Genomic DNA, 60,948 nt, shown 5'->3' with positions numbered 1-60,948 from the left:
CATGCAAATATGAAATAATAATAATAATATTTCACAATATTAGGCTACTGTTTTACCTGTAGTTTTGTAAGCATATGATTCAAAAACATTACTGTTCAAAAGTTTGAGATGGATTTTAGTGTACTTTCTACCAGCTTAATATGCAACAACTGAACTACTATAAATAAAACATTTATATTAAAATCATGTGTTTTAACAAACCAACACAGAAACAATGGCTTAGCCAATGCTGTGCTGGTTTTGGGTTTCATTGGTTTGGCTGACCAATGAAAGGTGGAAAGGCGTGCCTGCATGGGAACCCGGTTTCAAAACTAACTGTCTTACTATAAACTCAGTGATCTTGTATAAACTATTTACAGTTGCATCTCTAATTGCATTTTTTTTAATTAATTAATGTCATAATTTTTTGTGGTTCACATGGGTGGCTACGGAATGAGAGGAAAACTGAATTGTAAAGCTTTTGCATTCTCTTGCAAATGTACTGTGTTCCCTAAGAAAATTTTGCGAAAACTTTGCGAATGAACACAAAATTTCTTGGGGAACGCAACATTTTTGCAAGAGAATGCAAAAGCATTCAAATATTATCTTTCTCCGAGCTATATTTGTTCCATCACCCTTTCCGTTAGTGCCTCTAGGGGTCTGATTGTTTAAAGGAAATTGAAAATAGAAGGGGATGTTTGTTTATGTTGTTTTCTTTCTCTTCAAATAAAAACACTTAAAAAAGTGACCCACGCTGTTGTTCCTTACAACCTATTGTTCTTTACATAGCTAGTAGCCTACATTGTGAAATGTACGTTTGAACGTTGGATTCATCCAAGAATCCTGAAAAAAATATACTATTGTATACAACATTGATAATAATAATAATAATAATAATAATAATAATAATAATAAATGTTTCTTCAGCAGCAAATCAGTAAACTTAACGGAAAACGTGTTTACACCATGATATCCATTTAGGCTACACATCCGTTGCCATGTGACTAGATTAACCAGAAGGGGGCAGCACGAGTACAAATAATGAGGGCAATGATGCGTGCTAAAGCACTCGCAACAAACTGAGCTTTGTCTGTCATTTATTCGGAAGATTACCTCCGAGACGGCCAGATTGGGAGGGAGGGCCTTAAAAAATTAATTTGTATAGCGGGACAAAGAAAAGGGCCGCGATGCGGTGATAAAGGCGATATGAAGCCAGATAACCCAGGGATCAGATTTGTTGTAGAGTTCAAGACGGGTTGCATTAGAAGTGATGGGGGGAGAAGATATCTGGATCCCGTATAAAACGCCGTGAGATTCCAACTGTTTGGCCAGACGGAAAAGGTGAAGGAGATTCGACCGCATCCACCACATCCCGCCCGTGATTGTGAGCTCATCCATCAGCAAACCAGCAGGGAATGAGGAGGAATTTGATGCATTCATGCATGAAAATCTGACACTGATGCACCACTGTTGGCCTCTTTAACGCCGCGTTATGGAAATAGCAGGATAACGGTATTCAAGCGGCTTTTTGCTCCTAATGGCAGCGGCACCAAAATAAACTTGTCGGACTTGAGCACGTGTTTTTGAACTAGGCGTTTGTCTGATAAGACCGGCGGAATGGTGTTTTTGAGATGTCACAGGAGCAAGTATATATGGGCCACTCTGGGTGTGCTGGCGTTGTTGTGGCTCTATATCTTCCCCGTGTACAGGATACCCAGTGACAAGGAAATGGTGGATGAGGTTCTGCGGCAGGGACAAACATGGAGCAGAAACCAAACGGGAGTAGAACTGTACAGGTATTTCCATTCGTTTACTATCACATTCATTTATTCAGTCATTGGGAGATGATGTGCAAGGCCACGAATGCAAGATAAATGCGTTCTGTGATGCAATTTTCAATGACATTTTAGTCTCAGTAGTCAGAAGGTTGGTTGCAATCAATATCTCGTTCATGTAATCTGGCTCTCATGCTGATACGAGTATTGCAGAGTACAGACATGTCCCAGAAAAACCGATTAGGAGAACGTGCATGCGCAGAGAGGCAGATTCGTTTGGAACGCTATCTGTCCCCGCTCTGAACTCCCAGAAAGGCTGGCCATTGTGACGTCATAAAGAGTTTGATTTTGTTCGATGAATCTCATGTTTGGTGTATTAAAGGATTAGTTCACTTTAAAATTAAAATTCCCATATGATATACTCGCCTCCATGTCATCCAAGATGTTCACGTCTTTCTTTCTTCAGTCGAAAAGAAATTAAGGTTTTTGATGAAAACATTCCAGGATTTTTGTCCATATAGTAGACTTCAATGGAGCCCAAATGGTTGAAGGTCAAAATTACAGTTTACAGCGATCCCAGACGAAAAATAAGGGTGTTATCTAGGGAAACCATTGCTCATTTTCTAAAAAAAAAAATTAAAAATGTTGGAAGTTTTAACAATAAATGCTTATCTTGAACTAGCTCTCTTCTTCTCTATTTGAATTCCAGCAGTGTAGACACTGCTAAGTGTATTACTGCCCTCCTCAGGTCAAAGTTTGAACTAAATTGTCATATGCAATATGCTAGTGCAAGTATATAACAATTAGTTCAAACTTTAACCTGTGGAGGGCAGTAATACACACCAGTGTCTACATTGCCGGTATTCTAATAGAGAAGAAAAGAGCTTGTTCAAGATGAGCATTTATTGTTAAAACTTATATACGTTTTTTTTTTTTTTTTTTTTTTGAAAATGAGCGATGGTTTCTCTAGATAACACCCTTATTCCTCATCTGGGATCGCGTAGGACATTTTGAAGCTGCAATGAAACTAATTTTGACCTTCAACCATTTGAGCTCCATTGAAGTCCACTATAAGGAGAATAATCCTGGAATGTTTTCATCAAAAACCTTAATTTCTTTTCGACTGAAGACAGAAAGACATGAACATCTTGGATGACATGGAGGTGACTAAATTATCAGGAAATTTTAATTTGAAAGTGAACTAATCCTTTAAATTTTATTTTACAAAGAAAGCGAAGCCTTGAACGTTAGGATTGTTTTTGCAGTGTGGCATTTATTTTCATAACAATTAACCACATTTTCCCCCGAAATTCTTATTACTGTAATGCACAAAATAAAAAAATAACAGATAGCAAAACACATTAAAATGTTTAGATTTTAACTGTAACATTTTTAAATGTAAAGTTTTTATATGAAAATAGTATTTGTTGTGCTTCCTATTTTGATTATCTTATTCAGTTTATTTATTGATTGTTATTTACAATAAACAAATAGAAACACCATTAGAATCAAAAGTGTATTAGGGCTGCACGATTTATCGCACAATACGATAAATGCGATTATTGTTTAAACGCGATTCTTAGTGCGATTTAAGAAATCACAAAGGCTGCGATTATTTTATTTATTTTTTTTAATATGCGGCTTGTCATTGAAGCATGGCTCCAAATGCTAATCCATCTGAAAGCACTGCGAGTTTCAGTCGCTTATAATGTACATTTAAAAAAACAACATACGGCAACCATCTTTCCAGACATGAGAAGCATTTAAAGGATTAGTCAATTTTAAAAAAAACTTTTTTCTGATAATTTACTCACCCACATGTCATCCAAGATGTTCATGTCTTTCTTTCTTCAGTCGAAAAGAAATTAAGGTTTTTGATGAAAACATTCCAGGATTATTCCTCCTTATAGTGGACTTCAATGGCCTCTAGACGGTTGAAGGTCAAAATTACAGTTTCATTGCAGCTTCAAAGGGCTTTAAACTATACCAGATGAGGAATAAGGGTCTTATCTAGCGAAACGATCGGCCATTTTCTACAAAAATACAACTGTATATGCTTTATAAACACAAAGTATTGCATTGAACGTACTTCCAGTTTCTGCATTCTTCAAAACGCTTACGCTGTTTGTCCTACGCCTTCCCGATTCAACTTACGGAAAAAATGAAACTGGCGCTGCATTCGTTCCGTAAGTAGAATAGCCATTGAAGTCCACTATTAGGAGAATAACCCTGGAATGTTTACATCAAAAACCTTCATTTCTTTTCGACTGACGAAAGAAAGACATGGATATCTTGGATGACATGGGGTGGAAACTTTTCCTTAAAAAGGAAAAGTTTATTTAAAAGTGGATTAATCCTTTAACATCTTGTCCATCTTGTTCAGCGGCTGGAATTAGCTGAGATAACGTGACGGCTCACAAACAGCAGTGGCAATCCAACTGTCACTCAAGTGGCCACGCCCTTAATTATGCAAAACTTTAAGGCTTAATAAAATTTAAACGGATGAGTTATAAAAAAAATTCACCCCCCTCAGAGTTGTCATGAAGGGCAAAATTAGCTATATAGACCAAAACCACAATTTGTACCAGCCTGTAAACATGTTTCTTTCTGCTGTAAAGTTGGGCATTTTAACATGGGCCTCAATGAGATTCTGCTCTCTCGGCCAGTCGATGAATTGCAGTTTAAATCACTTCCGTATTGACTTCAAAAGAAACTGGGGGAGGTTGCCGCTTGGATATGGATATGTGTTTATCATCTTCTGCAGCAGAGAATATTTGGAGTTTCTGCGCAAGAGCGCCCTCTGGCTTTCAGATAGAGAAGCATTTACTACTGATCACAGAGTCGTACAGCTAAGCTGCACATAAAATAATCGCAGCCTTTGCCAAATCGCATACGGTTTAACCATGATAAATCATACAGCCCTAATAAATATATGTGTGTATATATATATATATATATATATATATATATATATATATATATATATATATATATATATATATATATATAATATATATATTCTATAAATTACTTAACAGACTTTTATTACCTCTTATTTATTTCTCTCTCACTCTCACACCCACACACACACACATCCATTCATGCCAGACTACCTAAAATGATGCCTTCAGGGGGCACTGAAGTGTTTATGATCTAATAATTATTTTGAGCCCCACAATTTTTCATGCTCCAAAGCTCTAACAATGGATGGAATTGTCACAGTCACACGTACCACACCCATCCTTTCGATTCTAAATAACTAAATAGAAACTCATAAATGCCACTTTCAAGCCATTAGCGGCATGTGGCTTGTGTGCTTATGTCGAGCTGTGTTATGTAGCTTGTGGCTTGAATGGTTTCTGTGCAGATTTAAATAAATGTCTTGGGAAGGCAAGGGGGATGATGGTTTTACAGAGGGGATGTTTTTTTTTTTTGTCTTTTTTTTTTTCCATCCCTAACTCCCCCACCCAATTAAATTGTGGCCTGTAAAGAGAGAGAGTGAGTGTGTGTCATGAAACATTACTTGAAGGAACCTGTTTGGACAGTGGACGCCGAGATGTTTTATTTGAATATTATTTTGCTTACATGGTTTCCATTTATGGCTATTTAATTTATTTGTCATAAAATTAGTTTCTTTAATTGCACAGGAAAATTTCTGACTTCAACAATGTGTGCTTGTTCTCCGTCAATTAGAAAGGACATTTTCACAATCCCATTTTTTTTTTCTTGTTTGGCAGGAAGCTGCTGACAGAATGCTGTGATCCAAAGAGGATGTTTGCAGTTACTAAGGAGAACTCGCCAATAGGCAAAGTCTTGTGGTATGATGGGGAGATCTACCATTACCACACGGTCAACAATGAAACCTACCCTTTCTTTGTTCAGGTACTATCTTTTATAGAAGTCAATGAGCCCAAAATACTGGATACTAGATTTTGCTGTTACATGTTTATACTGATGTATAGTTCTTAAATGGCAGCAGTATATACCACAAAAATGTGTGCATATACATATTTTTAATATGTAATAAATGTTGTCACAGCTTGAAAATGAGTGGCTGGAGAATTCCAGGATTCTTGTGAAATGTAATTATTTATCTGATTCCAATATAACTAATCTGTCTCCATTAAATTTCATGAAATAGATTACAAAAAACCTACACAATTTACATAAAACCTTGGAAACAAACAGATGGTGAGTTGGAAGGGGAAATATCTGTTAACATATTTTCCTTGACTCATGGTAGTGCATCTACTAAATTTTTGAGGTGTAAAATGGCACTATTTTAAAACATTAAATCCTACAATTCTGTTAAATCAGGACTGAAGAGATGCCTCATTCACACATATATTTTATATCAAAATATATTTTTTTTTGCTGGAATTCCAGTGAAAGGGGGATTTCAATGAAATAAAAATAGACAAGTATTTAACACTTACAAATTTACAAATGAAACATACTTCATGTCATATGATTACTTTACCTTTTTTCTTGGAACTTGATGGGTGCAAACTAAGGGCCCGTTCACACAGAACATGTTTTTCCATTCCAAAGTGCTTCTTTTCCATTGTTTTTCTATGTAAATGCGCTAGACGGACGTGCAAAACTGTTGCGTTCGCATCTTGTGTCTTTTGCAACATCTTGCGCATGACATGATGTTCTAAAACCATGGCGCTCAAGTTAAAATCAGTTCAACTTTTAAAAAATGCATCTCAAGACCTTGCATTTTTTCCCCATTCTACTGCTCGCGTCTCGCGTTTTTCAAAGCAAAAGCGTGTTCTGTGTGAACGAGTTCATTTACACGACAACGATGTACTAAAAACTGAAAAGTTTTTCCTTTGTGTCTTTCACGTACAGACAACAATGTTGTCAAAAAGTTTACATGGATCCACGAAAACAAAGGAAAAACGCTGTGTTATGCTGCCAGGCCAGTAGTTGGCGATGTCACTTTGTAAAGAAACATTATGTGCTAATACACACAATACGCATGTCCAATTTTTGCAAATTCGTGTTTTTGCAGTTTATACACAGAAGAAAATGATATTGTTTTCAAAAACTTTCACTCTGAAAGACGTTTTCAAAAATTTGCATTTTCAGGCCCCCAAAACGCTGTTGTGTAAATGAATGGCCAAAATGCATGAAAAGTTTCCCACTTTTTAGTTGAAAACGGTGTTGTGTAAATGGGCCCTAAAAGATAAGATTATAATAGGGATGTGCAACAATTAATCGCGATTACTTGTTTGCAAAATAAAAGTCTGTTTACGTAATATATGTGTGTGTTCTGTGTATAATTATGTATATATATAAATACAGACACATACAAGTATATATTTAAGAAAAATGTTATATATTAGTATATTTATATGTAATATAAAATTTATATAAATATATATATCTAAACATGCATATATTTCTTGAATTTATACATGTATGTGTGTATTTATATATACATAATTATTATACACAGAACACACATATATATATTACGTAAACACAGACTTTTAATTTGCAAACGATTAATCGCGATTAATCGTTGCACATCCCTAGATCATAATGAATAACTAATAAGTCTTCATTAGCTTTACATTTTGTGATGCAAAACTCAAAACAGTAAACTAATATTAAGCAGATAATTCTTCCTTTTGTGTAATTCTTTGATGCATATCTCTGTATTTTCACCTTAATCCATGTTTGCGTTCTTGCATTTCTACTGTCATTCATTATAAACCATCATTCTGCCCACCCTTACTTTCCATCACTTCTATTTTATGCCTGCTACAGTCTTTAATGCATGACAGAAGAATTGAAACGGTAAAAAAGAACTGAAGCTGAAGGACCAACTTCATGTTAAAGGGTTAGTTCATCCAAAAATGAAAATTTATTACTTACCCTCATGCCATTCCACACCCGTAAGACCTTCATTCATCTTCAGAACACAAATTAAGATATTTTAGTTGAAATTCGCTGGCTCCGTGAGGCCTGCATAGGGAGCAATGACATTTCCTCTCTCGAGATCCATAAAGGTACTAAAAACACATCTAAATCAGTTCAATGTGAGTACAGTGGTTCAATATTAATATTATAAAGCGACAAGAATATTTTTGGTGCGCCAAAAAAAAAACAAAATAGCGACTTATATAGTGATGGCCGATTTCAAAACACTGCTTCAGGAAGCATCAGAGCATAATGAATCAGCGTGTCGAATCAGCTGTTCGGAGCGCCAAAGCCACTTGATTTCAGCTGTTTGACACGCAATCCGAATCATGATTCGATACGTTGATTCATAATGCTCCGAAGCTTCCTGAAGCAGTGTTTTGAAATCGGTCATCGCTAAATATGTCATTTTTGTTTTGTTTTTTTTTGGTGCAGCAAAAATATTCTCGCCGCTTTATAATACTAATATTGAACCACTGTACTCACATTGAACTGATTTAGATGTGTTTTTAGTACCTTTATGGATCTTGAGAGGGGAAATGTCATTGCTCCCTATGCAGGCCTTATAGAGCCATCGGATTTCAACTAAAATATCTTAATTTGTGTTCCAAAGATTAACGAAGATCTTACGGGTATGGAATGGCATGAGGGTGAGTAATAAATGACATTATTTTCATTTTTGGGTGAATGCAGATGGTTTCGAAATGATATGCTCAACCCTTAGATTGAATCATTAGAAAGCAAATAATTGTTGGTTTCCTCCTTAAAATTACAGCATCATTTCTAGTTAAAGTGTGAAACCTGAATTTGAGAGTTAAAGAAATGTAATTTGTGAAAATATTTCCAACCATTTCATATTTTATTCTGTAGCTAAAATTGAAATCTGTCTAAACAAAAATTTTCAACACAACTAAAAACAACTGGTCATAAAATGTTTAATGAACTAAAATCTAGCTATTTTATCTACAATTTTAACTTTAGAGTGTTGCTCTGGTGTTTTGGCTGGTTGCTAACACGTTCTGTGCTAACTCACATCTGTGCTCTCTGTTCTATTTAGTAGTCCGCCAAGTGAAAATTGATCTCTTAAAAAGAAAAAGTAATGGAAAACTTCTTGTAATGATGTTTTGAAGTCCCACATAGCTTCTAACAGTAGCCTGAATTAAGTTTTTGCTATAAAATGTAGTTATGAATGTAGAAGAGTAGCAGTTGGTCCAGATTTTTTTTCTCCATGAGGATCAGCGCAGCACTCTGCCTTCTAAAAATAAACAGGCATGGGAGAGACACCCGCATGGGTCCTATTTGTCCTGTACTGGGCACCATGCCGCCTTTCAGTCGCAATCTTCCTCCTACGCTGTCTCAGAGCCCACGCTCATTATTGATGGACACACAAATGCGCAACACAGTATCCTACACACACTCAAAAACACCCACACATCATTCTAATCTAGTTACACTGTGATTTATACGTTTATTCAGTGGGATCTCAATGAGACCATATGGACACAGTGTCTTTTTCTTGTTTTTTTCTTTTAATATATTTATAGTAGAGTTACTTCTAAATGGGTCTTTTGTGTCAAAAAAGAAATTAAAAAGATTTACGTTTACACACACAGTCTTAAAGGATGCTTACTGTCAATCCTAGTATTAGGTTTCAGAAGGACAATAGTGTGAGCATATAGCAGACTTACAGTAATTAATTTTATCCATCTGCAGAAAAAAACGAAACACGTAATATGTTTATCAGAGTATTGTATATCATTCATGCTAGATACAAGAGCACTAAAATGATCATACAAGAGCTTAATTTTTTTGAGAGATTTCTGCATGAATTTTCACTTACTGGTTTCAAAGGGAATGCTGTTGATTGGTTGGTTGATTGGTTTATTGATTGTTTGTGGATTTACAAGTGTAATTCATCACATGGACTCGCTCAAGTCAAAATACCATATGCTTAAAGGTGCCCTAGAATCAAAAATTTAATTTACCTTGGCATAGTTGAATAACAAGAGTTCAGTACATGGAAAAGACATACATTGAGTTTCAAACTCCATTGCTTCCTCCTTATGTAAATCTTATTTGTTTAAAAGACCTCCGAAAAACAAGCAAATCTCAACATAACACAGACTGTTACGTATTAATATGTACGCCCCCAATATTTGCATATGCCAGCTCATGTTCAAGGCATTACACAAGGGCAGCCAGTATTAATGTCTGGATCTGTGCACAGCTGAATCATCAGACTAGGTAAGCAAGCAAGAACAATAGCGAAAAATGGCAGATGGAGCAATAATAAATGACATGATCCATGATTACATATTTTTAGTGATATTTGTGAATTGTCTTTTGTTAGCATGTTGCTAATGTACTGTTAAATGTGGTTAAAGTTACTATCGTTTCTTACTGTATTCACGGAGACAAGAGCCGTCGCTATTTTCATTTTTAAACACTTGCAGTCTGTATAATGGACAAACACAACTTCACTCTTAAAAAATTTCCCAGGGAGCGCGCAATTTAAAGGGGCCGCGCTAAATCGGTGCATAGTTAATGATGCCCCAAAATAGGCAGTTAAAAAAATTAATTAAAAAAAAATCTATGGGGTATTTTGAGCTGAAACTTCAAACACATTCACACCTTAGACTTGTATTACATCTTGTAAAAACTGGTTCTAGGGCACCTTTAATGGTAATGTCATGTATATTATGTATATATACTGAAGTGTCCAGCTTTGTACTTGATTTATTCATAATAATAATTGATTTTAATTTATTTATCCTAGCAATACCCTGGAAACTACCCAAAAAAACCCTAGCAATACACAAATAACCACTCAGGGCACTTTAGCAAATGTGTCAACACCTCGCCAACTACCCACAACACTCTAAAACTTGGCAAGCACAACCAATTTTCTTCAGAAAATGTAGGAATCTAGTTTTGTTTTGTAGATTCTACCCAAGACAAATCCTACAACTCATTTAGGAGAAAAATGTCTGCTGAGGAGTGTATAATTATGTATGTGTGCTGGCCTGTGGTGCAAATGGATCAGCAGGGGATCTTTCAAAGGGTCTTTTCATCGATTCAGTTTTACTTAGAAGTTCACCACACTTTGAAGCATATGAATATTGAAGTATCCTTGATTTGAATATGTATTCATCAAAAGAAACCAATGGAAATGTAATTTGTGTGTGAGTCTTTATTCTTCGACCCACTTGTGTAACTCCCACTGTTTTTGTGTTGCTAGGATACACCATTGCAGCTTCCTCTAAAGAAGTGTTCAGTTGTGGGCAATGGAGGGGTCCTGAAACACAGTGGCTGTGGAAACGAAATTGACCAAGCTGACTTTATCATGAGGTGAGAAGATGGCAATTTTTGCTATTTCTGGACTGGCTGAGTATGTCAAATCATATAAAAAATCTAACAGAATTAGATTTACATTTCTATTTATTATATTTATCCAACAATATTTGCAGTACAGAATATCAAGTTTTAATATAAATATATATTTATTAATATAAATTTATATTTGCATGTACATGAATTATTAGTACACAAGCTAGAGCTAGGGTGACCAGATTTCTCATGGTGGAATACGGGACGAGTGCGCAATATGACCATGATATAAGACATTTTATTTCACTATATTATATATATATATATATATACACTGCCCTCCAAGAGTTTGAAAACACCCCTGGAAAAGTCTGGTTTTGGACGATATCAGCATAAATCCTTATAATTTTTTGGTGCAAATACATTACAGTAACTTGACATTATCCAGCAATAATAATTTTCATGTGTTCATTTCATTTCATTACATAATAATGGCAGTATATACATGTCAAAGTCAGACATGCCCCTTTGCCAGCTGTGATGCCTGGTTACTGGTTTAAACTTGACCCAGGTTTGTAAAAGATTTTTGGGTCAGCACACCTTAATAGCTTCAACAACTGATTGCCAATTAAGTTTAGAATACAATGAAATAATTAGAACCCAGTTTAGGTCAGATAGCTGCTAATGCTGGATATTTTGATGAATCAAAAATTTAAGTTTTTTTCTATGTATAAACTGTTTATGTAATAAAATGTGTTTTTATAATTTGTGTTGTCCCTTACCAGTGCAAAATTATCACAAATTAAAAAGGATTCATGCCAATATTGTCCAAAACCCCACTTTTCTAGGGCGTTTCCAAACTTTTGGAGGGCAGTGTAGATATAAATATTTGTTATATATTGTTATATAAAAAGAAATTTACAAACAAGTTACAAACAATACAACAAATACGACAGAGATTAAACTTGTTTTTTCACATTACAATATACTGACAAATATTTAATTAGGCTACTGTCCCTTTAAGACCGAATCCATGGATGTAATATAGGCTACTGACACATTTCCTGTTTTTACCCACCTGTTTACGTCCACTTAACCGACTGTATTTACGTGAGATACTCCACACGATGGACATTTTGAAAAACTATGTCTGCATTTGACCATTCAGGCGCGAGGAGAACTGATCGCGCGAAAGAGAGAGAGAGAGTGCGTGAGAGAGAGGCTTCTGGTCTGTGTTATTCAGCGTGATTCCGCCTATCCCGCCTTCACTAATCGATAACGAATTGTGATTGAATGGTAACTTTGTTCTATGACGAATTGATTAGGCTGTTCTTGTGTGACAGAACTCCATCACCCAGTTGAAAGATGAAATACGGGACAAAACATTATTTTTTTCTTAATAAGTCGGGACACTAAAAATAGAGCTGAAATACGGGACTGTCCCGGCAAAAACGGGACGTCTGGTCACCCTAGCTAGAGCAAAGGTGAAATTCAGAAAGGGAGAACTCAAAAGTTATGACTTCTTAATTGATTCTTGAAAGTAGTGATGGTCTCAGCAAATTGACCCTTCGCCGGGAGTTTGATTGACAGGCGATCTAACCGATCATAATGCCGAATCCGCCATTTTGTCCGACAAAGAATTCAGGAGTTAGAAGATTAACCTCATTGGACTTAACTTGAACTGACGTCTTTCTGTGTTTGAAACAACATTCCTTCTTATGTTCATTCATGTTTAATTGGTGCTATAAATTGACTAGTAGGAAGAGATGATCGGTTCAGGAGACCCTTGAGCTGAGGCGCTACAGCGATCTGTCACGACACATTAAAGAATCACAAACGTTTTTTATTGATGGAATTTCTTAAAAAGTTACACAATTTGAATGCTGGGATTTTGTTTAATATCATAAGTAACCTGCTCTGTCTTGTCTGTCGACATGTTGTCAGTGTCCTCTTTGCTCCATGATGTATTTTTCACTGTGTGTGGCGTGACAGCGCCATGGCTTGTCGGACAAAGCAACAGTAACAGGGGGCAGGTCTTTGCAAAGGGTCATTTGGGTGAATGTAGGCAGTCTGTTCCATCTAAGAGGAGTGAAAGTGCTTTGATATGAAGGACTGTTTTGTGCCACTCATTCAAATTGAAGGAGGGAACATACACTTGTAGGATTGCAGTACAGTTGTAGTCCTCATGGCCAGAATCAAATCCTTGAATTTGAATTAGGCAGCTACAGTTAGATGGTGGTTTGAGAACAAAAGACCAGATGCACTGCCATGTTCTGGATCATTTGCAGAGGCTTGTATGTGCTCTTTGAGAGGCTGGCCAATAGAGCATTGCAGTAGTCTAGTCTTAAAATGTTTTAAAGAATTAACCCTGCATGATCAGGCTTTTTTTTTAAATGTGGAAAGTAAACAGGTCATCAGATACCACCTACCACCAGGTTCCTTGCTGTCCTGGTTGCATTAGTGTTGGCGAATCCAATTGAACAGTGATGTGGTGGTCGACTAACGGGTTGCCTGGGATTGCAAAGTTGAGCTGGAGGTGAATTTTCTATATCCAGGCTGAGATGTCTGAAGGGCAAGCAGAGATGGAAGCTGAAAACTGGGGTTGTCAGTTTGGAACAACAGACATATCATTTCCACAAGAAAAACCATGAGCCTTTTTGATCAAGCTTAGTGAGGTTGTGTATATCAAGAAAAGGGGAAGGTCAAGCACTGAACCTTGAGGCACCCCAGTGATTAACCCAGTGATTTCCAGAAAACCTTGAAGGATCTGCCTGTGAGGTAAGACTGAAACCACTGAACTGCCATACCTGTGATGCTCATAGGTCAGAGTGGCTGAACAGGAGGATCTGGTGATTCAACTCAGCAAAGCAATGAGGACAGATGATCTGGAGTTTTGCTCTTGCAAGCCGTAGAGATTTATTGAAAGCCAGCAGGTGTCTGCTTTTGAAATGTCTGCTTTTGAAGCCAGATTTATCATCAAATAGCTTGTTCTGTGAGAGAAAAAAACATAGAACTGATTAAACACTTAGGAGTTTTGACAGAAGATGAAGGAGAGAGACTAGTCTGTAATTATTGACTGCTGTAATGTTAAGCGTTAACTTTTTTTTTTTTTTTTTTTTTTTTTTTTGAGCACAGTTGGATACCTGAGTCTGCTTAATTATGTCATAATCACATCTCTCATGACCTGCAACTTTCCCTGCATGAGTGAGAGACTGAAGAAAATCTGTGCATGTATGCAGTGGTTGGTTGTGGGTGTGTGGCATAAAAAAAATGGTCACTGATCATTGCTGGAAGAAACGCAGAGAAAGGGCACAGAAAAGATTGATACTTACTTAGGTCATCTGTTTCTTTTGATTTAGTCTTTTTTTTCTCTCAGCAGCTCTGAGCTTGATCAAAGTCCCTTTCAAGGAAAGTCTGTTCACTTGGCGGCCACATTTGAAACACCTCCGGGCAACTATTTTGGGCATCCAAAACCAAGTCCTATTCAGGGGAATCCTGAAATCTCAGAAACTGCTTGGCGAACTTCCAATTAAATTACATATTTGAAATCAGCAACAAAATCTGTTTTTCAGGCTTGACGAGCCAATGTGCAGCCCTAGCGTGAGTCTCAGGTTTGTATTGGAACTGGAGCCTCTAACGGCAGCTACAGTGATTGGCTCTTTTACTTAGAAGGCTGGACATATTCTGCCATATTGCGCATTGCAGTTTCTCCCATTCATAACTAATAGGAGTGAACTGTCTTTCTATATCCATAGTCTTTGGCTTGATCCAATAGTCACAAAGAGTATCAGTGAGCCGGGGGCTAGAGGGTGTTGCTAAATGCTAACCCAGGAGTGTCCAATACTGCTCCTGGAGGGCTACTTTTGTTGCAGCGTATAGATTCTGAAGACCTTGATTAGTTGGTTCAGGTGTGATTAATTAGCAGCCCGTCTACACGGAGATGTGTTTAGTCTGGATGAAACACTGATAACCACCTGAAACAACTATTTTTAGAAACTGGGTCCCAGAGTGGATAAATCTGAAAACACCACCCTTGCGCTTTTGCGTGCACAGCCAATCCGTATATTTAGTGAAACGATGATGTCATCACCCCACATCTTGACCCCTCGACTCGCATTCTCCAAGTCGTCTTCTCTGTCTTAAGTTTATTTCTGTAGCAGAATTACAGCGCTACATACTGGTCTGGCATGTATACTACATTGTTTAGAGTTGGTTTCGTATGTACGCAGATATTTCTTGAGACAACACCGTGTTTATGGAATTATTTTTTTTAAGATGAGGGAAAAAAGATTGGATAGGGAAAGCTCTGGCTTTGTGTGGATGTGGCCTAGGACTAGACCTAAATTCTGCTGGAAGGTGGCCCTCCAGGTGCAGGATTGGACATTAACCTGTGATAAAACAGAAATTATGAAAGCAAGGTCTGGCAGTTTATCTAGTTATTTTGAAATTAAATTTATCCAAAAAATTTTAATTATTTCATTATTTAGATGCTCATGTCCTTCCAGACCCATATTTTAATTTGTGGAACACAACAGCAGGAATGTAAGAATCTAACAAATAAAATACATTGAAATACAATAAGACCAGGGAATTTAAGACTTGCTCATGACATAGACTGAGTAACATCATTGCCAGCAACACTTTTTCTTCAATCTCTCCATCTCCTTTACGTCTAGATGTAATCTTCCTCCTCTGTCCAAAGAGTACACCGCTGATGTTGGTACCAGAACACACCTGGTGAGCGCAAATCCCAGCATTATTGAAAAGAGGTATGTCATCTTCTCCTCGCTTTATTTATTTATTTATGTCTTTTTTGGGGTTGATATGATGAATTCACTGACCATATTTTATTTAATCCCAATATCAACAATTCAATACTGGATACCAATAACAATAGTAAATGGGAACACTGATTTAGATTCCAAAGCAGCACTTTTCTGCTCTTACTGGAGATTACCGTAGTTTTTGTAATAGGTGCACACCAATCTTTTTGGCTATGCTCAATTTTTTTGTGTAGCTGTTCACATTGTTGTTTTAAATGTGGCCAATATCAGATTTCCAGTGTGAACAGATCATGGTTCTGAACTGACCTGAATGTGCAAAAGAATGATACAAACAGGGTTGCCAGGTTTTTACCACAAAATCCCCTCAATTGTTTCTCAAAATTAGTCCAAAACTAGCCCTATCACGTTCCGTGGGGAATCCCAGTAAAAATCATGTTCCGGGGGTTAAATAACACGTTAGTGCAGTCGATTCAACCCATGGAATTGAAAAACAACCCGCGGCAACATTGAAAATTAACCCAATTCTGTGGGAAAATTACAGACTTGGCAACACACACCGCGCTGTCATACGGACGTAAACATGGAGGGCATTCAAGTAAGCAATTTACATTTATAGCGTGATCTGCAGTGGAAGCCAGGGAAATTATGCGCAGGCAATATGAAAAATAAAGACAATGATGTGACCAAAAGAGAGCAAACTCTCATGAGTGCAGAATCGTGACGAATGTTGATCTCGAGTGAAGGCATGAATTCCGATATGACTGTTCACACTGTGGTCGCATTACAAATCATCTGACCTGTATCAGATTTAGTACCACATGTGTGGTACTAAAACCACATAAGTGGCACAAATCGGAATTGAGTCACACGTGGGCAAAAAAAATCTGATTTTGGGCCACATTTACCTGCAGTGTGAACATAGCCTTTGTCACAGCTGGCTTTACTTTGGTGACAGCACTATTGAATTTAATCAAAATGATTGAAATTAATTGTTTAATTGAAATTGTTAGCTTTTGCTATTTTGATTTTATTTTATTATTAACATTGTATTGATTTCACCGCTCTGCCCTAAATTCAAGTCTGATATAGGAGATTATACTCATTGTATATGGGACTGTCATGTGATCTAGGCTTACTGGTGCAGAGTTGTGGTTCAATTAAAAAATATCTTTTTTCTTTGGGGTTGGATCCTTTGTCAATCCTTTTTTCCCCTGTAAGCTCATTTCTAATAAATATAAAAGAAGGCTTTTAACTTGTTAACTTTTGCTGCCAGAAAGAACCTACTGACGTCATGGATCAGCGATAAGCCTTCCTCCATTAAAGGCTGGCATTCAATTATTAGAGATACTATTCCCCTGGAACTTGTTAACATGCATTATCACTCCACAACACACTTTTAACCGCATATGGACACCATACCTCGATAGCATCACTGCCTCTATCGGTAATATTCTCTGGTGTGGTGTAGTATTACATAAGATTCCAGAAGCATCTAGATATCATGTGTATTCTTTGATTTTGAAACAGCCTGTAGGTAGTTAGCAGCATGCGGAAAACAGCATGACAGAATGGTCAGAAAAGGACAGAGTTCTCCAGACAGCTGATTACGTCTTGAGGGATGGATATTGACCTTTCTTAGTGGATTATCCCTTTTACTACTTGCATTAGCTGGCAGGAGATCTCTAGTCTCAAGTGCATTGGTGTTAGTACTTATTATTTATTTATTTTTATTAATATGCTTGTTGAAATTAGGGCTGTGCGATTAATCGTTATTGATTTTCGATTTCAATTTTGGCTTCCAACAATTATGAAAACAAGATAATCGAGGTAAAACAATTATTGTGCCATTTCTGCATTCTGTCCAGCGCACCTTCAAAGCTGTGCGCTTTCGTTCTTCCTTAAAAGCCCAAACATCCAAATCAGCCAAATAAGTGAGTGCTGTAAAATGCAGTCTACTGTTGCTAAACTGCAAGACATCTTTGATATTAAACAGTGTTATTAAAAGTGCATTAAGCCACAAAAGAGCCGAACGCGGATAAGCAAATGAGCAGATACTGCCTAAACACATAGACACAAAAATGTCAAAATGCCTTTTTGGAGAGTATTCATGTAAACATTCATGCATACACAGTTGAGGAAAAAAAAGTGCGTGTAACAGTATATTAGATCTGTGCATTAGCTCTTAAAGTAAGTGACAGCAGCCTAGTAAACCTGCTGCAGTCTGTCATTAATAATAATCAAACAACAAATGACAAAGGAAAATCAATTACTGATCTTGATTGAATAGCTTAAGTAGCTTTAATAAGGATTAATCTATATTTAATGTTTACAGTAAGACTATGCAGTGTTATATGCAGTTAATTTACATTTGATTATTCAATTTTCGTATTATTCGTAAAGTATATTGGACATTCACAAACAAGCTCAAGCTCAGGCACTTTATTACAAATTGTATTATTCACTCAATGCCAAGGAAATGACAATGTCTAACAAGTTACAGTATAAATAAAGAGCTAAAGACATTGATCGCTACTCTCTGGCATACAACACTCCTATCAAGTACTGTTGGCAGTGGAAACACAAGCCGGATCAGGGTTTGCTGCCCTGAATCGTAGTGGGCAGCGTTTCCCAAAAGCATCGTAAGCGTAAGTTGATTGTAGCTACATTGCCACCAATGGAGCTATGATCAACTTAGGCTTACGATGCTTTTGGGATACGCTACCCTGTACTGTACTATACTGAACTGAAGTGTACCATGCTTCGGAAACAAGCCATTAGATTATATCAAGGGGTCAAGATTCATTGTGGCCACAGTAGTAAAACAAATCTTTAAATGAAACTATTCTGTTTCAGAAAGGATAGTTTTCAAACATGATACACTGGCAAGGACATTAAAAAATAAAAAATGGCATCCGCATGAACCAAAGTAGTGAAATTATTATTTATTAATTTTTATTTATTATTACTTATTAATTATTTTATATAATTATATCTTGTTATACAATATCGTATGGATATTTTGAGTAACTTATCATTCCTCTTTTTCCCATCAGCTTTCAGAACCTCCTTTGGTCCCGCAAATCCTTCGTAGACAGCATGAAGGCATATGGTTCCAGCTACATCTACATACCAGCATTCTCTATGAAGCCCGGCACTGACCCCTCTCTGCGGGCATACCATGCCCTTGCAGACTCCGCCTCCAACCAGACTGTCCTCTTTGCTAACCCAGATTTCCTTAAAAATGTCGGCCGATTCTGGAAGAACCACGGCGTCCATGGCAAACGGCTATCTACGGGGTTGTTCCTGGTGAGCCTTGCCCTTGGCTTGTGTGAAGAGGTAACCACTTACGGTTTTTGGCCATTTTCGGTGGGGCTGGATGAGCGACCGGTCAGCCACCACTATTATGACAACATTCTCCCATCCTCGAGATTTCACGCCATGCCTGAGGAGTTCCTGCAACTCTGGCACTTGCACAAGAGCGGCACGCTGCGCATGCGGGTTGGCTATTGTGCGAAAGAGGGGCAGGAGCCGAAGAGGGAAAAATAAGTGGAAGTGTTGCCAGGGGCAACTCCGTCTATCCCCACAGGAACACGACGGCAATCCTGTGATTAGCATGATAATACTGTGGGTTGTGAGGTGATGCCCTACCCCCAGAGCTGGGCCTTTCTTTGGTGTCTTTATGCTTGACCCTCAACTGCTACCAAGACCCTACCATTTTGTTGCCAAGGGACTGTTGAAAAAGACTTGCATGTGTACCCATCCTCATGTATGCATTCACTGGAAGCTTGTGACTTTCTGTAGAAGTACCAGGGGTGATGGGGGGGCTCAGGTGTCATGTGACCTATATAAACTGCATCTACCAGCGGTTGGACCCTTGAACCTAGGAGCTATCATGTAAAAATAGATTGGGGAAGAGGCTGCTTCAATCAATGTCTTAAGAAATTTTAAATGGGAAATCAGAAAATGAGAGCAATGCTTTGATCATTTGGCATATTTTTATTCATTTTGTCTTGAATACTGAATTTTTTGGAGGAAGTAGAAAAAGGAATAATGTGAAAATCTTTCTCGCAGTGTTTTGAACATATAAAAATCACTGTACAAACAGATCTAGCCTGTAAAAGGGAAAAGGGCATTGAATGTAAATGCTGTACAGCCACCGTTTAAAAACCCGTTTCATAAATTTGAGACCGGTTTAAAGTGAAGGCTGCAGTTCATGTATTATTGTATGTTTCTTGTTTTATTTAACGTTTAACGAAACGGGGCCTCTACTGAGAAACATCTTGTCAGTCTAGATGTCATGAGACCGATTTCCTACATGACGCAGTGTTTTGTCGTGTTTGGATTGGGGAGTCTTGGGTTGGAGTGACCATGTTGAAGACTTCCACAAAAACGAATGATAGAGTCTGGAAGATGACAAGGACCAAATTCCATAGAAGATGGAGTGAATGGTTTGTGTGCCAATGAAAGAAGTGCGATAGTGTTCTAGATGATTCCTGTGGCAGCATCTTTAATTATAATTTGTGTTATTTTGTATGTATTTGAGAATCAGTCATTTGATGGTACACAGTGGTGGAATGGGACACCAATCATACGAGAAACATTTTTTTTTTTTTTTTTGCCTGCTAAGGTGCTGGACACCTGGTCTAGAACGTGTAAATACCCAATCACCAGTTTCGTTACTGTTTCCACAAGAATCTTGGGTTCTCTGAATGTAGTGGCAGCCATTTTGTGGTCTGCCCAGTAACTGGTTTCCTTGACTTATTATTAGATGTGCGTGCGTGCGCGTGTGTGTGTTAAAATGTAAAAAAGATTTAATCTTGTAGGTGCTAGCTGTACCACATGCACTCCAGCTTAGTTTTAATATAGCATCACTGACAGATAGTTTTAATAGGTATGAGCGGTAGGAAAGATGCACTATAATGTTGACTTAAGCCAGAAACCTCAGTACTTAAAGGGATTATTTGCCCAAAAATGAAAATTCTTTCATCAGTTACGATAACTTTTGTTTATCTTTGAAACTCAGAAGAGATTTCTTGATTTCTGAGAGAAAACTGGGAGATTCCCTCCACTGAAAGTCCATTCAACCAAACATTGACGCTTCAAACACGGCAAATATGATAAACGTACTGTAAGCTCAGTGGTACTTTCTTGACAGCCGAGAACAACCTTATTATTTTTGAAACAAGTTTTGGTTTACTTCGGTAGTCTAAGTTTGAACTTTAAATGAAGGGACAGAAATCTCTCAGGCTTGTCTTATGAGTTTGGAATGGCATGAGGGTACGTAAATGATGGCTGAATTTACATTTTTCTCTCTTTAAGGGGAAAGTGGAGTTGCCTTTAAATGTTTCTGCCATCTAAAGCAGGTGTGTTGGTATTCAGATAGCTAGCTATAAACATGTCAACAGTTTAACTCAAACTGTTCCATTATCTAATTCTACATTCAGAAAACTGACTGTAGAATTAGATAACTTGCGCTATGGTGACTTCTGTTGCAACACTGATAATGTGTATTTGGAACTGATTATGAAATGCGTTGACAGATTTTTAGCTACAAGTGGTTGTGTACACATACTTGCGTAGACTGTTTTGTGCATTAATGTATCACATTTATGCCACACTCCAGAGGCAAGACCTACTGGAGGTTATTTAATGGTTGACAGAAACAACCAGCTCATGTTTGACTCCAATGAAAAGAAGAAGAAAAAAAAACATTTTCCCCTATATTCTTTTTATCTTAATGTGTTTAGGAGGGGGGAAATACAAATGAAAGGTGGTACGACAAATAATGCTGCATAAATACTTCAATGCTTAATTCCAGAAGTGTTAATGGTCATAATAAATGCCTTTTTTCTTTGCATTTTGGGGTGAACTGTGACCTTGGAGTGTTCTTGACCGGTTTGCCCTGGTAGCAAAGGAAATGTGTGCCCTCATTTGAGTAGCTTGAGTATTGAAAAAGTACCATTACCATATTTTCACACTTTAAGCCAATGAGTGCCTTTATCAGTATTAAAAAAAGGCTAAGGACATCATTTTATCAAGAACGAGTTTTGAGACTAAGGATTATTTTAATATATCCCCCAAACTCAATGCAGAAAGACTTATCATTTATGTTGAGTGAAATTAAATTCCTGGATGGAAGTTTCAAATTATCTTGGCATGCGGTTGTAGAAGGACCAACATACATTACTGTAATTTTTTAACATTGCTTAATAGGCAGAAAAACATCTTTATTGCATACATAAAGCTGAGGAAATAGTTAAATGCTGGAGCTGATGATTATCTTCATTTTTTTCCCCCACCTTTTTGTGCTGTTCAGTATTGTGAATGAATGAGGTTGTAGTCTGTAAGTAGGCATGCATGACTGTGATATGTAATTGGTATTTGAAACTGATTTTGACTGAGAAACTATTATGTATTTTAAATTTTACCCTTTGAGCCATATGAGGGTGTGTGCCCTGCTGAAACTTAGCTTACCTCAACTGTTCTATTCACTGTTAAATTCATTTATGGAACTCATGGGAGCTTGGATCCTAGGTACTTAAGTACGTTTTACTCCACTAAGCTGTAAATGTGTCCTATCATGTCAATCTTCTTGGCTCAAGCAGTTGGGTAATGGATTTTGTACTTGAGCATGTAACAATCTACTAACAGGAACTGGGCTAAACGTTGTTTACGTGCCACATGGGTTATGCCGATATTGAAAAAAATTGTGTTAAAAGTAAGCAAACACTGCTTTCAAACAATAAAGACTTTCTGTCAACTCATCTTCTGCAGTATGTGTGAATTGTATTTGAATTCATTTAGATTGGTGTTGACATAGTTTTTTTAAATATTGGATTGGCTGTCAGTACATGTGCTTTACAAATCTATGAATAATAGTCCTTCTAAATAATCTCAATTCAGAGGAGGCACTCTATTTTACATTGGACAGACAAAAAAGAAAAGAAAACACATTTCCTGTCCAATACATTTTTAATGTCAGGGCCCAGCTTTCTACTTGGAACAAAGGCGTTATTTGTTGGACAGGCTACTGAGAGACAGAATGAAGAGGGAGATATATATATATATATATATATATATATATATAATATATATATATATATATAGTGTGTGTGTGTATATATAAACTTTTATATTAGATGCGATTAATATAGAGTTTTTAAAGATTCTATATTTTGGTAATTAGTTTGGGCTACTTTTTTCCCTACACTATTGAGCCCAGAAAATTCTCCTTTATTTTTAGTGCACCAGTAACTATTTAATGAAAAAAAATGTTAGCATTTGCATCATGGTTTCTAATGTTCCATGTCTGAACTGTGGCTTTATCTTCTGGAATAATAATGTGTTTGGTACTGGCGTGGGTGTTCAGGTTGGAGGTTCTGCTGCTACACTGAGTCTGCAGTGAGGTGAACGTTTACAATATGACTTTTTAAATACGCCAAATGGGAGTTGTGAAAAGATAGCAATGCAAATTAGTAGAGGCAATTTTAACCTCCCACATAACCATTCTTTCCATTTGCAGACGAGCAATATTATTAGGTAGCTTGGTTTGCACATACACACACACACACTGAATATACAGTTGAGCTCAAAAGTTTACATACCCCTTGCAGAATCTGTGATAGTGTGAATAATTTGAACAAGATAAGAGGGATCATAAAAAATGCATGTTATTTTTTTATTTAGTACTGTCCTAAGATATTTTACATAACAGGGGCTGTAAAACATTTTATCTTACCACTAAGAGTTCTTCTAAATAGCAGTAAAAGTTCTTAGCTAAGAGTTTTCTCTTATAACCTATTCACAAAGCTGCTGAGACAAACTTTTACTAAGGAATAGACTGAATTCTTAAGCTAAGAGTAAGGGCAGGGTTGACCTCATTGCCATGGAGCATACACACAGTGATTGGCTGATGGGGGAGGAGTCAGCGATTTAATCATAGAAATATTATAGAATGCGGTGTCATGTTTCCAAATTAAAATAAAGGTTTTAAAATACAAATGTTGCCCTATTCAAATAAATATTTTTTAATAAAAATGTTGCTATAGTCAAAATAAAATGTTGCCATAAAGGTTTTAAAATGTAGGCTAAGTGTCACTAATTAAAGTAGTATATACATTTAAAGGGTTAGTTCACCCAAAAATGAAAATTCTGTCATTAATTACTCACCCTCATGTCGTTCCACACCCGTAGACCTTTGTTAATCTTCGGAACACAAATTAAGATATTTTAGTTGAAATCCGTACTAAAAACATATTTAAATTGGTTCATGTGAATACAGTGGTTAAATATTAATATTATAAAGCGACGAGAATATTTTTGGAGCACCAAAAATAACAAAATAACGACTTATTTAGTGATGGCCGATTTCAAAACACTGCTTCAGGAAGCATCGGAGCATAAATGAATCAGTGTATTGAATCTGCTATTCGGAGTGCCAAAGTCACGTGATTTCAGCCATTGGCAGTTTGACACGTGATCCGAATCATGATTCGATACACTGATTCATTATGCTCCGATGCTTCATGAAGCAGTGTTTTTAAATCAGCCATCACTAAATAAGTCGTTATTTAGGTTTTTTTTGGCGCTCCAAAAATATTCTTGTCGCTTTATAATATTACTATTGAACCACTGTACTCACATGAACCGATTTAAATGTTAAATGTTTTTAGTACCTTTATGGATCTTACAGTTTTTCTCAAATGCTAAAACACATTTCACAAACGTTTCCTCCATGTTCCCCAATGTCTAAACACAACACCCTTTTCTAAAGCTACATAAACACAACCACACCTTCTCACTTCAAAACTCAAACTTTTACACCAAAAGAGCAGCTCGAAGCTTTCAAAAATGTAAACACTATACACATCATTACACACTACAGCAAAACAATTGAAAACACAATGCTCAATTTGTGAGAAGGTTCTTTGTTTCATAACTGCCAATGCATATTTTTAGAAACTTTACAGTAATGGATTTTCTTAGATCTCTGCAGAGGATTAGGCATTTAGATTTGTGAGTTTCATATGAAGAGTATAAATCTATAGTAAATTCTGCATGTACACTACTGTAACAACTCAATGCAAAAACAGAATCTATTGCACACAACAGTACTCTTGAAAACATGATCAGGGTGTGAAGTTTTTTTTATTTACTTTATTCACACCACACACACACCACAATCACTGTGCGGCATCATGTCGCTGAGCTGCATCGGGCCACATCACCTCATCCACATCGCAGGCTATATTGTCTCTTGCCAGGCACCGCGGGAAAAATGCCCTGGAATGGCGAATCCATCCTAGGAAGGCCTCCACTGGGATGTCAACACAGGCCAGTTCCATTGCCCTTAGGAGGTTCTCTCTAGTGTATGGTTGTCTGTCATAAACCTTCCATCTCCACGATGAGAAGAACTCCTCTATAGGGTTCAGGAAAGGGGAGTAGGGTGACAGACAGACGTTTAAAAAGTGTTACTGTTACTGTTGGTGGTGAACCACTCTCTGATTTGGTTTGTTTTGTGGAAGCGTACATTGTCCCAAATGATCACATAAATGTGATGTGCGGGCCCAGGATGGTGTTGTTGGCGGTCCAGGAGGATGTCTTTTAGCTCCTCTAGGAAGGTGAGGAGACGTTGGGTGTTGTAAGACCCAAGGACAGCATGCCGGTGGACAAGCCCCTCCAAACCCATGGCCGCACAAAGAGTAATATTACCCCCCCGTTGGCCAGGAACCTCAGTGATGGCTCTTTGGCCAATTATGTTACGGCCTCTTTGCCTTCGTTTCTGCAGGTTGAAGCCAGCCTCATCCAGGAAGAGGTACTCATGAGGTCTGGCCATCGCGTCCAACTGTAATATCCTCAGTGAAAATGTGAAAGTGCACAGGTGTTCAGAACAACAGTCAATCAGGTAGCACAGTATTGTCCAGAAGTAATGTAGGCCACTGAGCAACACAGTATGTCCACTAACTGTACTGTGAACATGGATGTATACTTACTTGCACATACTCATAACGTAGGTCTTTGTGTCGCGCAGAGTTGCGCTCAAAGGGAACCCTATAGACCTGTTTCATCCGCATCTTTTGGCGCCGGAGAACTCGGTCTATTGTGGCCAAGCTGACATCAATGCTCTCAAAGTTGACATTATCGGCAATGACTTTGTCTCTGATCTCCCGGAGTCTGATGAGGTTGTTCTCACGAACCATATCCACAATGAGGGTTTCTTGTGCCGCTGTAAATATGGCAACCCTCCCACCTCTATGTGGCATTCTTTCAACTCTAAAGAAAGAAACATGTGTTGTCAATTGACATGTTTTACAATACAGTAACAACTGATTTGAAACCAATAGACTACTTTCACAGGCTTGTAAAATTGTATTGTGACAAAGAAAGCAATAGAGTACAATACCTGTTGTGTTGTCTGAATGCCCTGATAATGGTGGCCACGGTGAACCTACTCAGGTTTGGACGGACTCGTAGTCCTGCTTCAGCCATTGTCATGCCATGGACAATGACATGGTCAATGACTGTTGCTCGCATCTCATCCGTAATGATGGTGCGAGGTTGTATTGCTCTCCCTCCTGGACCTTCTCCTCTCCCTTGTTGGCCTGCTCCTCTTCCTCCTCTGATTTGAACTCCTCTTCCTCGTTGGCCTGCTCCTCTTCTTCCATGGCCAGCTCTTCTCCCTCCTCTGACTCGAATTCCTCTTCCCCTGACTCTGCCTTCATCCATTCTGTTTGTTTGGAATCTTCAGCAAACTGTGCACTCTGAACTTGCTTTTATACATGTGGTCACAGCATTAGCAACAAGTGTCTTCAATTTTGAGTCGTTGTGTGTAATGAATGATGTCAGGTGTGTTCATTGTGTTCAAATATTGCTGACTGTGGCAAGCATTTTGCATCACATGAGCTTTCATTTGAGAATATGAGCAGAGTTCTTTTGCAACTTGTGTTTTAGCAAAGAAAAATGTGTTAAGATTTATGAGAACGGAGGATTGTGTTTTGTGAATTGTGTCTTCATGTGAAATGTGTTTATGATATTGGAAAATGATAGCTAGATTTAGTAAATGTGTTTAGACAACTGGTCATTTGGTTTAGAGGATTGGCTTTTGTGTTTTAGCATTTGAGAAAAACTGTAAGAGAGGAAATGTCATTGCTCCCTATTACAGTTTTTTACAATCGCTAGGACACATTTCTCAATACTTAGGTCACTTCTTCAAAACTCTTCACACAGTTCTCCTAACCAACTTTCATCTTGGCACAGCAGTTAATTTCACATTCAGAATGCACTAAATCTACCAAAACACTTCATACATGTTTCAAATCAACTCATTCTTCCAGAACACTAGCAAAGGTTTTCACCCAGCAAACACACTTTGTCACTCATAAAACACTGACCTAAAAACACTAACATCAGTTAGCAATATACAATGTTTTCATTTTTAAAATTTCTTAACAAAACAAGAATGACACTCTCTACTGCTTATAATTCACCGCACTTTATGTTACATGGTCCATGTTTACATTACAGAACAAAATTATCCCTAAGTTTCCCCTTTTGAATTGATGGTAATGAAATTGAAAGACTAATGCTTGTGTAGGTGTTCAGTTTCAGCTAATTGTTTTGATAGTATTTGATTTTTTTAGATTCAGAATATATTTCATAACTATATTACTGTAGAAATGTAGCAAATTTCTGTCTTATTCAGTTTTGTATTATGTTATTGTTTTGAACATAAGTTTAACAGTTTTGAAAACAGTATGTAAGCATGTGCAAATTGGCCTGTACGTACAAAGAGTTTTGGCGGTTGTTGTGTCTGAGTGAAAAAAGAATTCATGAAATTTGAGAGATGTAGTCATTGAATGCATTTTGTGCCAAAGCAATGATAATTGATCCTCACTTTAGCCCACATAGACTTCTGTTGTGCTCACTGTGTGAAGAGTTTTGCAAAGTGACCTAAGTATTGAGAAATGTGTCCTAGCGTCTGTAAAAAACTGTAAGGCCTCACTGAGCCATCGGATTTCAACTAAAATATCTTAATTTGTGTTCCGAAGATTAACGAAGGTCTTACGGGTGTGGAACGGCATGAGGGTAAGTAATAAATGACAGAATTTTCATTTTTGGGTGAACTAACCCTTTAATTGTCCACCTCTTGGATGCCTGCATCTCAAGGGAATGCAGAATTCAAGTGACAAATGATGTTTTATAAACAAAGTTTAGGAGAAACACATTCAAACAGTCTTTCTAATCAGCTCGAGAGGAGGAATATATACACAGACGAGAGCCAACTCGCTTATAGTTACTTCGACAGTTTTCTGCATCCCTCCGCCAACCTGCTCCTCACTCTTAGCTGGGGTACAGGGAGAACTTTGGGTTTGGGCTAGCTCGGAGCCCTCGATCCCATTGGACAGCACACCAAATACGCTTACTATATATATATTTTTTTTACTCTATTCAATCATTTGTAAGTGTGAACTCATGAAAACCATTGCCACAGGTAATCAGACGATATTTATTTATTTGTTAACGTTTTTTTTTTTTTGGCGTCTCATCGTACATTCAAATCTATAAATCAAAATGTATTGCATTTATGTAGAAAAGGTTCAGCACCTAAGGCTCTATCACTATTGCCTCAATGGTGTACAGTGTCTTTGGGTGGATTAGGACTGTTTGTGATTTGGTCTTAGTGACTTAGTAGTCCTCTTGACTACTCCTAAAGTTTCACAGATTTAGGAGCTAGTTTATAGCACTAAAATGCTTTGTGAAATATTCTTAGAGCAAAAAATTTGGACTCCAAAAAGTAGGACAGACATGCCCATTATTTTTAAGAGTTTCTCCTAAATCTGTTTTTTCAGAAAAATCCTCTAGGTCCCAAAAAACTCTTTGGTTTTCCAGCATCTTTGCATGTTTGAACCCCTTTCCAGCAGTGACTGTATGATTTTGAGATCTATCTTTTCACACTGAGCAGAATTGACGGACTCAAACTATACTATTAAAAAAAGTTCAAACATTCACTGATGCTCCAGACAGAAACACGATGCATTAAGAGCTGGGGGGTGAACCCTTTCCAGTCACTGCTGGAAAGGGTTCAAATATGCAAAAAATGCTTAAACTTAAGATTCTGCAAGACCTCAAGGATTTTTCTGAAGAACAGAGCTCAGTTTAACTGCTCAGAACAAATAAGGGACTCGAACAACCATCACAAAACAAAATAAACAAAAAACAGTCGTAGATCATCCGGGTAACCACACACAGTATTAAGAATCAAGGGTGTGTAAAATTTTAAATGGGGTCATTTTTATAAATTCAGCAATTTTTTTTTTTTTTTTTTTGTCTTGTGGATTATATGTAAAATGGATCTTGTATCTTTTATGTAAAATATCTTACTCAGGACAGTACTAAATAAAAAATAACATGCATTTTGTATGATCTCTCTTATTTTGTTAAAATTATTCACATTTTTAAAGATTCTGCAATGGGTATGTAAAGTTTTGAGCTCAACTGTACACATATATTCAATGTGGTTAGTTATTTTTACGAACTTGCAATGTAGTTAGCACTTCATAAATTTGTGGCTGCAGCATCTATGCTTCTGGCCTCAAGTCTGGTTTATTTTATCATTTTGCATGGAGTCAATGAACCAGCACAGAACCACTCCACACTGGCCAACACATGCAAGGACAAATTATGGACCTTAAGGTTTGGTGATGTTAACTAAATTTCATCAAAATTTTGTGCACAAAAAAAGTCTATTGTCAATAATATGACGATTCATAGAGCGCTTTCAGACCAAGTAACTTTCTGTTGGTTAGTGCAACGAATTTGAATGACTAACTTGAACCTGTTGCGAAATGTCACACGAAATTCCTGATCGTGTGGATTGCTATTGAAATGACTGGATTTTGCCTGTGAAAATTTGTCCAACAACTATAAACGTGACCACACCTTTTTTGAAGCTTTGATGTTATATATTAGTCATATTGTTGTTTTTTATGTTATGTATTATGTACATGGTGTGTTTTATTCTTGTAATTGCAACTTTAGATTTTGCAAATACTGCTTTATTTCTCATTTTTGTGAGAGAGAATCTACAAAGAGGCTGGTGCCCTGGGGGCCTCACCGGACCATAATCTGTCCTTGATATGATGTGTAAATGGAAGAGACACTTCCTCTTGCTTGCCCAGTCACGGCACAGGTCAGTTCAACATACTCAGCACTTGCCCTAAAGGTGGTGGCAGACTTTGTGGTCTTATCAGTAGCTCAGAAGATGTCCTGACCTATTTCAGCGGTTGCTCTTTTTCTATTCAAAAATCTAGGATTGATTGGCATTTGAATTTCGCTAAAATATGGTGGGCTTCATGGTGTGTAGATTGTATTAATTGTCCAGTGACATTAAAAAATATGTCAAACGTCTTAGTACTTTGACATATTAGCAACATTAGTTGCTTCTAATGCAACATTAGTATGTCTTCTAACATTAATATGTAGATGAGATTAAACAATTGCAAGGTCTTTTGTTGTAGGGTCAAGGACAAATAAGAGTGTCCATTCAATAAAAAAAAGGAAAAAACCTTTTAAAATATTGTTTAAAACATATGTGCCTTAGAAGACTTAAAAATGTAATCTTTGTATTTATTTTGGTTTCATATGGTTTTGAAAAACCTTTTTAAGAACTTAATCATCTGTTTGGGTCAAAACACACACACACACACATATATATATATATATATATATATATATATACAGAATATATATATATATATATATATATATATATATATATATATATATATACAGTATATATATATATATATATATATACACTGTAAAAAAAATCCCAGTAAACTTTACCGTAAAAAATACAGTAGCAACGTAAAAAAAAACCTGTTAAATTTACGCTAAAATAACGTATTTCATTAACTTATATAATGTTAATTTACCAACCTAATGATATCTGTTTTGTACCTTTATAATACACTGACAGTCACCAAACACAGTGGTGATAAGAGTCACATGATGAATCAAAGTTCATCACAAGCAGATTTTCCACAAGCTGAGAAGTACAATACTAACATATAGAAGGTGCACACAGTGTCATTCACACACACACTAAACACCATCATGGTAACATGCATGAAATTTAAAAAATGCAATAAACATTAATTTAACAACATTAGATGTAACATAAAACCCTAATGTACATAACTGATTAGAAAAAAATGAGAAAAACTAAGAAGAAACAGAGTTATTTCAAAAAAATATATCAAATGTGAAGTGTCACGAAGGGAATTGTGGGAATGTCAATTTACGTTTTTTCACTGTAAATTTTACAATGAATTGTTATTTTTCACTTCCAAAAACTGTGAATTTAACGGTATTTTACCGTAAAATTACATTAAATGTACCGTTAGATCTATTACAGTTATTCACCGTATATAGTACGGAAACTTTCTGTAAACCAATTGACAGTTTTTCACCGCAGCATTTTTACAGTCTTTTACTATTAAAATCACGGTCATTTTTTACAGTGTGTGTATATATATATATATATATATATATATATATATATATATATATATATATATATATATATATATATATACAGTATATATATGAAGAGTTTGGTTCCAAAACGCAATAACTCCATTTTGATTAATTTGAGTAAAAAGGTGTTTTCTTTACCAAGAAAGTGGCAAGATGAAAACCACTATTTTCTGTTTCAAACTTTCACATAGCATCTTTTGGTTATAAAAACATTAAAAATTCAAATCTACATTTTGATTTTAAAAAGTTTATTATAAAAACTTATTATTTTTTTCCCAAAATGCAATAAATCCATCAATATAAAAGTTATTTTTCAAATTGAAAATACACAACAAAGCAAGTTTATTCACATATATGACAGAGTCTAAACTTTGCCAATATTTATTTTATATACAGGCATTTTACTAAAAATACATTCAGCCGTTGCTCCCAAAATGAATTCAACGGATCATCTTGTTCCCTTTCAGTCGGTCACGTTCGACGTACGTCAGTAGTGACCGACGAATTGGGATATCGCTTAGAGAGCCCTATCATCTTCGTGTAAACTAAAACAAGCCAATGGAATTGGCGTGCGATATTTGCATAATGCGCACCGCCCCCGACAGGTGTATATAAATAGGAAGCAGATGCAATCGCACTCTGTCTTTTGCTTCGGAGCCATTCACTGGTGTCCTGTTTTAGAAGACTCCTTTCTTCGTTTGTTTTATTCTAAAACATTGCCTCAGAAGAGGATTTACAGCGAGCTTTCAGTGCTGGTGAAAGTGCACGTTCAGCGAGGTCGCGAGTCTCCGAGGAGCTGAGCTATAAGCTCGAAAACTGCTGTTTTCACAGCAACACAAAGAGTGTGTGCGTGTGTAGCGATTTGGGCCGGTTCCTCGGTGTGTCAGGGAGTGGTGTACCTGACACATCGCGTCGCTCCCTGGGTGCTTCAGCACGAGTGAGTTGACTTCCCCTTCTAAAAGAGCTTTACAGACGAACCCTGACAGTATGTCATTTCGTCTGTGTGTTAATGGGTGCGGTCGTTCCCTGGTCCCTACTGATGGGCACAATCGTTGCATCTCGTGTTTGGGCATTCTGCACGCTGAAGCAGCTTTTGTGGATGGTTCATGTTCCCATTGCGGGAACATGACTATCGCGATGCTGAGGTCGAGACTCTCCTTCCTGAAGTCTCAGGAAGCGGGGGTCCCCTCTCCTATGCCGCGTACGACCGTTTTTTCCGGCCCCGGGAAACAGAATGACGGTACGGCGCTGTATAGGAAGGGTGACCGGAGGATTACGGTCAGGGCTTCCCCGCCGAGCGGAAATGCTCCTCGGGCCCCTGCCGCCTCATCAGCACCGCAACCCATCGTGCCACCGTTGGTTTCCGCTGGGCCCTCTACGGACTGTCCAGCCATTACCTTTGGTGTGCTGGCGGCGGATCGGATGTCGATCGCTGCATCGGAAGGTGAGCCTGAGTCCTCGGGGGAGGATTCGGACGCGCTGCCGCCCGGGACGGTAGCGTTGCCCGAGTCGGATCCCGAGCTCACGGCTGTGCTCTCCCGGGCCGCCTTGTGCGTCGGGCTTGAGTGGAACCCTCCACCCTGTCCCGGCCCATCTCGGTTGGACGATTGGTACTTGGCGGGGGGTCGCGCTGGTCAAATCCAGCGTCCCGCCCCAATGCCTTTCTTCCCGGAAGTACACGATGAGGTGACCAGGTCTTGGCAAGCTCCGCATGGGGCTCGTACAGGGCCTGGTCCCTCGTCCGCCTTCACCTCCCTGGACGGCGGGCTAGCCAGGGGGTACACGAAGATCCCGCCAGTCGAGCGGTCTGTTGCGACGCAGTTGTGTCCAGCGGCCACTGGCTGGCGCGGTGAGCCGCGTCTCCCATCCCAGGCCTGTGAATTCTCAGCCGGTCTGACTGAGAAAGCTTACAGTGCCTGTGGGCAGGCTGCCTCTGCCCTGCACGCGATGGCCCTTTTGCAGGTCTATCAGGCAAAAGCGCTGTCACAGATGCCCCAGGAAGGTCCTGACCAACAGCTGCTTGGGGAGCTGCGCGCTGCCACTGACCTTGCCCTCCGGGCAATGAAGGTGACAGCGCGTTCTGTTGGCCAGGCGATGTCTACTCTGGTAGCCCAGCAACGCCACCTCTGGCTGACCTTGGCAGACATGAGGGAGACCGACAAACATCGGTTCCTGGATTCCCCCGTGTCTCCGGTCGGCCTTTTCGGCGACGCGGTGGAGAGCTGTGCCCAACAGTCCTCCGCTGCACAGAAGCCGGCTGAGGCTATCAGACATGTCATGCCACGGCGGTCCGCTGCTGCCTCCACCCAGCCGCCCGTGGCTCAGCCTCAGCCCGCTTGTCGCCGAGGGCGCCCGCCTGCGTCTTCCTCCGCCCTTGCTAAGTTGGCAAAGCAGCAGCCTACACCAGCCAAACAGCAGGGTGCCGGGCGCGGACGTGGTGCCCAGCCCGTCTCTGCCAGCCAGGTGGCAAGCGGTCGGGGAAAACTCGGCCCTGAGACGGGCGACCTGGAGCGGAAGGTTCCTGCCCTTTGGGAGAGTATTCCATCTGCTCTCCCACCCCCGGAGGAGGGCCGGGGGGGATTTTGTGGCGGCTGTCCATCTACCGCCGCTGGCTCTCCGGAGTCCAGCGGTACCCACTTTGCCACAAAAAGAGCAGTTTCCTCAAACTCCAGGTCACAACAGGGGGTGTCTGACAGTGTGCCAGACTCCGCCTCGCCGCTGACAGCTCCCTCCCCATTCGCCAGCAGGTGGCAGTGTGATGGTGCAGACCGCGTCCCGTGCGCCGTCTCCCATGCACACTGCTGCCTCGCAGAGTCCGACCCCACTCCGGGCCGCCCTCAAGCCGTCCGAGTCGGGTCCCTCTCTACCTTGCTGCCCCACCCCCGGTGCGTCTGTGGTGCCTTTGGTCCCGCTGGCTCAGTGTCTGGAAGCGTGGATAGCGCTCCCCAGCCTGTCCAGTGGGCTCACTCGTACTATCAGACTCGGCTATGCGATTCAGTTCGCCCGGCGTCCCCCGGTCTTCAGGGCTGTCCACTTCACTCAGGTGTCGTTGGACAGTGCACCTGTTCTCCGGGTGGAGGTTGCTGTCCTCCTGGCGAAGGATACAATCAAGCCGGTCCCTCCAGCCGATATGAAGTCAGGGTTCTACAGCCCCTACTTCATTGTACCGAAAAAGGGCGGTGGGCTACGGCCAATCCTGGACCGTCCCCAGGATTGGTTTGCAGCAATAGACCTGAAGGACGCGTACTTTCATGTCTCGATTCTGCCTCGACACAGACCCTTCCTAGGGCGGTCTGTGTTCGAGGGTCGGGCATGTGAGTACAAAGTCCTACCCGACATGGTTGTAGCTCCCAGCCGGTTGGGTCTTCAGGTCAACTGGGACAAGAGCAAACTCGCCCCCGGGTAGAGGATCTCTTGTTTCGGTCTCGAGCTAGACTCGGTCGCACGGACTGCGCGTCTCACCGAGGTGCGCGTCCAGTCGGTGTTGAACTGCCTGAGCTCGCTCAAGTGCAGGACAGCGGCTCCACTGAAAGATTTTCAGAGGCTCCTGGGGCATATGGCATCTGCAGCCGCGGTAACGCCGCTCGGATTGCTTCATATGAGACCGCTTCAACACTGGCTCCGCGGCCGGGTCCCGAGATGGGCGTGGCAGTGCGGCACGCTCCGTGTCCCCGTGACACCGAGCTGCCGTCGCAGCCTTGTCCGGTGATTGGACCCTTCGTTCCTGTGGGCCGGAGTACCCCTCGAACGAGTGTCCAGGCATGCTGTGGTCTCCACAGATGTCTCTGCCACGGGATGGGGGGCCACGTACAACGGGCATGCAGTGACAGGTCTTTGGACGGGGCCTCAGCTGCATTGGCATACCAATTGCCTCGAGTTGCTAGCGGTTCGTCTTGCGCTGGCCCGCTTCAAGGAGCTGTTGTCAGGCAAGCACGTTCTAGTCCGCTCACTAAGCACTGCGGCCGTTGCGTACACCTACCGTCAAGGTGGTCTACGCTTCCGTCGCATGTTGCAACTCGCCCGCCATCTCTTGTTGTGGAGTCAGAAGGATCTGAGGTCCCTTCGGGCCACTCGTGTCTCAGGTGTGCTCAACCGTGCAGCCGACGAGCTGTCACGGCAGCATCTACTTGCGGGCGGGTGGCGGCTCCACCCCCAGGCGGTCCAGCTGATTTGGCAGCGTTTCGGCGAGGCCCAGGTAGTCCTGTTTGCCTCCCCGGAAACTGCCCTCCGCCAGTGGTTTTATTCCCTGACCGGCGGCACGCTCGGCACGGATGCCCTGGCACACAGCTGGCCCCCGGGTCTGCGCAAACATGCGTTTCCCCCAGTGAGCCTTCTCGCACAACTCATGTGCAAGGTCAGGGAGGACGGGGAGCAGGTTCTGTTAGTGGCTCCGTACTGGCCCACTCGGACCTGATTCTCAGACCTCATTCTCCTCGCGACAGCACCTCCCTGGCCGATTCCTCTGAGGAAGGACCCCTGACTCAGAGACGGGGCACCCTGTGGCACCCGCGTCCCGATCTGTGGAACCTCCACGTGTGGTCCCTGGACGGGATGCGGAGGTTCTGAGTGATCTCCCGCAAGCGGTTGTAGACACCATCACTTCCGCTAGAGCTCCTTCCACTAGGAATCTCTACGCGTTGAAGTGGAACCTGTTCGTCGAATGGTGCGCCTCTCGCCGAGAGGACCCCCGATCATGTTCGGTCGGATCCGTGCTTTCCTTTCTGCAAGATGGGTTGGAGCGAAGGCTGTCTCCCTCCACCCTCAAGGTGTATGTTGCCGCTATTGCCGCACATCACCATGCAGTTGAGGGTAAGTCCCTGGGGAAACACGATCTGATCGTCAGATTCCTGAGGGGGGCCAGGAGACTGAATCCTCCTCGCCCTTCCTCCATACCCTCTTGGGATTTGACCCTGGTTCTCACAGCTCTCCGGGGTCATCCCTTCGAACCTTTGCAATCAGTCGACCTGAAACTAATGTCTCTTAAGACGGTTCTTCTGGTTGCATTGGCTTCCCTGAAGAGGGTAGGGGATCTGCATGCATTTTCGGTCGACGAAACGTGCCTAGAATTCGGGCCCGGTGCTTCTCACGTCATCCTGAGACCCCGGCCTGGATACGTGCCCAAGGTTCCTACCACTCCCTTCAGAGATCAGGTAGTGAACCTGCAAGCGCTGCCCTCGGAGGAGGCAGACCCAGCCCTAGCTTTGCTCTGTCCCGTCCGCGCTCTGCGCGTTTACGTGGATAGAACGCGAAGCTTCAGGACCTCAGATCAGCTCTTCATCTGTTACGGAGGCCAGCAGAAGGGAAAGGCTGTCTCCAAGCAGAGGATGGCCCACTGGATAGTGGATGCCATCGCCTTGGCGTACGAATCCCAGGGCGTGCCTTGCCCGCTCGGGTTGAGAGCCCACTCCACCAGAGGGGTGGCCTCTTCCTGGGCGCTGGCTCATGGCGCCTCGCTGACAGATATCTGTAGAGCTGCGGGCTGGGCGACACCTAACACGTTCGCTAGGTTTTATAGCCTACGTGTAGAGCCGGTATCCTCGCGTGTACTCGCATCCACTAGTCGGTAGACGTGTTGTACCCGCTCTAAGTGTCGGCTTGCAATGCCATTCCCGCCACTGGCCGGATACGTGCATACTTTCACTCCAGTCGTGTTCCCCGCTGGCGAACCCTGTCGAGTTCCTCCGCCTCCCCCTTCGGCTCGAACATTGCGGAGTGTCTGATGCCAGGCCTACATCCGTCGCTGACGCTGTCTGTTGGCTGGGGCCCATATGTCGTGACCCCTCTACGTGAGCGGTCCCATATGTGTATTTTCCACGGTTTAAAACTCCCTACGGGCCGAGTCCGTGTCTTTCCCTTAGCAGAGCCAGCTCTGCTGTCACCTGTCAGATGAGTCTCCCCCTAACCAGGTGGAGCCATCCCAGGGACTCCATATGCGTACTGCCCCCCCGGGCCAGTCCATGTGTGTATTTCCCACATAAACTCCTCCCCCATTGGGTAGGTAGTGGTCTCCGCAGCGTCCCTTACGGGTTCGCTTCCCCAGTGTGTCTAGTTTACTTAGTGGGTAGTGGTTAGACAGCAGTAGACTCTCTCGGTGTAAGCTCGCCCTTCACCGCCAGCCGGTGCTATGGGCGGCTGAGCTTGTGCTGGGCACTGGAAGGGGTTTCGTAACTGTGGCGCTTTAGTTGGGATCCCAATTCGTCGGTCACTACTGACGTACGTCGAACGTGACCGACTGAAAGGGAACGTCTCGGTTACGTATGTAACCCTCGTTCCCTGAAGGAGGGAACGGAGACGTACGTCCCGTCGCCACAGTTTCTGTACCCTCGCTGTAGTGCGGACACCAGTTGTCTCCTCAGCGAAAAACAGAGTGCGATTGCATCTGCTTCCTATTTATATACACCTGTCGGGGGCGGTGCGCATTATGCAAATATCGCACGCCAATTCCATTGGCTTGTTTTAGTTTACACAAAGATGATAGGGCTCTCTAAGCGATATCCCAATTCGTCGGTCACTACTGACGTACGTCTCCGTTCCCTCCTTCAGGGAACGAGGGTTACATACGTAACCGAGACGTTAATGTTATAAATTATTTGTCATCACCGATTAACGAGTATCTGGCGCCACCGCACGGCTAAATAAACAAATTTGTCGAGTACATTGGTATTAAAACGGCTTTTTAAAAAAGCCTTCAATGTTTACAGTGGGTGGAATGGTGCGCTGTGATTGGTTGAGCGGATATATCACGTTCTGCAGAAAAAGGAGACTGGCGTTTGTCGCGTTTTGGAAAGAAAGGGAGAAAACACGACAGAATAACATGACGGATATCACATTTTGCGCAAAATTGATAAATGACTTTTCAATACCGACCAGATACTATACTGATTTTGGCGGAAACTCAATTTTTTTGAAAATGGCGTTTATCGCGTTTTGGAACCAAACTCTTTATATATATATATATATATATATAAACTGTAAAAAAAAAATCCCCTTAAATTTACGGTAACAAAACTGCAGCGGTGGTTGCCCGAACTTTACCGTAAAAAATACAGTAGCAACGTAAAAAAAAAAAAAATCTATTAAATTTACAGTTAAAAAAAAATTATTTTATTAACTGATATATGTTACGGTACGCTGGTGTAGAGATGAGGCTGATACGGATTTCCACAACAAAGTTGAGTACTTTAATAAACAGAGACAGGAACACCAAACATAACCTTAACACAATAGAGAACGGACAAGGAGTGCAGGGAGTGAGTGCATTATAAAGGGAGTGCAGATGATAGAGTCCAGGTGCAGGTGATCTGTGATGATGAGGAGCTGACGAGGGAAGTGAGTGCAGGTGATGAAACAGGAGGATCATGGGATATGGAGTCCAGGAAGACAAGGGATCTGTAACAGTACCTCCCCCTCCCGGTAGGCGCGTCCTCGCGGGGGGCGGGCGCCCTGGAGACCTCATGCAGGTGCCGGGGGATGAGTGGACTGGAGTGGAGGTCTCCAGGGCGGATCCATGAGCCATGGCGGGTCTGGAGCCTTGGCAGGCCACGGCGGGTCAGGAGCCTTGGCAGGCCACGGCGGGTCAGGAGCCTTGGCAGGCCACGTCAGAGGCCCACCCACATGTGTGGCGCCCACATGTACCCCACCCACGGGTACTTGGCCCCCCCCCAAAAAATACTTGGAGAGGTTTAGGATCATATTGAGGAGTCCAAGGAATAAAGTCAATGTGTGGGTGGAGGAGCATGGAGCTGGTTTGGCGGCGGATACTGGAGCTGGTTTGGCGGCGGATACTGGAGCTGGTTTGGCGGCGGATACTGGAGCTGGTTTGGCGGCGGAGACTGGAGAACTTTGCTCGGCGGCAGAGACTGGAGAACTTTGCTCGGCGGCGGAGACTGGAGAACTTTGCTCGGCGGCGGAGACTGGAGAACTTTGCTCGGCGGAGACTGGAGCGGCTTGCTCGGCGGAGACTGGAGCGGCTTGCTCGGCGGAGACTGGAGCGGCTTGCTCGGCGGAGACTGGAGCGCTTGGCTCGGCGGAGACTGGAGAGCTTGGCTCGGCGGAGACTGGAGAGCTTGGCTCGGCGGAGACTGGAGAGCTTGGCTCGGCGGAGACTGGAGAACTTGGCTCGGTCCAAAAGTCTATAAGCCAGGCCACCTCACTTGGTGGCTCGCACAGGGTTGGAGCTGCAGGCTCGGAAAGGGCTGGAGCGGGCTCTGGAGAGACTGGAGCGGGCTCTGGAGCGACTGGAGCGGGCTCTGGAGCGACTGGAGCGGGCTCTGGAGCAGGTTTTTTCCTCCTCTTCCGCTTTCCGGACCCAGCAGGAGAGTGTGGGTCCAACGTGGGGCAGGAAGGAAGTTCACCGGAGGGGTAAGCGGAGGAATACGGAGGCTGACTAACTGGCCCAGCCGACCGTGTTTCTGGACGGACTGGAGACCAACACTCATCCACATAGAATTTGGAATTATTCAAAAACAAAATAAAATTGATAGTTTCACTTAAGGAGAGACGATAATCAGGTTCATGGAGACGGAGAGTGTTGTCATCCAGAACGTCCAAAAACAGGGCGATTAAATTAGCATCGGGCCAGTCAGTCAGATAAGCCAGCTCAACGAACTCCTCCACATACCTCTCCAGTGAACGACCAACCTGAAGAAGCCCGATGAGGCGATCGCCAGCAGAAAGGTGAGTGAGAGGCGTTGGAGGAGCGGTAGCCAGGGAGCCGGGGAGTGTCTCCATCTCTTTCCTTTTTGTGGAAAATCCAAAGTTTGGGTCCGTTCTTCTGTTACGGTACGCTGGTGTAGAGATGAGGCTGATACGGATTTCCACAACAAAGTTGAGTACTTTAATAAACAGAGACAGGAACACCAAACATAACCTTAACACAACAGAGAACAGACAAGGAGTGCAGGGAGTGAGTGCATTATAAAGGGAGTGCAGATGATAGAGTCCAGGTGCAGGTGATCTGTGATGATGAGGAGCTGACGAGGGAAGTGAGTGCAGGTGATGAAACAGGAGGATCATGGGATATGGAGTCCAGGAAGACAAGGGATCTGTAACAATATAATGTTAATTTACCAACCTATTGAAGTACTAATATCTGTTATGTACCTTTGTAATACACTGACAACCACCAACAACAGTGGTGATGAGAGTCACATGATGAATCAAAGTTCATCATAAGCTTTTCAAGCTGGGAAAGACAATACTATTATATAGAAGGTGCACACAGTTTTTTCACTGTAAATTATACAATCACTTATTTTTCACTTCCAAAAACTGTAAATTTAATGTTATTTTACTGTAAAAATACATTAAATGTACCGTTAGATATATTAGTTATTCATTGTAATTCACTGTTATTCATATTGTACAGAAAATTTCTGTAAACCAATTAACTGTTTTTCACCGTAGCATTTTTACAGTCTTTTACCGATAAAATCACGGTCATTCATTACTAAAAACAACCTTTACTCCTTCCCCTAATGCTCAGACAAAAATAGCAATGGTCTCTGAATGGACTATGTACGATAAAGCAAAACTAAATATTTTTGCTTCTCCAAAGACTATTTACATCTGACATTTTTCTCAGTAGACAAAACAGACCTGTATGCTGAACATGCTCACATCAGCTGTGGGTTCTGCACAACCTGTATCATCGTAGATGCCAAAAGGTCACAACACAAAGATTGCAGTTCTGTCATCACTTATATAACCTACATACTGTAAGCTCCTATGTCTTTCTGAGTTATTTTAAGATTCCAAAGTTAAATCAGGGTCCTTCAACAGACATCTCTCCTCCATCCTGATCTCTTAAATGTCGTTCTTAAATTACACCAGAAGGAAATAATCTCTCTAACAATCTGCTTTAAGAAAAATAAATGATTATAATAGTTTTGTCGCACAACTGCTTCAGTGTAGTTTCTCCCCGTTATAGGCCTTGCAAAATTCTTTTGTGTGTTTGTGGACTATCTAGCAGACATATTCCCAGAGGGACATATTTAAAACCACAGTTTAGTCTGTGTTCTCCTAATGAGCTCTCAAGTCATTATGGAGCTACTCTGGCACAGAAAAGCCGAAACATCTTAATGTCCTCAGTCCATAAGTGCTTTAAAAAAAGTTTAAATTACAATGGCTGTACAGAGTCAATTTTTGACTCCCATTTTTTCCATTTCCCAAAACAATTGTTCCCATTCACTGATTTCACGCACTGTGATAGTGAAAATACCAGATGTCCATTTTGGAATGAGAGAAGCTGAATAGTCCTTTTATAATTTGTCCTTAACTGGAACAGAACTACAAAAGGACATGTCCTCATTAGGCTTTTTTTAAAAACTAGTGAACTACACACCAGACTCAACTTATGATTTTATATAAGAACCTATATGTCATAGCAACCTCCCAAAACACCCTAGCAACCATACCACTAAAGCCGCACACACACTTAACGATTGTAAGGCCGATTATGAATGTAAATTGATACTTATGACTGATTGCGCTAAAACGCGTCCAGTCAGAGCCAGTTGCGTTCAGTCTGCGATTACAGTCGGTGTTCAAATTCCATGTGTAAGTACTGTATTGAAATCTGCTTCAGTCGCAGGAAACATTCGCTGTATGTTGAGCACAGTCTTAGAATGTTTTAGCTAGTTGTAAAATATGTGCCCGGCTTAAAACCACTTAGAATACCTTAGCAACCACATAGTAAAAGTCTACAACCCGAATTCCGGAAATGTTGGGACGTTTTATTTTGACATATTTCATTATTTCGACATAACTTATTATTTCAACATAATATCTCATTAATTTGATATATTAAGTCGTTATTTCTACATAGTGTCATATTTCATCATAACATGTAATTCTGACATAACTCTTTATTTCAACATAATATCTTGTTATTTCGACATAATAACTCATTATTTACTCATTTTAACGTTATTATGAGATATTAAAGGGATAGTTCACCCTAAAATGAAAATTTGATGTTTATCTGCTTACCCCCAGGGCATCCAAGATGTAGGTGACTTTGTTTCTTCAGTAGAACACAAATGATGATTTTTAACTCCAACCGTTGCCGTCTGTCAGTCTTATAATGCGAGTCAATGGTAACACAATTTATAAGATTCAATAAACATGCACAGACAAATCCATATTAAACCCTGCGGCTCGTGACGGCACATTGATGTCCTAAGACACAAAACGATCGGTTTGTGCAAGAAAACGAACAGTATTTATATCATTTTTTACCTCTAATACACCACTATGTCCAACTGCGTTCAGCACTCGCTTAGTGAGGTCTGATCACACTCTGACAGCAGAAGTGATGTCTAGCACTCATTGAAGTATATGCGCGAGACCCAAAAATGAAATTTCTGTCATTAAGTACTCACCCTCATGTCGTTCCACACCCCTAAGACCTTTGTTCATCTTCAGAACACAAATAAAGATATTTTTGATGAAATCCGAGGGTATCTTCAACAATTTGAACCGTTGTTATACGTAGTGAACTCGGTGCAAGCTTTCTCGTTTACGTATGAATGCCAACTCAGTATTGGCTGAAGCTGAACACGTGAGCAGCACAACGCATTAATGTGCTGCTTACACAAGGATCCGGCCAATAATGAGCCAGCATTCGGACGTAAACAAGGAAGCCTGCACTGAGTTCACTACATATGACAACGGTTCAAATTGTTGAATAAAGTCGTTATTTTTGTTTTGTTTTTGCACACAAAAAGTATTCTTTTCACTTAATAACATTAAGGTTGAACCACTGTAGTCACGTTGACTTTTAACAATGTTTTTAAACTACCTTTCTGGACGTCAAAATGTGCAATGATGTTGCTGCCTATATGTGAATCAGACACCCTCGGATTTCATCAAAAATATCTTTACTTGTGTTCCGAAGATGAATGAAGGTCTTACAGGTGTGGAACGACATGAGGGTGAGTACTTAATTATAGAATTTTCATTTTTGGGTGAACTACCCCTTTAAGTTATTATTTTGACATAACTTGTTATTTATATAACAAGTTTAATAAAAGACACATGAAATTCAAGGTTTTCAGCGGCGCAGCAGTAGCGAGAAAAGATTCAAAAGTTTTCTCTTTTTTTTCCCCACCATGCAGTTCTGGGCCACCATACAGTTTGTTACTTTCATTAAAAATAAAAATGTGTGCACAGTTCTTAAATTTACTTTGACTTGATTTCTTCTTGATTTACGAAATGTATCTACATCAGTATGGAAATATCATTTAATTTGAGTGAAAGCACAATTGCTTGCTTTGGGTTGGCAATTAAAAACTTTGGCCACATTATGGTTAATTATTCAAATACCATTTTACAAGAAAAACTGTCTTACGTAATTTGGTATTTTGCCTGGATACAAACCACTAATGAATGACAGACATGAATCTAAAACCCTGCTGTGCAAAATCAATAACATTTCCACCAATGCTATGATTAGCATTGGCATTGAACCAACTTTGCAATAAAAGAAGGTTTGCACAAAAGTCAACATCTAACCATTACTTAATAAATATCCATTTTTAGAACAAGGCCAAGCTGAATGATCCGCAGTAACGCCCCTCTTAGCCCTGGGGATTCCTGACATTAATTCACCAATAACATTGGCACACACTCACAAGAACACAGCAAGTAATTGCAACCACTATAGCAAATGTTTGATTCACAACATTGTTATCCATATCATCAGTTCTGCTTCTGAGGGATAAAACAAGTAACCAATAAAATCCATTAAAATCAATAATGAAAACAGAACTGTCTGATTTGTAATATTTAAATAAAAAAAAAAAGAATTAGTATTTTCAAGCTGTGGATTTGCCTATTGGTTTTTAGAGTGACTGTTTTTGATTTATGAGTAAACTGGGGTGCGTTTCTCAAAGCAAACTAAGGTCGCAAATTCCGACGTTACCAATAGAGTTCATTGGGACTTATGACCATGGTTCACCAACGATGCTTTCGGGAAACGCAGCCCAGGTCGTTTTTTTTTTTTTTTTTTTCAAATTCATTTTATTTCACAACATAAATTGTACACACTCATGTGTCAAATGCCAATAGCTTACTGATGCATATGTGTTGCTAACAAGATGCTAAAATAGGACTAAAACTAACCTACTGTCTCTTGTATGCTTTGCTTTGTTTTGTCTTAGCTCTCATTGTGTTTAGACAGAACGTCTTCCCTATGCCTTTATTGACCCACTTTCCCATTATGTCTGATTAGTCATTACATTCACCTGTTCTGTTCATTATCTCAGTTCTCCTTGTTATTTATACCCTGTGATCTCCATCATTCTCTGTCTGTTCTCATCAGTGTTTCATTGGTCTGAAGTGTACTTTGTGGTTATCTCCTGGGTTTTGTTATTAAAGCCTTGTTCCTCATTCCTCTTCGTCATGTGATTTAATACTGCAAAGATATGTGACACCTAACACAATGAATATAACAACTGTTTTAGTCTTAACTGATTATTTAACTGATTATTTGTAAACCACTCAATTTGCACGTAAACCACCATTCTAAAAACCCATAAGAAACTGTAGCACTGAATACAACAAAAGTCCCTTTCAAGGAAAGTCTGTTCACTCTGTGGCCATATTTGCAACGCCTCCGGGCATCTATTTCTGGCATCCAAGACCAAGTCCTATCCTGAAATCTCAAAAACTGCTAGGCAAATTCACAACTAAATAACATATTTCAAATCAGCAACAAAATCTGACACGAATTGTCCCATAAATTATGATTCTTATGTTCAAATAGCATTAAAAAAGCTTATTTTTCAGGATAGACAAGCCAACGCACATGTGCAGCATGAGTCTAAAGTTTCTATGGGAACTGGAGCCTCTAACGGCAGCTGCAGTGACGCAATGACTTTATCAATCAGTGATTGGCTCTTTTATTTAGAAGGCAGGATGTATTCCACCATATTGCATGTTGCAGTTTCTCCCATTTAAAAATAATAGGAGTGAACCGTCTTTCTATATAGTCTTTGATTCAACTCCAACACACCATCTTAGATATTTCTACTGATCCATGAAGAAGACCTTGATTAGCTGGTTTAATTGTACTTAATTAGGGCCAGAGCTAAACTGGAAGGAAGCCCTCCAGGAGCAGGACTGGACACCCCTATTTCTAGAGGGAACAATTTTCAGTTTGATTAAAACAGGATTGTTAAAACCTACTCCTGGATGGCCAACGTCATACAAAGTTCCAGCTTGCCCCAGCACACCTGCCTGGAAGCATCTAGTGTGCCTGAAGACCTGGTTCAAGTGAGTTTAATTGGACTTGGAGCTAAACTGCAGTACAGTAGCCCTCCCAGAAGCAGGAATGGACCTCAATGAACTAACAAGTAGTAATTTTCAGATGCTTCAATCAAAGTAACTTTAAATTTAGATTATTTTAGCAGCAGACTGCCAAGGTCCTCTAGAGCCTCAGACTGCATTCCCAAGACTTTCATAAGAAGCTGAATACCAGGGTATACAGTACAAGCTGACCGTTACGACCCCACAAAGTGCGAGATGACTACTAGGGCTGCTGTTTTTAGTCATAATGTCGCTTAACAAACGATAATTTAGGAACAACTAGGGGTGGTTCCTAAAGATGCGTGCCTAGGGATTTTGTGGAGCCATTATCCAGGAGATCATTATCCAAAGCAATACAAATGTAGAAAAGTACATTAAAGGGTTAGTTCACCCAAAAGTGAAATTTCTGTCATTAATTACTCACCCTCATGTCATTCTACACCCGTAAGACCTTAGTTCATCTTCGGAATACAACTCAAGAGTTTTTTGATAAAATCCGAGAGGTATGTGACTCATCCATAGACAGCAATATAATCACCACTTTCAAGGTCCAGAAAGGTACTAAAGACATTGTTAAAACAGTCGAAGTGACTTCAGTGATTCAACCTTAATTTTATGAAGCGACGAGAATACTTTTTGTGCACAAAACTAAAAAACTAAAAAATAATGACTTTATTCAACAATCTCTTCTCTTTCCTGTCATTATTCCTTATGCAATTGACACAGTAAGCACAGTGAAAGCTTCCGTGTTTACATCCGAATATCGGCTCAGTATTAGGCAAAGCTGCACACGTGAGCAGCACGACGTATGTTTATGATGCTGACGCAGGAGCCGGCCAATAATGAGTCAGTGTTCTGACATAGAACCTGGAAGCGCTGGACATAAACAACGTATGAAAATGAAACAGAAGAGAAGATTATTTTTGTTTTCTTTTTGGGCACAAAAGTTTTCTCGTTGCTTCATAAAATTAATGTTGAACCACTGCAGTCACGTCGACTGTTTTAATAATGTCTTTAGTAACTTTCTGGACATTGAAAGTGGCGATTATTAGTAATGGCGAGATGAAGCCTCATGAAGCATTGAAGCTTTTCAGCCAAAAGGGTTCATTTCTCAAGGCTTCATTTGCTCACAATACCACCTGGTGGTCAAAGAGTGTAAAACAAGTAGACACATTACAGATGACCTGATTTGATCTGATACACTTTATTTTGCGGCAGTTATGGCTTAGAAGTAACAGTGAAGAAAAAAACACACATTCCCACAAAGACTTAAATATTTATTTGAATGCAATGTGTATTTTATATATAATGACGATTGTATAACATAACTGTGTAATAAACGTATTGGCTTTAAATGAATGGGGCTATTAAATGTGTGTAATAAATTCTTTGGTCATTATATGCAGGAGGGGAGATATTATTATTCTAAAACCACACAATCTGTGGTGATCTCATGGGTTTATATATCTGTCAAAAAATCGCACCAAGATTTGAACCGCATCCAGTCGAACCATTCGAACCAGTCAGGCAAAAGCGAGGCTTCGAACGTTACCAATGACGTCACTGATCTAAACTGATACAAGCTTCGATACGCGCTTCACTGATAGCTTTCGGGATTTCCCGACACACGCTCCGAAGCCTCGGCACAGACTGTAACATCACTAGTGATTATATTGCTGTCTATGGACGACTCATAGATGTATTCAAATCATAGATGGACCTCTAGGATTTCATCAAAAACATCTTGTTTTCCGAAGATGAACAAAGATCTTCGAACGAAGATAATATTGGTGGTGTCGGGGGACACCTGGTTTAACTTAAGACAGGTGCGTCTGGGAATTTCTACCACAGGAACTTAGAAACAGTTGGGAAGTTTATTTCACTACTGAAGAATCCCAAAGCTTCCACATTCACAGTGTAGAGACAGTCCCTGTGGATTGTGGTAGAAATTACCTCTACACACCTGACATGTTACCCGTTGTAATTGAAATGACTTATTGTTTGCCTCATACAGACACTTGAGGCCCAATCCCAGTCTAATATTACCCTTATGTCTCTGAGTCAGACAGGATCTAATCTACTGCAAAGTAGTAACCAGTATCCCACCAGGAGCAGTAATCCTGCTCCAGACAATTTCATTTGATATGCTTTTCATCACAGCAGAGAGAACCCTTATAAGACATTAGCATGATTTGATTCAATATTTTTTTTTTTTCTAATATAAAAAACAGTTGTTCACAGTGTTCACAGTTCGGTTCTCTTGGTTCTTTTGGTCTGCACCAAAAAAGAAAATGATACATTAAGTCCGGGTTCAGTTAGCGTTCACACTGTTATTTTTAACACCAAACCTAAAGATAGAAAATGGCTTTTATGATGTATATTTTACGGCGGAACTTAATGAGCATCCAAAACAATGCTATGTGCTGGGCTAAATGCACTCGTTGTATGTGCGTACATATGATGCTGTTTTTATACAAGCTGAGAACTCACAAAGAGTGTAAAGGAGCCAAAACAGCACCAGGAATTCCTGTTACACACACAAACAAAGATCTGCTGCAAGAAGACGCATTTCTGATGTCTGTACTGAACTGTAGTGGGCAACATCACGACTATGACAAGAAAAACCAGGTATGCTTGAGCATTCTGTCCTTTTTAAGGTCACATCTTGTGACATCATACATTTTCTTCCACAGGAGTAGTGTGGGTTTAGCAGCTCAGATCTTTAACTACTAGGCCACATCATCCTCTCGAAGTAATCTAGCAATTATCTGGCGTCCCAAGGGTGGACAGTTTCAATTCAGTCATTGTCAGGGCACTAGATGTAAAAGGATGCTAAAATGGGAGTCCTAATGAAAATCTAGATCTAGATAGGACGGATAAACAAGGGACAAGGGACAAAACAGTAGGCATCATATACTTCTTTGACAACTTTGTAAATGGTTACAGAGAAAAAATTGGCATCATACATTCAACCAAAGGCTCTCAAATCTACCCTGGAGTGCCCCAGCACTGCACATTTTTTATGTCTCCCTCATCTAACATAGCTGATTCAACTCATTAGCTCATTAATACAGACTGCAAGACCGGTTCATTTTCTCAATATGGGGTACGTTTCCCGAAAGCATTGTTAGTCAACTATGGTGGTAATTCCCATTGAACTCTATTGGTAACGACGGAACTTGCGACCATAGTTCACTTTGGGAATGGCACCCATGTTCAGTTCAAATCCCCAGATGTGTTCATGCTCCGCCCCTTATATTGAGGATGCATTGAGAGGTGACTTGAGATAGCCATATAACCCAAAATGCATTATGCACAAACCAGAGAGCAGCAATGGTAGAGGAGAAAACCCAAATAATTTTCAAAATACTACTTTTGTTGTGTCACAAAATGTAAATTTAAGAGTTTTTCGGGTAAGAATTTATGTGGGCAAAGGAAAGATGTTCTCCAAAAAAAAAAAAAAAAAAAAAAACGTCCCTATAGGCTGTTTTTCAAGCACCTTATTACGACCAATATTTACGTTTTGAAGTCATGCGCCTTCTAGCGGGCGTAAAAATAATGACAGTGTCATGAAATGACGTATGACTGTCTTTACCAATCAAAATGCATGTTCATTTAAATGCAATGTGTGGACTTTTTACACCATTTCTCCTATTTCCATTTAGCAAAACTAATTTTTTTTATTAACGACTACAACCACCCCACCCCTAAACCTACCCTTAGTGATTTATAGTGCATATACACTTTATGAGCACATGTGTTCCCTGGGATCAAACCCACGATCTCATGATTGCATATCGTTATGGCAATGCTCTGCCAATTAAGCTATACGCGAAACCCGAAATATGATGCAGATAAAAGGGAACAATGCATTCAAATGAAAGTGTCCTGTCGTTGAAAGGGGCGCAATTTTAGCAAACGCTCTTATGGGTCGTATTTCATGAATTAAAATGAAAGTGTCCTGTTGTTGATAGAGGTGCCACTTTAGGAAACGCTCCTATGGGTCATATTTCAGCGAAGGGACAAACGACCTATATGGTCGTATTGGTTGGAGAACATGTTGTTATATTTTTATAGAAATCATATATTTTTGAGTGAAGATTGAAAATTAAGTTTTCTTGCCCATAATCAATAATCTAATCAAGTTATATTGTAATAATATATTGTTTTATGTTTTTATGATTTTATGACAAAACACAATTCTTTTAAGGCAATTGTACAGTTTCTCTCATGAAGAGCCATTTAGGGCTACATTGTTGAGCAGTGTGTGGTTTTTTAAGTCTGCTGCACCTGCATGTGCACACACTATCTCAAAGTTTCCATGTAAATACAAGGGTGTTAAAGTACAGATATTTTTAAAAGGCTATGTCTGAAGAAATAGATGTGTGAATGGGCCAAAGAGTATTATAATAGGTCTTTGTCTTCACAGATGTATTTGATTTCTGCAAAAAGCAGGAACTAATACTTTAGTTGTACATCTTATGTCTAGTACCACTGTCTGATGTCTAGCTTTAGGGTATAAGAAGGTCCATTTTTCTCCTGTATGTTTAGTCACAATCTGACAACTTCTCAGTCTTGACTCAATTTCTGCTCTTTGCATTTTTATATCAACGAGATCTCATCAAACTTTATTCTTTCAGATCATTTCACTCAGACTTATAGATTTATAGAAACATTTATAGAAGCATTTTTCTTTGATGACACTTTTTTGGAATATTGGAAGTTGATTGATAACTGTTTGTATTATTCTGTTATGATATTTTTCATTTATTAAATTTACATTTTTATCATTCAAAATTAATATGTCCATCATTTATTTCCTGATTATAATTTACTAAGAAATAAAATCAATTTAATCATCTGACCTTGGATCTCCTATTTGCATCAGAATGTAGCTGTTCAAACTTCAAATATGCAATCTATTTATAAAGATATAGCGCTTTATTTGAACATCTGCTCTGGCGGTTTCAGTGACGTGAGATCCAGGCGATCACTGAGTGCACATTTACATTATCGAGTCCTTACTGACATTTTCTGCTGGCTTTGATGTCTCTGCAGTGGTTAAACGAGATATAATTCACTTTGAGTATATCTAACAGGCAAACTTTGGTCTCATAAATAAATTGTTTTGGCCGAGAGCAAAGTTAAGTTTCAGATCTTGATGTACTTTTTACTGAATTGTTTGCTTGTCTTTATTTCCTATTGTATAAGCTTCTACTTTATACATATACTTTTATAATGGCTATTATTGTTCATTAAATTTAACATTTTAATGCACCACATTTTTAAAAAATGAAAAGAAGCAGGGTTGTGTTTTATATAATTTTTTGTTTTGTTACAATTATACATACAGTGAAGATAATCAGTATGAATGTTTTGCCTGAACCACATATTATTAATAAGTTTAAACATTTTTTTAGATGAAAACGAAAACAGGTATGTTTGTGTTTTATAACATCGTTTTACTGTAAATGTATTAAGCTATAAGATAACTGAAGTAGGCACATATAAACACGATGAGCTTAGCAACGTCATCAACACGCTGCTGTTCCATTTGTAGAATGACCAGACTCGCATCCTTCTGTCCTCTGGAGTTAATTCTTCAGAGTCGAACTTGCAAGTCTGAACCCTGCAAGCTTGGTATTGAGAAACGCCTTGGAATTGGGTATGCCAGATAGGGAGATATACAAAATGTGCAGTGCTTGGGGTCTTTTTAACGTACAGCAAAAACAGCCTGTTAAATTCTACTGGGACTAAGAGAGGGTGGAAAATAGTCATGCACAACTACATTAGTACTGTTTTTGGTGCAATAAATCATGGATCCGGACCCATTCTATCCCTGATTAGTTTATACAGTGATACTTAGTGGTTGCTATGGCATATTTTGTTTGTCATAAGGTAAATATTAAATATGGGTTGTTGTTGTCAACATTATATTTTTACATGACACATGAATTAGTAATGTTTTATTTATCCAACAGATTAATGGTAAGAAGGACCAAAAATAGAACTCTGCATATAATTGACCATATGCACGGTTTCCTCCTGGTTGTCGTTACCTAATTTGCCAGTAAACCAGTTTTATTGATTGCAATAAAGACAAAGCTATTGGGACCATTTAAGAAATGCTGTGTCTGTAACTGAAGACACACACATTTTTTCCAGCACTTCAAATGTTATTTTTAATGTGATGACCACAAACATTACTTGTTCATCCTTTTGAGATCGTCCCCATTTGTAAAACCGAAGGTTTCAAAATGTAGGAAATCCAACATTTGATAGAAAACACTTATTTAAAGGTGCCCTAGAATAAAAAATTCAATTTACCTTGGCATAGTTGAATAACAAGAGTTCAGTACATGGAAAAGACATACATTGAGTTTCAAACTCCATTGCTTCCTCCTTCTTATGTAAATCTCATTTGTTTAAAAGACCCCTGAAAAACAGGCGAATCTCAACATAACACTGACTGTTACGTAACAGTCGGGATCATTAATATGTACGCCCCCAATATTTACATATGCCAGCCCATGTTCAAAGCATTAGACAAGGCAGGCAGTATTAACGTCTGGATCCGTGCACAGCTGAATCATCAGACTAGGTAAGCAAGAAAGAACAATAGCGAAAAATGGCAGATGGAGCAATAATAACTGACATGATCCATGATTACATGGTATTTTTAGTGATATTTGTAAATTGCCTTTGCTAAATGTTGCTAATGCACTGTTAAATGTGGTTAAAGCTACCATCGTTACCCCTACCCTTAAACCTACCCATACCACCAAACCTGTCCCTAACCTTACCCATATCCCACCTCAATAGCAGCAAAAGTGTTTTGCAATTCAATATGAACCTAGTAAGTACATTGTACTTATTTTTGATGTAAGTACATAGTAGTTAAGGCCACTTAATATAAAGTGGGACCCAGAATCAAATGGAAACATTCAAATAAATACTATACTCACATGATCCGACGCATGCATGCAGTATGCATGACGAACATCTTGTAAAGATCCATTTGAGGGTTATATTAGCTGTGTGAACTTTGTAAATGCACTGTATTATAGTCGAGAGCTGGGGGGGGGGGGTTTGGGGTGGTTGCAGGGAGCGCGATATTTAAAGGGGCTGCGCACTGAATCGGTGCATAGTTAATGATGCCCCAAAATAGGCAGTTAAAAAAAAATAATTAAAAAATATATATATTGGGTATTTTGAGCTTAAACTTCACAGACACATTCAGGGGACACCTTAGACTTATATTACATCTTGGAAAAACTGGTTCTAGGGCACCTTTAAAAATAAAAAAGACATTACCACTATAACCAGCAGGTGGCAGCAGAGTAGCATTTATTTGTGTATATTAGCCATTTTCTTTAATAGTTTTTCACTTAGTTTCACTTTTGAATTAATATTAAACATTATAAAATTACTAGGTTTAAAAATACATTTTGTCAATGTGAAGTATGAAGTACTCATAATCTCATGAAAAACAATAACTTTTCTTGTGAATGAATCACACAGAAAGTGTTCTCCCATTATAATCACAGAATCTGTCAGTCAGTGCAGCGCAAGATCAATGATTTCAGCACACTTGTGAAACTCACATTTTATTCAATGAATCTAACTAAAGTGCACAATAAATATTTAATTTTTGATGCTTTTTTTCCCACACGAATGTGTGAAACTTTTTATGTCGTTTTACATATGAATAACTAAATGAATGCTATGCCTGACTATTTGTTACTATATTCTGATTATAAACTAAGTATTATAGTATCGATGCTCAACACAACGGAAGTTTTCCAGCTGGCTTATATTATTGTGGAAGTTCTAAAGAACACTCCATGCATATAGTCAATTAAAGCACTTTACTGCACTAAGCAAAACCAGACAGCAGTACATTGAACTGACAAACCGATTCATCTGGTCGTTAACTTAGATCAATGGAGCAGATGCTCCCAATTCACATACAACACAAATGGTTATAATGGGTAGCATTATGTCTTCCACTGACGAATTCTTCCATTCAGCATGGTGAATTCTCCAGAGGAGTGTCCCAGGTCACACAGGTTATTTAGAAATGGCCCATTATAACCATTTGTCCTGATTGAGAAGGACTACAAAGAAATTCTTTCTCACTCTCTGTGTCTCGCTACTGGAAGTGCTTGTGTAAGTGCAAATTCTTTTATGCACTATTAATCAACTCTGACTGCATGGGCTAGTTTTCCTTCACTGGAGTTTTTAACTGCAGTCAGGTCATTAAGTCATTCCTGACAGCTGGCAAGGCCAAATGGCTTTAAACAGCAAGTTCTTGATCCTAAATATCTTTACTGTACTTTACTGTAAAGAGTACAAATGAAGAATTATTATATTATATTATAATATATTAATTATATTATATTATGGGGCTGTTGAATGCTTGAATCTGATTGGGTGACGAATGTTCTACGAAGGACAAACAAACAAAAAACACAAGGACACTCACCAAGCAAATAAATATAGTAAATAATAGGATAAAAAAGACAAATTATTTCCATTTATGTTCCAAATTCCAAAATTATGTTCCCTTTCGAGGTCAGTTCTCTCAACATCATTGATGAAGCTATGGGTAAACACCCTTTCTCTTAGAATAAGCCCTATTGAATGGGATTCAAATGTGTGAAAAAAGGGCGGGTGCTCCCACTACATGAGCCGCCATTAAACGTCATTGCATCAGAATCTTTCTCCTTCATGATATCTGTCTACCTGAGTCTGTATTTACAAAGAGATTTCGCGATCAAGGAACACCCTTCACAACCTCTGGCTCCTTTCCAATGTTGACAGAGCAGAGCACTGGGGTATGCAAAGCTTACCACCATTGAAGAGGTGATAGTGGAATACCTCTGTCCTTTATCTAGAGGCTGGAAATCCACGCTGCCCTCGAAGCCTTGCCGGACAACAGCACACATCTAGGAGAAGGCTTATAATTACGCCGGACAGGCAGCTTCAGCTTCAAACGTTTAAAGAGCACCACTGACAGCAGCATGGGTAGTTTTACTAGCATGGGTAGTTTGGTGCTTAACCGCCATTTGTGGCCCACGCTGACAGAGGTGAGACACTCTGAGAAGACATCTATCTTGGGTGCCCCAGTTCACATGGACGAATTATTCGGTGATGCTGCACATTCTTAGAGTGTTTACTGGAAGCCCAGAAACATATAAAGCCATGAGTCACTTCATGCCCCAGTGAAGCACCGGCTCTAAAATGACCCCTACCCACTCAAGATCATCTTCTGTTCAGCACTCTAGACAGCGCTCAGCTGGACGCCCTTCTTTTCCACATCAAGCAAAGAGCCCAAACCAGAAGTGAAGTTGAAACCAGCCTGGCCAACTTGCTTCAAGCACCCAAAGCATACACCTTCACACAAAATAAGCAGTTCCTCGCCTCAGAGCAGCGAACTGAGGTGTGTAAAGCAAGCAATTCCTTGCCTCAAAGCAGCTAGCAGCTGTACATCGAGCGAGCTCTTACACAGGCCCAGGCCAGTGAGCTGGTTCATTTGAAACAGGTAAACAATATGATATGTTTGTGCGAAATAAACAGCCGTAACAGGGTTACAAGGTGGCGAGCAGTTTTATGCAAAGCACGATGCGCCAGACAATCCCCTGTGATGAAATGGGGCTTTCTGTCAACATGCAGAAAAGCAGGTTACAACCCAGTCTCATTTTTAGGAATAGAGATGGATTCAAGTAATCAGTTCTCTCACCATGTTCAAGCCATGGGAAATTGCCACCCCTGAAGTGCTTTAAAAAGACACTGAGGTTAATGGCAGCCACATCAACAGTATGCTATTTGAGGCTACTGCATATGCGGTTCTTCAACTCTGGTCGGAGCGGCAAGATGATGGGACAAGTTATCAAGAGGAAAGCTGTGACATCAAGGCTTCTGTACAAGTACCCAAAGCATCAGGCCCTGTTCCCTTCGAGTGTGGCTGTACCAGCACCTCCACCGCATTCCTGAATGCCCCAGCCAGAGAAGGAAAGCACTATGCCGCATTAATAGAGAGCCAGTGCAGAAGTTCGCCCGCCTTTCTCACACTCCTGTTCATATTTGTTTTCAATTTCCTCACCTGTTGCGAGCGAAAAAGTTTGTTGTTCAATGTATTTGTCTATAAATTAAACAAACAAAACTTCTCAATATCAATTTCAGATGAGAAACTTTTCTCATCTGCCCTTAACACCTTCACATGAAATAAACAGTTCCCCACCTTAGGGCAGCGAACTACCGTGCACAAAGCACGAAACACTCGTAAGTTTGCACAGTTCTCCACTTCAGGGCAGTGATCGACTGTACATGAAGCAGCTAATACACACTATTCCGTACACACTCATCTCAGACAAAAGATTTTTAGTTATAACATAGAGAGTTGTTCTGTTTATTTTCCGCATACGTGCACATCTACACAAACACATATCTGTCTCGAGTCTCGACCATTAACGCAGCAAGCCATATTATTTTATAACTCTATATATTATTATTTTAGAATTGTATAAAATAATCCCAGAAAAAAATCACAAACACGGCAGAGATGCCAAGTTCATGCGGCTGGAATTAGCTGAGGTAAAGTGACGGCTCAAAGACAGCAGGCAATTGACCTGTCTCTCAAGTGACCATGCTCTTAACTATGCAGAACTTTAAGGCTTAATATAATTGGATGAGTTATAAAAAATTCACCCCCCTCAGAGTTGTCATGAAGGGCAAAATTAGCAGTATAGACCAAAACTACAATTTGTACCAGCTATAAACATGTTTTTTTTTTCTGTTGTAAAGTTGGGCATTTTAACATGGGGGTCAATGAGATTTTGCTCTCTTTTGGAGCCTGTCCCTAGCAGCCAGTCAATGAATTGCAGTTTAAGTTACTTCCGTATTGGATTCAAGAGGATCTGGGGGAGGTTGCCGATTGGTAGTGAGGTAATAACAGCGCTGTTCTTGAAGCAGATAAACTTACAGTTTCGCTATTAGTAGAGACGCTGCTGCCGAACACTATTGAGAGATGCACAGACTCAGATAATCTCTATCTCTCTACATATATATGTGACCCGTCACAGAAACCAGGGACACAAGTCGGCAGCACAACTATTGAGCAAACTGAGAAAGAAGCGTTTTTTTTTTTTTCAAAATTGGTGATTTTCGGGTTTTTTTGCAGAATCTGTTAGTTGAGATCACGAAGAAGCATCTCCGTGTTTTAGATAGCAGTATTGGTTTATTTAAAAGCGTACATTTTGAGGTTGAAATCGGCTTGTTTTTCAGGGATTCTATCTCGCAGTAGGGGCGTGTCATTGTCTGTTTGTATTTCCATACTGGAATCGGATACGCCGGCTTTTGTTTCTTTTGTTATTGCCGCCGCCCTCCAAGGGAAGCGTGGCTACTTATTTATGCAGCGCTCTGGCCGGCTCTAGCTGATATCAAAATTTAATGAAGATGGACCGCAAAAAATATCGCAGACGAGCTGATCCGTGGCCGTTACACCGAAAATGTTTTGAAGTACAACATACGGCTGGATTCTTTAGCTGCGGAAAAAAGAGTGGCAGGACATGCAAATTATTGGACATTTAGAGGCAAACAGACGCACAGTAGTGCAAACTTCGGAGATGGTTACATCCACAAAGAAGACCCCGACAAAGAGAAAGTGTGCCCGAACAACTTATTTCATTGGAGGCAACAAGATCTTTTCTGTTTCTTATGGGGTGAGTTTCTAGCCTGACGTGGTCATACTCAATTCTAGTCAGAATATGAGTCTGATACTGCTCCATTGGGCTTTGATTATGGGGGCGTATTTCAACCGATCCAGGAAAGACCTCAATTGGATAGACCTACAACCAATCAAAGCTACAGAGTAAGTGACGTATGTTGAGCGACGCATAGTTGTCAACAGAACTCTTCTTAGCGACCATCGGGGCCAGCTGATAAATCAAACTTTTGCCGAATCCCGTAGGAAGGACGGCAAAGACATCTTTCCCATCGACAAATGCCTTGATCGCGGTCCTCTGTTCCTCTTTTAAAATTAATGCGCTGTCGATATCTTCTATAACGGACGCGATGGCGGAATATACACATCTCAGTTCTTCAACAGCCATCATTGTTGTAAACTAATTGACCTTTTGCAAAGACTCGTCCCCCTTTGTCCGACAAGCCGTGGCGCTGTCACACCACACAGAGTTGAAAATACATCGCGGAGCAAAGAAGAAACTGACAACACATTGACAGACGAGACAGAGCAGGTTACTTATGATATTAAACAAAGTCCCAGCTTTCAAACTGTGTAGTTATTAAAAAAAATTCAAACAATAAAAACCGTTTTGTGGCTCTTTAATGTGTTGTGACCATGATCGTGACAGATTGCTGTAGCGCCTCAGCTCAAGATGCTCGTGAACCGATCATCTCTTCCTACTAATCCATTTATAGCATCAAATAAACATGAATGAACATGAGAATGAATGTTGTTTCAAACGCAGAAAGACGTCAATATGCACAATTTTTCAAGTTTAACTCCACCGATGTTAATCTTCTAACTCCTGAATGCTTTGTTGGACAAAATGGCGGATGCGGCGTTCTGATTGGTTAGATCGCTTGTCAATCAAACTCCCCAAGCGCTCTTTGATGACGTGGGTGGTTACGTAACCGCAGATAGCCTGTCCATCATCGACTAAAGCCCGCCCTGGCAATTTGATTGGCTCGGCCTTCTGGGAGCCGAGCATAATTACTCCACAATAGATCGAGTCAAGACCGAACTTCCCGTCCAAAAAATGTTGTGGGCGGGGTTCGGGCTGGCACCCAGGCAAGTGAGTTTCCATAAACATCAAAGCTTGTCATTTTGTATTCATTCTAAGAACACGTAGGCTACACGTTATCTCATGTGTCTTTTGCTATTAGCTAGCTCAGGACTTTCGTTTTAATTGTAATCGTTAGCATCGTATCACTTGCCAAAAACCCCCATTACTATAATGGGCTTTTAGATGGTAATGTTAGCATCTGCTATTAATTTGAATAACGCTTCAACTGCTTGAATTGACTGGTGTGAATGACTTAGCTCATGTAAACCTTACTATTCTTGAATTGACTGTGACACTAATAATTTTAGCCAGTTACTACTTAATATTCTTAGCAAGGATTTACTAATGTAATAGTAAATGTATCAGATTAAATTCCTACATAAGTAAAAGTATAAAGTATCCGTAGCTGTAAAATCCTGTTCAAAAAGTCCTAATGTCAAAAAAGATAAATTACTGACATTTACAATGCACATTATCCTTTATTATTAATAGTATGCGGTCTGATTTTTCCCGTTGCGTCTGCCGTTGCTGTGCAACCATGCAGCTTTACAGGGGGTATGGTTTATTTAAATGAGATGTAAATGAGCCCTTTTGTCACTCCCAGCAGATGAGAACAGGCGAGAACTGCAAAATTAGAGGTCATTTTCTGCCCTTTGAGCTTTTTTGAGTGCCAACCTTCAAATGGCCACAACTTCTCCAAATATTATCAGATTTCCATGTGTTACACATCGTTGGAAAGCTTGGAGACTACACTTTCAGAATCCTTGAATAACTCAAAATGCCCCAGAACCGACTTGTGTCCCTACTTTCCGTGACTGGTCATATATATATATATATATATATATATATATATGTTTCCATCAAACGTAAAGCGGATCTGTTCAAAGTTCACAAAAAAGAAAGAAAAACTAATGCGGATTAGGTGCATTTCCATCAACTTGTTCAAGCGGATGACGGTGGTATGGTATTGGTAACCTAGTAATCAACAGTAAATAAAACACTGTGACCTATCGTTCATGAAAGCTTCGCCTAAACACTTATGAATATGAAAACAATAAATCCAGAATGAATGTGTAGTAACTGAATCAAATATAAATGTATAACATATCTGTTACAACACCATCAACAGAAACAGACGATTAGTCACATGGGTTTAATGTTCGCTACATCAGAATTTATTCGGCAAATGTGTTTCCATCTCCCATTATTTGCATTAACGCTTTTTCACACAAATCAAAAACCACCTCAAGTGAGCGTAAAAACTTTTTTGCGAATTAAAGGGGTTAGTTCACCCAAAAATGAAAATAATGTAATTTATTACTCACTCTCATGTCATTCTACACCCATAAGACCTTCGTTCATCTTCAGAACACAAATTAAAATATTGTTGATGAAATCTGATGAGGCCTCTATTGAGAGCAAAGTTATTCAAACTCTCAAGGTCCATAAAGGTACTAAAAACATATTTGAAACAGTTCATGTGAGTACAGTGGTTCTATCTTAATATTATAAAGCAATAACAATACTTTTTGTGTGCCAAAAAAAACCCAACAACAACAAATTTTCAACAATATTTATATGCTTCATGAAGCTTTTGAAGTTTATATATCTTTTATTTCGAATTAGTGATTCAGATCTCCTATCAAACGGCTAAACTGCTGAAATCACGTGACTTTGGCGCTCCAATTCACTGATTCGTTTCATAAAGCTCTGAAGCAGAGTTTTGATATCGGCCCATATAGATAGTTGTTTTCTTTTTTGGTGCACAAGAAGTATTCTTGTCGCTTTATAATATTAAGGTAGAACCACTCACATGAACTGTTTCAAATATGTTTTTAGTACCTTTAATGGATCATGAGAGAGGAAATGTCATTGCTCCCTATACAGGCATCACTGAGCCATCGGATTTCATCAACAATATCTTAATTTGTGTTCCGAAGATGAACGAAGGTCTTATGGGTGTAGAACGACATGAAGGTGAGTAATAAATGACATTATTTTCATTTTTGGTGAACTAACCCTTTAAGGGATTTTTTGTTTTCAAAATTGGGTGTTTCCATCACTAATTTCTGATGCGCTACTTCAAAATGCGAATAAAAACAAGGTGTTGGAAACATAGCTCAAGCCTCCATTATTAGCTCTAAAATGACGTTTTGGAATTAGCAACAGAAGCGTGGGATGAAATGCGTAAAAAACTAGTCCTACACACAAGAGAGTTTTAAGAACAAAAACCTGAAAATGTCTTAAAGTACAACATCTGAACAATGTCTTGAGGTATGGTAACTGTAGTATAAGTGGAATAATTGACTCCACTGAATTATTAGAATATAATGTACAATTTACTAATAATTCAATGGCACATCGTCAATTATTCCTTACATATTATATTATATTATATTATATTATATTATATTATATTATATTATATTATATTATATTATATTATATTATATTATATTATATTATGTAAAAGTGAAGTACACCCAAACATTTACATTC

At 39.8% G+C, this 60,948-nt stretch overlaps 2 protein-coding genes across 3 annotated transcripts; one reads left to right on the top strand and one right to left on the bottom strand.

Moving 5' to 3' along the window:
• Positions 1 to 1,185: 1,185 nt before the first annotated feature.
• Positions 1,186 to 21,062, top strand: st8sia1 (ST8 alpha-N-acetyl-neuraminide alpha-2,8-sialyltransferase 1). The gene is made up of 5 exons (XM_067391114.1): positions 1,186 to 1,775; positions 5,492 to 5,636; positions 10,924 to 11,033; positions 15,689 to 15,781; positions 18,850 to 21,062. Exons 1-5 carry the CDS (start codon positions 1,597 to 1,599, stop codon positions 19,340 to 19,342), a joined length of 1,020 nt encoding a protein of 339 aa, XP_067247215.1. The 5' UTR covers positions 1,186 to 1,596; the 3' UTR covers positions 19,343 to 21,062.
• A 3,665-nt stretch (positions 21,063 to 24,727) lies between these two features.
• Positions 24,728 to 26,684, bottom strand: LOC137023975 (uncharacterized). 2 transcript variants are annotated; one of them, XR_010895605.1, is made up of 3 exons: positions 26,199 to 26,684; positions 25,326 to 26,068; positions 24,728 to 25,214 (listed from the first exon to the last, which is right to left on the bottom strand). XR_010895605.1 is itself a non-coding variant. In XM_067391113.1 (2 exons), exons 1-2 carry the CDS (start codon positions 26,519 to 26,521, stop codon positions 25,756 to 25,758), a joined length of 636 nt encoding a protein of 211 aa, XP_067247214.1. In that variant the 5' UTR covers positions 26,522 to 26,684; the 3' UTR covers positions 24,728 to 25,755. The 2 variants fall into 2 exon arrangements, 1 of the variants encoding a protein (XP_067247214.1); XM_067391113.1 differs by having other exon boundaries at positions 24,728 to 26,068.
• Between the last annotated feature and the right edge of the window lie 34,264 nt (positions 26,685 to 60,948).

The sequence above is a fragment of the Chanodichthys erythropterus genome, chromosome 8 (genome assembly GCF_024489055.1).
Source record: "Chanodichthys erythropterus isolate Z2021 chromosome 8, ASM2448905v1, whole genome shotgun sequence".
Classification (NCBI taxonomy): Eukaryota; Metazoa; Chordata; class Actinopteri; order Cypriniformes; family Xenocyprididae; genus Chanodichthys; species Chanodichthys erythropterus.
This window is presented reverse-complemented; position numbering and strand designations above follow the sequence as displayed.

What these genes read in the sequence shown, in the direction of transcription:
- st8sia1 (XM_067391114.1), top strand. Translation starts at nt 1,597, where the DNA reads ATGGTGTTTTTGAGATGTCACAGGAGCAAGTATATATGGGCCACTCTG. An exon ending in CCTACCCTTTCTTTGTTCAG is followed by an intron (nt 5,637 to 10,923) that starts GTACTATCTTTT and finishes TTGTGTTGCTAG; the next exon opens with GATACACCATTGCAGCTTCC. An exon ending in CCCAGCATTATTGAAAAGAG is followed by an intron (nt 15,782 to 18,849) that starts GTATGTCATCTT and finishes TTTTCCCATCAG; the next exon opens with CTTTCAGAACCTCCTTTGGT.
- LOC137023975 (XM_067391113.1), bottom strand. Translation starts at nt 26,521, where the DNA reads ATGGATGAAGGCAGAGTCAGGGGAAGAGGAATTCGAGTCAGAGGAGGG. An exon ending in GCATTCAGACAACACAACAG is followed by an intron (nt 26,069 to 26,198) that starts GTATTGTACTCT and finishes TTCTTTCTTTAG; the next exon opens with AGTTGAAAGAATGCCACATA.